Consider the following 65,092-nt stretch of genomic DNA (forward strand, 5'->3'; position numbering starts at 1 on the left):
TGACTGTGGGTGTGGAGTGGGACTGTGTGTGTACAGCAGAGGCTGGCATGTGTTTCTGGCAGATGAGACATGGGGATGGACTTTGCAGCTGGGAAATCAATCCTGGGCTCATATCTCACCTGAGCACACCTGAAACTTCTCCATCCCTTCTCTACCCCTAGCCTGCTTTGGGTCGTGCTTGTGCCCTGCCCTGGAAGGGGTCATAGGTGGCAGTGTCCACACACCTGCAAGTCTCTTGCTGTCTTAAAATCTAAGTTTTTGCTCATGGCATCTCTCACACAGAAAGTGGGGCAGGCGCTAGCGAGGGTTCCGTGGGCTGAGCATCTTGCTTACTCCTATTCTTCAGCCGCACCGCTGAGTCATTTGGGGCAAAGCATTTCAGCAGAGTGACACCAAGGGAAAAAATGAGCCTGCTTGCTTTGGAAGGAGTTGTTGGCAGTTGCCTGCAGAGGCAGGGAAGGGGAGGGATCAAGCTGGGATTAGCAGTCCTTGCAGTCTGCGCAAGCTTGTGCACACCATAAAATTTAGACCCATGGTGGTGCTGTGGAGTCCAACCGCCTGGGGTTGGATTTGGCTCCAGAAGGAGCAACTTCCCCTCTTCTGGCTTAGGGGGTGGAGCTCCCATCTATCTATTCTGCAGGACTAGATGATGCTGGACTGGATGACCTGTCAGGAAGTATCTGATACCTGCTGAGGGATACCTGTGCCCTGAGGCTAGCCTCTGTTCTGGGATGGGCAAGCCCAGCGTGCTCGGGCACTGCCTCTTCATTACACAGCTCCTCTCATCTGGGGTATTTTTAGCAACCTCTGACAGGGCCTCCCAGCCAAATGCATGTTTCTTTTTTGCCACAATGATTCACACTCTGGCAGTCCTGTAGGAAGGTCCTTTGCACTCTCTCCACCCCTTCAGGGTGGGGGTGAATCAGGGGCCCTTCCTCCCCCTCACATCTTCTGTTCCTTCTATAGAAAGTGCATCTCATCGTGGACCAGGCCCTGAAGCGCTACAGCGAGGACCGTGTGGGGATGGTCGACTATGCCCTGGAGTCAGCAGGTAGGTGCTGGAGGGCTCTTGCCCACCTAGGACGAGTTCTCTGTTCTGGGGAGGGCACCACAGGGTGCTGGCATACAGCTCACCCACTGCCATGCCCTCTGCACGCCAGGGGCCAGTGTCATCAACACTCGCTGTTCGGAGACCTACGAGATGCGGACGGCGCTGGTGAGCATGTTTGGCATCCCCCTGTGGTACCAGTCACAGTCCCCCCGTGTCATCCTGCAGGTGAGCACACTCGGGGGAGGACCAGCATGGGCTTGGTGGGTTGTACTGGGTTCTTGTCGCTGATACCGGGGTTGGGGGGGATAAAAAGGTCACTGATGATGCTAGCATTGTTGGTGTCTTGCTCCTGCCCTCGCAGCCAGATGTCAACCCCGGGAACTGCTGGGCGTTCCGTGGGTCCCAGGGCTTTGCCATCATCCGCCTTTCTGACATCATCCGCCCCACAGCCGTGACACTGGAGCACATCCCAAAAGCCCTCTCGCCCCAGGGGGCCATCCCCAGTGCCCCCAAGGACTTTGCTGTCTATGTGAGTACCCTTTCCTGGACCTGAGGGAGGATTGAGGGGACACTGTGAGGGTGCCATGGTAGAGGGTCCAGGAGTCCCATACCTGGCTGTGGAGTGCTTAGGAGAGTTGGCCTTACTCTAAAGAGGAAGAAGCAGTACTGGTAGGGAGAGGGGGAAAAAACAGGCTTCAGAAAAGCTTTGGAGATACTCTGGGAGAGAGGATTTGAGTAGGTGTGATTTTCAGTCTTTTGAACCATACACATGCACCTCCTCAGCCCATCTCCTGCCTTTCTCAGTCATTTCCCACTGGCTCCTGTTCCCATTTGGGTGTTTTGGCCTGGAAGAGCAGGAGCAGGGATCAGATGTGCTTGTGTCTCCATCTCCCTGGGTGCTCACATGGCCTCTGGTCTCTCTCTGCTCAGTCCCTGTTCTCCATTTCTGTCTCCCCGCCCTTCTGTAGGGCTTGAAGGAAGAGAAAGAGGAGGAAGGTCACCTTCTTGGGCAGTTCACCTACAACCACGATGGTGATGCCATCCAAACATTTTACTTGAAGGTAAGTGCTTTGCCCTTGGGGAGCCCAGTCCCAAGAAGAAAATGGGCCCCGTGGGGGTCTCAGAGCACTCAAGGGCTGTGAAGGGCTCAGGTTTTCCCTTTGCTGTCTCCCAAGGGTGACGGCATGGGCACGTACCAGCTGGTGGAGCTGCGGGTGCTGAGCAATTGGGGCCACCCTGAGTACACCTGCATCTACCGCTTCCGTGTGCACGGGGAGCAGGCGCACTGAGCCCCGGCTGCCGCCTGGATGGAACGCTGCCCGGCCAGCCGCAGGGAGGGATTCGTCTCAGCCGCCGCTTCGCCTGTAGGAACCCTAGGATGTGGCAGCCGCTGCCCCAGGGAGCTGCTCTGCTTGGGGGAGGAGAAGTGCTGGTGTTGAAGGGGTGAGGCTTTGCTCTTCCAAGGCCTGGCGTGGGTGAGACGAGCATCCCACGCGGGTCCCAGCGCAGCCTGGGCTGTCTCGGCGCGTAGTGGACATTTTAACTCTCTAAGCTAATTCTTCATCGGGTCCGCGCAGCCCCTTGTCCTTCTTGCCCTGCTCCTTTCTGACGGTGTGCCTAAGTGTTGCTGGGGCTTGGGAAAGGGGGGCTGTGGTTCTGCAACGTGCTTCACGTGGACTCGGGTGTGGTGTGGGACCACGGGAACTGGCTTGGTGCTGCTTGAGTAGGTAGGAGCCACTGGTCGCAGCCACTGAGTCTCTCCCCTCTATGCAGGGTCATTTCTTCTGCCTTGGTGTTGGTTGAGATAAAAACATCTCCAGATCTCCAATGCTGGGCAGGCAGAGGGGAAACAAGACAGTATTAATGAAGTATTAACATGAAACAAATGGTTTAGGGCATCAGGAGGGGAGAAATTTGGCACACGGGGGTGGTGGAGCCCGTCCTGGTGCTGCCGTCCATCCACTCAAGCCCTCCTGCTACCGGTGGCTGTGTTGGGTCTTGGCAATGCTGTTGGCACCCCCAGCTGGCTGGCTCTGTCTTAAGCTTGATGATGGTATTGAAAATTCTTGTTGCCTGCTTTCCTTTTGGATTTATTCTGGGTTTTGGGGGGCTCTTTTTGTGTTGTTGTCTTGGTTTTCTTAATTGGTGGGTGGTTTGGTGGGGGTGGGGGATTTTGTTTATTTGTTTTGTATTTTCCTTCGGGTTTTGGGGTTTTTTATTGTGTTTTAAGTGGGAAGAGGAATTACTTTCCAGTTAGGGTGTTTGGAATATTTTTTTGGGGGGGGAGTGGGATGTGGTTTATTTTGGCAGGTTTTGGTTGTTGGTTTTTCTGGGTTTTTTTGGTAACAAAGGAGAAAGAAAATTTTTTTTTTCCATGCAGTTTGTACTTAACCAGAGAATGTTACAAAGTGCCACTTGGGCTCGTGGCTTAGATGGGAAGAGGGCTAGAGCTTTGTTCAGTAGGAGAATAGCACACACAGTAGGATGAACTAGAAGACAGCAAGCAGAGCTGTTTAAAATATGAGCCTTGAGTTGTCTGTGTCTTGGTAGCTGGACCTTGCAGACAAGGGTCCACGTGGTGGAATGCTGCTTGGCAGAGTGCTGGAGACATTTCTGCCCACTTTGCTCTGGAGATGTCCTCCAAGACTGCGATGCGTGGCCTGGGCCACTCACTTGTGGCTGTATGTGTATATAGGTGACTGCTCTGCATGACTCTCTCTGTGCCTCAGCGGTCTGTTGGGTGGGAGACAGGGTGGAAGGGCCAACTCCTTCCCCAGGGCACGCAGGTGCCATCATGCTTCTTCAGGGCTTACCCCCACTTTCAGTGCTTAGGGCTGCCTCCCTCACCTCCTGGTTCCCAGTTGCAGATGGTTGGTGTGAGCTGGCTTCCTTTCTGTAGGAAGCATTCCATACCACTTCTCTGCTCCCCCAGCCCTGGTTGCAGAGGACCATTTGGAGCAGGATGAGGAGTCCTGCCTGTATTAGACATGTAAGTCCCACCTGTACCATCATACGATGGCAGGGCAGCCATGGTAGGGGACTGCTGGAAGAATGTATAGGGACCTTTCCTGGGCTGAGGAGTGCCAGGGCCATCTGGCCACTCCACCTGGCTGCCCACAGGATGCTTAATTTGGCTTATGTTCTTGGATGGTGTTAACAACCTCTACATTTGTCTTGTGTGCCAAAAGAAAATCGAAAGGGCTTGTGTTCAGTATTCCAGCCCTGTCTGATGCTAGCAGCATCTTTCCCCAGCACTGTGAGCACTGGGGACTGTGAACTGAGCCCTGCTCTAGTTTTCTCCAGTTGAAGCACTGCAGGGCAAAGGACTGGAGAGGCTTCTGCCTTCAGCCTACCCTAATGCACGTCAGGGATAAGTGCTGAGCTCTGCAACTCTCTGTGCAACTCTGAGGGTGGTGGTTGCACATCCATTCTGCCGAGGTCTTCTTACTCCAAGCAGAGGACAAGGGAGCCCAAAGGGCACAGCCCTATCTCCAAGAGGTTAACATTGACCTGTGGGAGGCCCTGCTGCTAGGGGGAAAAAAACTACAGCCAGATCCAGTGACAATAAATTCTCTCCTATATTCAGCGTAGTCTTAGTTCTTGGCACCCACGGTCAGAGTTATTTTAAATCTGTCTGCAGCTGCCCCCTTGCCTTGGAGTCATGTCCATCAGTGCCCTGTGAGCAGGGAGCTGTGCTTTCATGAATGCCTAGACTGCTGGACATAGCACAGCAGCTCCTATGTTTAACTGCTGAGATGAAGCTCTCCCCATTCCCCAGGCATTTTGTGGCTGCTGGAGCAAACGCCATAAGCACAAGGTTTGAGAATTCCTTTTCCTTGTATCCCTTCTGGCTCCCTGGCCTTGATTTGTGGTAAACTGGGCATGCTGGTGGGAGTGGAGGGCCTCATTTCCTGAGAATGGAGTGGGGTCTTTGCTCTTTCCAAGTGCATGTTAAGCACTGGTAACAGGGTAGGGAGCAGTTATCTTTATAGGGCAAGCTGGCCCCATCCTTCTAGATAGAAAGTCCTGGCTGTTTTGATGTAAAACCCCCTGAACACACCAGTGAGAGGTCACCCTGGGCATTTACACTCTTCTCTAGGGACTAGTACTGGTTTTCAGAGGTCTCACCATGCTGTGTGTGGGTCCCCAGGACTGTGTGTGGGTCCCCAGGATGGCGTGCTGGTGTGGCTTTTCAGTCCCCAAATTCTTCATCAGTGCTCAGGCTGCACTCCAAGGTGCTCAGCCACCTGCCTTTTGCCAGGCTGCAGCTTGCAGCATTTCTGCAGAGCTTTCCTGAGCTGCAAAGGAAAAGAGGGCACAAAAGTGCTGCTTCAGCACGTGTATCTCTGCCTAGGGGTATTTAATCCTCGTGCTGATGCAGAAGATGAGCCTGGTGAGGCAGGAGAAATGTGAAGCAGCTGTTGGAGCAGATTTCCTTTATTTACTTCATTTCCCTCTTCTACTCTCCCTCCTCCTAGGTTTGCCCTAAAAGTGTTATGAGTTAGCCCTGCAGAAACAGATGGTTACAGGCAGGAGATGAGTTTGTATTTGATGCTGTAGCCTGTTGCAAATGCTGCACTGTTTTGTTCATTTTATTTTTTAATCAACAGATTGTAATTTATGCCTATGCAAGAAAAAAAAAGACCAAGACAAATAAAACATCAAAACTGCTCTGAGTGTTGTGCAGGTGAAGTTTTTGGTGGGAATTATGCACAGCTGCTCCTGTAGCTCTTACCCTGTGTGTTCTCATGGTCAATTCTCCTTTTCCAGCCTGACATACTAACTGCAGGGTCAGCAGTTTCCACTTTGTGCTTCAGCAGGCTCTGGGATGCAAACAGTGCTTGATGAAAGCAAGACTCTGTCTTAATGCTGGACAAGAACAGAGCCTGTCATGGCCTCAAGGAGCAGCACCTGAAGCTAGGACAGCAGGGAGAGCAAGGATGAAGCCTGACACTGCAATTAAGGGTACCTGTAGGTTGTTCTCTTTTCCTTAACATGAGTTATAAATTACTCAGCTCAAAGTAGAGAGGAAATATTTAATGGGGAGGGTGTCTGCTTTACCAGGCTGGGCTGAAGACAGGCTTGTGCCCTAGAAAAAGGCTCTTTAAACTCTGCTAGTTTCCTTAAAGTGGAAGGAGGAATGTTGGGCACATCAGTGTCAGAAAAACTGACATGGACAAGAAAGAGCCTTCTACTAGTTAAAGGATGTCCTCTGAGTGGGTCCAGAGGAGGCTCCAGAAGCCTGGTGCATGTCCTCTGTGAAGACAGGCAGAGAGTTATTGTTCAGCTTAAGAGAAAAAGGCTCTGAGAAGACCTTGCAGCAGCCTTCTGGTAGTTAAAGGGGGCCTAGAGGAGAAAGGGGGAGGGACTCTACAGGGAGCATTGGCCAACAGGTAACAGCTCTAAACTGAGAGGGTAGATTTAGATTAGGTATAAGGAAAAATGCTTTCTACTGTGAGGGGGTTGAGGTAACTGGAACATGTTGCCCAAGGAAGTTGCAGATGTCTCTTCCATAGAAGTATTCAAGGCCACGCTCAATGGCACTTTGAGCAACCTGCCCACAGTAAGGTTGTTGAAACAATCACCTTGTTCCAGAAGCATCTCCATCCCTGCAGGTAGAGAAGCTGGATGGGGACTATTTTGTTCTAGCTGCCACCAGCTCCCAGCTCAACAGTTACCTCTGTTAGTAAATGTTAGTGCAGGGTAGGAAAAGCCTTTGTGAAGCTCAGGTCAACAACCATGAAGGCAGGAAAAGACCTATTCCAAGCCCTGGAAAAGTCCCAGTCTATTTAGAGAAACAGCTGAGGTCAAATTGCTGCAAGGGCCTGGGAAGCACAAATTGATGCAGGCAGTGGAAGTGCTGTGCTAATACTGCATCATCTGGTGCCATGTTTGACAGAGCTGGCCCCAAATGCTTTGCTGTAGCATCTCTCCACACGTGTACACATCTTGCACAGCTGCCACTCTGCAAGCAGACTCCTTTTAGTCACTGCTGCTGAGAAGCACTAAATCTTAGGCCGAGTAAAAGCTCACAGGGCTGTGCAGAGGCTCAACAGCAGTTCTGCTCCATTGCCTGCCCTCCCCTGCCACCACTATGAATGCAGCCTCCTCTTGCAGTCAGCAAAGCAAGACTGTGGCAGGCAAACCTGCATGGTCTGGATTCTGGCATTAAAGGTGCAAGCACTGTATTTTTCAGTGGGACACAAAAAGCACCAGGACCTGCTTGCAACTTGGAGCAAACTCTTTTAAAATTTATTTTATAGATCACACCAGCCTGAGTGATCTTTGAATGCTGGTCACAAAAGAGAGATCACACCACCTCTTTGCACAAACTGAAGTAAACCCTCTTACAGTCATGGCAGTCTCCTTCAAGTGGAGCACAAGGAATGGAGAAAGAAAACCGCCTGGAGCTCTCTGCTCCCCTTGGAAATAGAGGGCAGTGAAATCAGATGCAGTTTGATGCTGCTACAGGGCCAGAAGACAAAACAAACCAGGTCCTCCAGCCTTGCTTAGCCACACTTCACACCCCTGACAATGTGGGTGTTATTAGTGTTGTAGCCGCCTATGGTTCCTCCCTCGCCAGGAGAGTGCTGGTATTTAGGCACAGAGCTAGGAAAGGACTGTTTCACCTCCCCCTTCCACCCACATGCAGGCCACTTGCAGTCTCTGAGGCAATGTATCCTTGTCTCCAAGCCACATTCCTCACCTCTCCCATGCCACTTAATGTTCTTGGAGTGCTGGTGCCAGTGGTGGGAGATGTGCTCTGCCACCCTGAGCCTGCTGTCCTCAGCTTGAAAGCCTACCTCAGATCACCAGGTGAACTGGACTGAACTCCATGGGTGCCACAGAGTGAGAAACGGAACCACCCTGCTAAGGACTTTACAGTCTCCTCCCAGTTAAAATAGAAGTCCTTCACTGGAGGAGGAAACCCTCAAAACAAATCCTGACAGCACCTGTTGGGGAAAGCAAAGAGTTGTTGCAGATGCTCTCTCCTTGAGAGTGCTAACACCCTCCCAACAGCTCCTGATAAACTAGTAGAGGAGAACTTCCATCTTTGTGAGAACTAGGTGAAGAGGCAGGGTTGTAAGAGACCAAAGTAAGCAGGGAGTTGATCACTTGTGTAACCTAGGGGTAAAAAACACTGTAACAATAAAGTTAATGGACTGCTCTTGCAGGGCCTTCCTGGAGAAGCCAGTATTTGTTATTAAAAGAGAAAAATAAGTCAGAAAAAGTGCCACAGTTTCCAAACCTGAAAGCACCTCTGTGAGCTTGGTACCAATCCATCATTGCCCTCTTTGGCCAAGTGGGGAGAAGGCAAACTCACTGGCAAAGTTTGGCCAGTGAGTTCCAGAAAAGATCTGGAAAAATATCTTGGAGTAAAGTAACTGGAGTGCTGTTTGCTGGTGGCATGTTACCACTCCTGATCTCCGTCCATCGAGGTGAGAAGGCTTTCTCTGGCTCAAGGCATGGACCAAGCGGTCCTGCACTGTATTTTTGATGCTGTCAACTGAGCTGCCACAGCCTTGAGAGGCAGCAAGATTTGCTCCAGTGTGCTCTGAACAAACAAGAGGAGAAGCAACATGATGGGAAGGGGAACAGAATTAACAAATGATTGCCCATGTCGTTCTGTCTCTAAAATCTTAAGTGCTGTCAACATATTTGAGAAGGATATTTAGTACAGGATGCCTGAACATCAAGAACTGCTTTCCAACTTGTTTCTCTCTTAAATCTCCAACTACTGAACTTTCTCACCATCTCCTCCAATCTTCAGTCTTTACAATATTGAATTAAAACCACACAGAAATAGTTTAAGCTGGAGGGCACCCAGAAATTCATCTCGCACGAGCCACAATGGTAAAATGATGCCCCATGGAGCCATCCTAAGCAATGTGTCTGAACCTTTACAAGTCTGACATTTTGGGCATCTGATAACCCCTGGATCTGAGACAGCACACAGGAGGAGAGCAGCAAGTCCTGTGGACAGGCTGGGGTGAGGGAGGAGGGAGGCAGCTAACTGGCTCTTCTCAGTTCTATCCAGACTCTCATCTTCATGCACACAAAATAGAATAAAAACTAATAAGAATAAAAACTACGCCCATAATGTACAAAAATGTTGTTGATAGGGGGAGCAGGAAGGTGTCAGTTACTCAGTTCTCTGCATCATCACCTTCATCAACTCATAAATTATGCTCCTCTCCATCACTTCCTTCAGGGAGGAGGGACGATTCTTCTGCAGCCAATCGATTAGCTGGGATGGGTTTTGGTTTAAGCTGCTCTGGATTTTTTGGATAAGAAATGAAAGGAAGAGGAGGAATTCCTCTGAAGGAGGAGTAAGAAATTCAGCAGCCACTGGCAGGAGTCACGCAGGCTCCCTGAGATTTCACTTTATGACGCTGACCCCCACGTCGCCGGCCTCCTCCTCCAACTTTTGACTGAAAAACAAGAAGAGACACTTCAGAGTGCAGCCACCTCTGAGTCACAGCATCAACACAGCAGCAGCTCAACACATTCAGTCGCCAGGAGGGCAGGTGTGACTGATCAGTGCAGGAAGGAGGTAAGGCAGACAGGCATGCCGTGAAGGAAGGAGAAGAGACAGATACATTGTGAAGTTCAGGCCTTCAAGCTGGAGGAGGACCTGCTTTCCCAGTTCTCTGAATGCCTCACTCCCACAGGAGTCAGCAGGTGCCATGAGGCTCAGCGTCTGTGCAATAGAGGCCTCAGGCTCCCTTGGCTTGCAGAACAGCAGGAGAGGCCCCCACCCCCCTACCAGGGCTCTCCTCCTAACACGACTGTTCCCAGCCTCAGGCCAGCAAGCCCCTCATTCTCTTTTAAAGCAGCCAAATACCTTATTGCCCTCACGGATGTGGGGCTCTTCATCCAGTGCAGGCTGAGGGGAAGCAGCAAAGAGAGAGAGGCAGAGGTAAGCAAGAACAAAACTCAGAGACTCTAAGGGGGAGGGATGACACAAAGAGCAAGCCGGGAGCACTAGGTACAACCACAGTGACACTGTAAGAAGACAAGGAGGAGCTGGGGGGTCAGTAAGGAGCCACAGGCATATGCAAAGTGAGAGATCCCCTGTCACAGAGTACTCCTTCAGCAGCCAGTCAAGCTCAAGAGGGCAAGATTTAACCAAAGACAACTAAGACAGCTAACATTAAGAGAGGACACACTAACCAGGTCTCTTGACAGAGTTAATTCCTGAACTTTCTGCTTATTAGACAAGTACACTAAAAGGAGAAAGTCCAGACAGTTCCAAAAGCCTGCAGTTAGAATAGAACTTCCATTCCTTTTAGATCACAAAGGATAGTTGTCGTTGGACAAGCTAAGCTGAGAAGTCTTAAACAGCAAAACAGCCTGCATAAATTTCTGCCTTGAGATAAGCCTTTCCTCCCCTTTGGATGGCTCCATCCTCATCCCCATCCTCCCTCCATGACAGAACAGATGATCTGCGTCTGAAACTGCTACTCAGGCTGGAATTTCTCTCGTGTAGGGATGCTCTACCTCTCACTCAGACAGCAGAGCCCGTTCTGCAACTGGTTGTCAGATCACAGGATGTCAGGGGTTGGAAGGGACCCAAAGAGATCATCGAGTCCAACCCCCTGCCAGAGCGGGACAATACTATCTAACACAGATCATAGAGGAATACATCCAGACAGGCCTTGAAACTCTCCAGAGAAGGAGATCCCACAACCTCTCTGGGGAGTCTGTTCCAGTGCTCTGTGACCCTTACAGTAAAAAAGCTCCCCCCTTGTGCTGAGGCAGAACCTCTTTTGCAGCAACTTACACCGACTGCTCCTTGTCCTATCACAGGGAGCAAGTGAGAAGAGCCTGACCCCCCCCTCCTGGCCAGCCTTCAGATACTTACAAACACCTATCAAATCCCCTCTAAGTCTTCTCTTTTCCAGACTAAACAGCCCCAGGTCCCTCAGCCTCTCCTCATAAGCCATGCCCTCCAGTCCCCTAATCATCCTTGTGGCCCTCCACTGGACCCTCTCCAGCAGATCCCTGTCCCTCTTAAACTGGGGAGCCCAAAACTGAACACAGTATTCAAGATGGGGTCTCACCAGGGCAGAGTAGAAGGGGAGGAGAACCTCCCTTGATCTGCTGGACACAGTCCTCCTAATACACCCCAGGATCCCACACTCTTCCTAATACACCCCAGGATCCCATTGGCCTTCTTGGCCACAATGGCACATTGCTGTGCCATGGTTAACTTGTTATCCAGATGCTTCACTAGTTCAGCTTCTGTGTGTATGGAGCTACTTCTTCACTGTCAGCTCAGCCAAGCAGTAAACCAAGTTACCAAAGATGCTGTGTACTCTTCCTCCTTGGAGGGTTTTCAAGCCATGACTGGATAAACCCCTGAGAAACCTGGTCTGACCTCAGAGATAATCCTACCTAGAGCAAGTTAGACTAGACACTTCCTGAGGTCCAAACTGAATTGTCCCAGAACCCTAAGCTGCTAGCTGCTGAAAGGTCAGCCATGAGAGGTCATCCAGTCATCTGAGAATCCCAACTTCTGCTGGGAGAGTGTCTCTATTTCTATTTGTGTCTGCTGCACACTGAGTCCCAAGGTGATTTCAAAGGTGTGAGGGGAGTGCCCTTCCTCCAGTAGATGAAACCAGGATGCAAACAGCTATTGTCCTTACTTACCAGTGGTTGCAGGGCAGTAGGTGTCAGCGGCACTGCAGATGTTGAGGGGGCTTCATCCCCAGCTGGTGGGCCTCCAGCTGCTGTCCCAGCTGGGGGAACACCATCCTCTCGTTTTGTAACAGCTCCCTTCTTGGTTGACTGCATCTTGATCTGCTGTGGTTTGGAGTTCATTGGTGAGTTATTGGTGGTCTGGAGTAACTGCAAGTTACAAGGGGAGCAGCCAAAATCAGCATTAGACTGGCTAGGCCAATGTGGCAAGGCCCAGTGCTGCTGCTTAACAGAAAACTTTGAGAGAACTGACACCAGCAGCCACTGGGAGAAGAATGCAGGTGTTCAAACGAATCACAGAACACACCTGGTTGGAAGTGACCTCAAAAATCAGCCAGTCCAACCCTCAACCCAGCACTGAAGGGTCAACACTGAACCATGTCCCTAAGCACCAAGTTAACATGCTGCCTAAACACTTCTAGGGTCAGTGATTCCACCACTGCCCTGGGCAGACCATTCCAATGTTTGAAAACCTCTCTTTGTGAAGAACTATTTTCTAGCATGCAGCCTGAACCTTCCCTGATGCACCTTGAAACCATTTCCTCTAGTCCTGCTACTTGACAGCAAGAACAGGCTGCTCCCCTCCTCACTCCAACCTCCCTCCAGGTAGTTGTAGAGAGCAATGAAGTCTCCCCTCAGCCTCCTCTTTCCCAGAGGAGAATCTAGACTGCTGAGCTGTTGTCTCTCATAGGGCGGAAAGGGCCACTCAGCTGAGGTGACACATAGCCCTCTTCAGTATGACTCAAAGGGACCAGCTATAAGCTGTGAGGAAGAGGCCAACCATAAAAACCAGAGGCATCTGGCTCACCTCCCACCTTGGCATTCATTCTCTCATCATACCAGCTAACGACTTCAGCACACAACACGAGTTGTTCATCCACAAGCCGTGCCAGGGCTGACATTTGTGACTGAAGGATGGGCTCTTCCCTCAATTTTTCCAGAGCCATCCCGTGTTGGTTTGAGGTTAATTGGGATATCCTAATGAGAGAAATTAGATCATTGGTTGTAAAAAGCCAATAATGATAAAGTCTGTATCATCCATCGGTGTGCTAAAGGGGATTAAAAAGCCAAAGTGTAAACAATTTGGTCCTCTTCTCCTCAGAGTGCTTGTTCCCTTCGGATCTCTTCCCTGCTCTAATCTCTCCACTAACCTTGGCTAACAGATAACAAGTAAGCTTTGCTATCTAACAGACAGAGAGAGAGAGAGAGGGAGAGGGTGGCTTTGAGCCCCTTCTGGGCTTCTTCCTTTGTTCTGGAGGGGAATTTGGATTTCTGTGTTATTTCTACATTGTATATGATTGCAAATATTTGTAAACATATTGTGTATATATGCTTGTAGATTTAGCCACCTGAGTTGGTCTGGCAATTTTCAATTGGTGGTGTGATGGGTTTGGAACTATCCCTCCCCACTATTTGAAATTGCCCAGACTAAGTCAGACTGTTTGGAAGATGAAGCTCTATTTACAGCACAACAAAATTTACAAGCACCTGTACACAATATATAGAAGTATTTCTGAGTATTTACACAAGCTAGAAATAATACAGAAAGCTCAATTCCCTCCCACACAAAGCAAACTGCCCAGAAGGGCTCAAAGCTACCCCTCACCAGTGTTGAGGTGCTGGAGTGGGTACAGAGAAGGGCAGTGAGGCTGGTGAGAGGTCTGGAAAACATGACCTACGAGGAGCAGCTGAGGGAGCTGGGGTTGTTTAGCCTGGAGAAGAGGAAGCTAAGAGGGGACCTTATTGCCCTCTACAACTACCTAAAAGGAGGTTGCAGTGAGGCTGGAGCTGGTCTCTTCTCCTGAATTACTAATGACAGGACAAGAGGAAATGGCCTCAAGTTGTGTCAGGAGAGGTTTGGGTTGGATGTTGGGAGAAAGTTCTTTACTGAGCAGGTGGCCAGTCACTGGAACAGGCTGTCCAGGGGTGTGGTGGAGTCACTGTCCCTGGAGGTGCTTAAGGGGAGAGTGGATGTGGTGCTTGTCTAGTGATGAAGGATGCTGGGATGAAGGTTGGACTGGATGATCCTGGTGGTCCTTTCCAACCATAGCAATTCATAGTGACAAGATGCTGTGCTGAGGGATTTGGTTTAGTCAAGGACTTGTCAGTGTGAAACTGATGATTGGACTTGATGGTCTTGAAGGTCTTTTCCAATCTAAGAAATTCTGTGATTCTGTGACTCCTTCCCCCTCCACCTCAGATGCACACACACAAACAAAGGGCAGTTTATGTGTTAATTGTCAAAATTAGAAGTGAGATATTGAAGCAGATGGAGGTTAATGGGAAGCAATTAACTCAAATGACACAGACCAGACAGAGCAAGGAACAGGTCACAGTCCCAGGACAAAGTGAGAGAACATTGTTTATGTTTTCATAGATCACAGGACATCAGAGGTTGGAAGGGACCCAAAGAGATCAGAGTCCAACCACCCTGCCAGAGCAGGGCCATATAATCTAGCTCAGGTCACAGAGGAATGCATCCAGACAGGCCCTTAAAGTCTCCAGAGAAGGAGACTCCACAACCTTTCTGGGAACCCTGTTCCAGTGCTCTGTGACCCTTACAGTAAAGAAGTTCCCCTTGTGTTGAGGTGGAACCTCCTGTGCTGCAGCTTATATCCATTGCTCCTTGTCCTATCAGAGGAAGCAAGTGAGCAGAGCCTGTCCCCCTGCTCCTGACCAGCCCTCAGATATTTATAAACATTTATTAAATCTCCTCCTCAGTCTTCTCTTCTCCAGACAAAAAAGCCCCAGGTCCCTCAGCCTCTCCTCATCAGGCAGTGCTCCAGCGCCCTAATCATCCTTGTGGCCCTCTGCTGGACCTTCTCCAGCAGATCCCTGTCCCTCTTAAACTGGGGAGTCCAAAACTGAACGCAGTACTCGAGATGGGATCTCAGCAGGGCAGAGCAGAGGAGGGAGGAGAACCTCCCTTGATCTGCCGGACACACTCTTAATACACCCCAGGATCACTGGCACATTGCTGTCCCATTGCCACTTTGGCTTTTTATCCCTCTCAGCAAACCAATGCATGACACAGACCTCATCGTTACTTTCTTTTTGCAACCAATGATCTATTTTCTCTCATTAAAATACTCCAATTAGCCACAAACCAGCACAGGTGGTGGTCAGCTCCTCAACCTGCCACACATTGAGATTCTCCTGCTGGCATCTCGGTGTCAAAAGCAGCCAAAGGGCAAAGGCAAGCGGAACTCTTCAGGCTTTACCTTAGTGATGGTGCCCACAGCCTTGGTGCGTCCCTCCCGGAAGACCAGGCGCTGGTCTATGTGCAGGTACTCCGGGGTCTTAATGAAGCGGAAGTGCACCGTGGCTTTGTCCCCCGTGCGCAGGCAGTCCTTGTCCATGCTGAGAATCGTGGCCGTCTGCCGGATGCTGCCGCAGTGCACTGCGAACACAACGGACAGAAGGCCCTCAATGACCTGCATGGGAGCGCAACAAGCTCCAGACAGACACCGCAGCAGCAGCTCCTGCTACCCTGCAGCTAACAGCGCCGAGTTTGGGATGTAATATCTGCTGTGTAGCACAGACAACACAGGTCACACAGCTTGTCCATGCTGAGAATCGTGGCCGTCTGCCGGATGCTGCCGCAGTGCACTGCGAACACAACGGACAGAAGGCCCTCAACGACCTGCAACAAGCTCCAGATAGACACGGCAGCAGCAGCTCCTGCTACCCTGCAGCTACCAGCGCCGAGTTTGGGATGTAATATCTGCTGTGTAGCACAGAGAACACAGGTCACACAGCTTGTCCATGCTGAGAATCGTGGCTGTCTGCTGGATGCTGCCACAGTGCACTGCGAACGCAACGGACAAAAGGCCCTCAATGACCTGCATGGGAGCACAACAAGCTCCAGACAGACACCGCAGCAGCAGCTCCTGCTACCCTGCAGCTAACAGTGCTGAGTTTGGGATGTAATATCTGCTGTGTAGCACAGAGAACACGGGTCACACAGCTTGTCCATGCTGAGAATCGTGGCTGTCTGCTGGATGCTGCCACAGTGCACTGCGAACGCAACGGACAAAAGGCCCTCAATGACCTGCATGGGAGCACAACAAGCTCCAGACAGACACCGCAGCAGCAGCTCCTGCTACCCTGCAGCTAACAGCACCGAGTTTGGGATGTAATATCTGCTGTGTAGCACAGAGAACACAGGTCACACAGCTTGTCCATGCTGAGAATCGTGGCTGTCTGCCGGATGCTGCCGCAGTGCACTGCGAACGCAATGGACAAAAGGCCCTCAGTGACCTGCGCGGGAGCGCAACAAGCTCCAGACAGACACCGCAGCAGCAGCTCCTGCTACCCTGCAGCTACCAGCACCGAGTTTGGGATGTAATATCTGCTGTGTAGCACAGACAATATGAGTCACACAGCTGTCCTTAGGCACTCCTGTTGTGGTTGGAAGCTGGATGCCTTTAAGAACCATTGAGAAGTCTTTCAGAAGGACCAGACAGTCTGGAAGATGCACACTGGAAAATGTAATCTTTTGTTATTCCATCCCATAAAGCCTGCATCTCTCCTCTATACATGGACTGCAGAGTCAATTCTGCCCCTTCTTCTCCCTTCCTGGCTGGATCACTGGTCTTTGCTGTATGTGGGAGCTGGGTCTGGAGCAGCCTGGCAAGCTAAATTTTAAGCTGTATCACTGGGAGGGATGAGACATTTGAGGCCTGCATTTTGGCCTGGTTTGGAGGGATGTTGTATGAAGCTTTGGCCTAAGGTTGTTTTGAGAACTGTAGCCAAGGTGGACTACGGATTTTGTGTATTTTATGTGCTCTGTGCTGTAATATGTAGCTCTGAATATCATTTCCATTTAAAGTTGCCAGTGCTATCCAGATCAGAGTGGAGTGTTTTAATTTAACTTCTTTGAGAAGGCAGAGTCTGTCTCGCTCCTTAAACCAAGACAAGTCCTCAAAAAGAAACCACACACAAGCTACAAAAACCTTTGAACAGAGATTTTCCTGAGGTACTCTCACCAGAATCCTACATGCCAAGCAGCCAGGCTAGAGAGTGGACCTAAAATGAGTCTCTCAGTCAGCACTTGAAGTTGAAGAAGCTTTGCATCTTGAAAATCTGGCTGAGGAAGGCTCCAAGTACACTTCAAGTCACAAATCCCCTTTTTAATGACATTCTTCACCACTCTCCTCTGTCAGCTCTCTCCCCTCCCTCTAATGCACTGCAAGGAAAGGTCAAACCACGAACTGTGGCTTACATTCAGGCTGATGGAGCCACCAGGAGAAAAACGATCTGTCTGATACAAACTGATACAAACAGTTACCACTGGGAAACAAACATGAGACAACACTCAGACACATACCCATGGCCTGATACCGTGGGCTGATGGTGGTGGGGTGATGGAGCACCAGGATTTCAGCTTCAAATTCCCATGATGCTTGTGGATTCAGGCGGGGTGACACCATTACCATGCCTTTCCTGATGGAAGAACGCTTGATCTGAAAAGCAGAGACAAAAAAACCTTTGTGTAATTCTCCAGGGAAGAAAGTCTCTGCTCTGACAGCATCCAAGAGGATCCTAAGGGATTTCACAGATAACAGCTGGTGCTCACCAAAAGCAAAGCCAGAGCTGTTCAGCAGTATGTAACAACTTTATGCAAAGACTGCAAAAATCAAGTTCAGCTGAAGTTTCCAAGGAAGCCTTAGCTGTAGTGCTGGGAATGCTGGCTATTGACAAAGCAGTTTTAACTTACTGATCCTCTGAAAGCAAAAACACATCCTGGGTGCACATTACCCAAGCAGATGATCTCCCCAAAAGCACTATGTCTGGTCACACAAAATTCTAAGACCAAACACACAAAGCTGGGTATAGCTCAAACTATATCCCCTTAAAATCAGTGCAGCTTCTATTGACAAAGTCCTTGCACCAGAGGAATTGCATTAAATTTTGCTAATTTTCAAGCCTCCAGTGATGCACTTGGTCCTACAAGTTGAAATGAATACTGTAAACACCCTGTCTAGGTCAGTAATGCAGCTGCAGCACAAGAAGAGACTTTTTTCTTGCAGTGTGTCTATTTTGTTACACAACTCCAGCACTGTTCCTTGTTACCTTGGATCCCACTGTTCCTACCTGTCTGCCGTCAGGTAAAGCAACCTGGACCTAAGGAGGTTCCATGAGATTTTAATGCACTGTGAAATGAGGCAGCTAAGGTTTGCAGAAGCAGTCTGACTGCAGGTGAACTCCAAGAGCACTCTAGAATTAGGAGGGTGGATCTGGGAATCTAGAGCAGATCATCTCACCTTCTTCAAAGCAAAGGAGGCAGTCTGGCCGCCCCGCACCTCTTTGACAGGCATTCTCTTGCGGTGGATGGACTTGACAGCAATAGGTAGGAAGTTGCCAAGAGGGTCTGGCCCCAGCAGCAGGGTGTCATTTAGCTTGATTAGGCCTCTCAGTGTTGTCCCAGACACAACTGTTCCTACACCCTATGCCAAAACCCAAAAAAAACAGGAATACAGGTTACTCAGCCATGCCATCAGAAGAGCTCTAGACCTTCCCTCTCTAGGGAAGACGTCTTCTTCGACCTGAAAGAGGAAGCAGGCCCCTTACTGGGACAGAGTAGGTATCATCTATCTGGAATTCTGCTGGCTCTTCTTCCCTGTAACTGGTCCGTGGAGACAACAGATTAAGAAACATCTTCAGCAAATCTAGGTTCTCCCCAGACACATTTGAAATCTGGAATATTGGGCACATTCTGCAAAAGAAAATTGGTAGAAATAGAGTTAGTTCACCTCCCTGCCTGGGACTCCAGGGAGGTGTAGGGAGACACCCAAAATCCTGGGGCTGAATTCAATACACAGTACTAGGGAGAGCCTGGCAGTCAGACACACAACACTCCATGTTTTGCAAACCTGCAACATTGCCTCTGCCTTCTAATGACAGTCAGGACTAGGTGTAAAGTTCTAGGACTGAAGGAAGTTGAATACCCTGCCATCTTCTGCAGACTGCCCAGAAGCAGACCCTCACTTCTGTCTCAGAGAGGGGAACACAAGCAGGTGAATCTCAGAACCAACACATTCTCATGGAATCAACACATCACATGGAAGATGCAACCTTCACACACCTAGACAATGGGACTCTCTTTCTGAATCTTCTCACCCAGACTCCAAATAGGATTGAAAGAGAAATGACTCTCCTCTAGTCCCGTTACCTCTCTGAGCTGAAGTTGGAGGCTGTTACAATGACATCATCCTTGCTCTGAACCAGCACGGGAATCTTCCTGCACCCTGGGGACTTCAGCAGTCGCTGTAACAGCTTCAGGGTTTCTTAAAGGGTGAAATGAATATTGTTAGGGCAGCATCTCCTGTCTTTATAGATCACTTTTGTGAGGTCTCTCCCCAAAGGGAGACTGTGCTCTTGCCACTAACAGACAGGAGAGGATGGCTAAAGGTGTGTGAGTGAGACAGTGCTTGCTCCTCCAGACCTTCCATTTCACGTCAGCTACCCTGCTGCCAAGCAACACCATACACAGACACTTATTTGCACCTGCAAGTGCAATGCTGTGAAACAGACATTTATAGCTGTCATTAAGCAGCTCTAAGCAGTTACAAGGCATTTCCTCTTCCTAGAAAGGATCTTTCACGTTGGATTCAATGAAAACCAGCAGCACTCAGGAACTGAAACATTTGAGACTATCTGACTTATTTTGACCCATCAAACCTCAACACACTTACCCTGGCAATCAACCTACACTAAAAGGTTAGAAGTTGGAAAAGACCTCCAAGACTGAGTCCAACCATTGACCTAACAGCACCATGGCTACTATACCATGTCCTGAAGTGCCACCTCTACACATTTTTTCAACATCTCCAGGGTTGGTGACTTCACCTCCCTCATTAACCTATTCCAATGCCTGACAATCCTTTCAGTAAAGAAAATTTCCCTAATATTCAATCTAAACCTCCCCTGGAACAATTTGTGGCCATTTCCTCTCTCTCTATCCCTTGATACTAGGGAGAAGAGACAAACTCCCACCTCATTACAGCCACCTTTCAGGCAGTTGTAGAGAGCAATGAGGTCTCCCCTCACCCTCCTCTACTCCAGATTAGAGAAGTATCAAAGAGGTAAAGATCATCAGCACAGACTAAGAGAGTGTAGGTGGACCAGGTCCAGGAATAAGAATTTTGGGACAAAGGTAATGGCTCCCAACTTTGATCTTTTGCCCCTTTTTAATTTATTTTCTAAGCCTCATACCTACCAGCCAGCAGGGGCATTACCTGATGCACTAACATCAGCCTCCAGAAAGGAACAGGTTAGTATGGGCCTAAAAGAGAAAACCCATTTCTATTCTGCAGCTGTCATCCAATTAGATGTTCTTTGTGAACAAATAATAGCCTACAGGAAAGTAATGTTTTGGATACAGAAACACACAGCATCTAATCATTCCGTCTGCTCTTCATACCTAAGCTTGAGCCAAACCTTGTGTCTATTTAATTTAACAGACCATGTCACCAGAGTGGCCTTCTCCCAAGAGCAGCTCTTCCCACCTCATCCCGAGCCAAACGTTCTCCTTTCCCAGTTATTATCCTAAGGTTTGGCCTCATATTTATTTGTCAAACACCTACTATAAAGACATTTGGATTATCTTCTGATCACATCTGTCTGTTTGCCAGAAACATATTTAGGATTCTTACAATAATGAACTAACCACAGGCAGTACCAGGAGCAGTTCAGCTTCCTGATTCTTAAGACTGATAATCAAAAGCCCACATTGCTCCAGTTAACCATGGCATGTTCCTGAAGGTGTAAGACATCAAGAGGAATTCAAAGATGCATTAGGCACAGCCTAAAAAATGTCAAGCACAGGTTAAAGGACAGTGCTGGGGTTAGAGGTGCCACTTTAGCTGCTGCCGAGCAGAAAAGCCATTAGCCCCCACTGATCACTGCCAACCTCGCAGCCATTCCTCTTTGTGTGTAGTCCAGTTATGCTACCATAGCCCACATACAGAGCTGCTTTGAACCATGATTTATGAAGCGTTGCTTGGTTGTTCAGACAGAGGAAGCAGCTGCTGTAGTTATGCCAGCACATCTGAGAAGTGCCCAGCTGAGCAGGATGTAAAAAGCAGCTGCCTCTTCACCGAATAGCTTCAGGTCACGCTCAAACTGTGGGCAAGGAAGAAAACAGCTTTCAAGAGAACTTCCAGAATTTTCCTCTAAGCTAAAGTAACCAAAGAAAAAGCAAGCTCACAACTCCAGGTAGCAGTATGCTTGTCTCCTTAACAGTTCACTTTCAGTTTGCCCACCTGAGTCTCCCCATTCAGAGGTAAATTTAAAATGAGTGAACTGCCTGCAAAATGGGCAAGGGAAAAGGATAAACTTCTGAAAAGTGTTTAATAAGATGCAGTCAAAACCAGATAAAGCAGCTTTCCTCCAGCAGTAACTCCTCAATGCAGAGGACAACAGCATATAAAGAGGGAAGAAACAGCCCTGCAGTCAGCTTATAGGACTTACCTTGTAGGATGTTAGCAGGGCACATGTCGATCTTGGTCACAACAACAAAGACAGGAACATTAAGTGCAAGTGCCAGGCCTAAGTGCTCCTTGGTCATTCCAACAATCCCAGCGTTACTGCCAACCTACAACAGGGAAACAAGACACAGTGACGTAAATGTTCCTCCTGTAGTGAGTTGAGTTACAGAGATCTTGTGTCAGATCTGCAGCAGGATGTAATTAGGTTAGAGAGACATCACTGGGACTGCAGGAGCAGACCCAGTTCATTTCAAATGCTGCTGGACAGTAAGGACTCTTCAATTCCTCAATCTTAGCAAGACGCTCTGAAGTTTAGAAACCTTTCCATATTCAAGCATCTTGCATTCAAGCATCTCAGGCCTGTCTGAAACTGACAGTCCTGGGGTACTTGCCTCGGAGCCCTGGCTAGATATCCACAGCGGCTGCTGCTCTCCACCCTCTGGGAGATGCTGCCTCTGTCCTCTTTCCACAACCCCACAGAGACATCACAACAGGAAAAAACGGTGGCTGCTAAAGCTGTGAAGAGCCCTGCTCCTGCTAGGGCTGTACACTTCTCTTGCTACCTACCATAAGCATGCAGAAGTCAGGTAAATGGCCGGTCATGCCAAAGACGGTGGTCTTCAGATACTTTTCATGACCAGCCAGGTCGATGAAAGTAATGACCTTGGTGGATTTCTCACAGATCTTTGTCCATTCCAAGCTGCCACCGTGGCTGTCAGGCTTGTTGACCACGTTGCCCTCGCTGTCAAAGCCCAGGATGTCGTTGCCCACGCTGCTGGTGCGGCCTGACTCGATCTCGTGCTTATGGCGGAACAGCTTTTGCCGAGCAAAGCCTCGACCATTGTCCAGTTCACCATGTGTCAAGACACCTAGCAAAGTGCTCTTTCCTGCATCCACATTGCCAACCACTGCTACCCTAGAGGGGAAAGGAGAAAGGAACCTGGTAAACTCTGATACCTGTACAAACAAGCACTCAAAAGCCCCCAGACACCACTGTTCCAGCTTTTTCTCCCTAACTTTCAATGAGAGATTTAAACATGTTAGACTTTTACAATCAGAGCAGAGATTCTTTCACCGTTAGTAGCTAATAGTGGAGATCCCAGACTCCATGTAAGACTGTGGAGATGTCTGGAGTCCAAAAGACAACTTGCTGAAGCTGACATTGCTTGTTGCCATAGGGACTATCTCTCTTCTAACCCATAGTCTCTACAATCCAACACAAACACTATGGCAGTGAAAAACTTGGTCTGCAATACCTCTGCCTTTTTCATATCCCTCATGTGGCAATAGCTGCAGGTGCTAGGGAGAGCACAGAAACCTAAACTGTTGTTCTCAGAAAAGGAAAAGCTCACACAGCAATGTAACATTTTAGCCATCTCCTTCCCTGTGGCTGTTATGGCTTTTGGCAAATCTTGGAAATCCATTCCATCCAGGTCTGGAAAGACACTCGTGTCATGTTATACAAACTATTATGTGTCCATTAAAAGGTGACTGGAATCACCACAGCCTTGGACTAGAATTGAACCCTTAGTCAAAATACTCTGTTCCAGCAACGTGTATATGTGCACACACAGACAGACAGACACACATATGACTGGGATTCCAGCCCATAAAAGCTCCCCAACCCGCCAAGTTGTCACCCAGACAGCAACAGCCCTCAGCTAAACACAGGCAAATCTCCACAAATAGTTTGCTAACAAAAGAGACAGCAGCAGCAACAACAACAAAAAGGTGATTTCATTAGTAAGGAGTGGTCAAACTCAGTTCCCTTTGTTGGGTAGCTACAACACCCAGACTCAAATAAGCATTGCTGGCTCAGCATCACAGACTGCTCACATGGTAAAAATGCAGCTGGGCTGCTGACTAACCCTGTCTCCACCCAGCTCCTCACCTGACCTCCAGGAAGTCGTTGTCACCCACACGTTTCCGAACAAGGTAGTCGCGCACCTTGCCCCCTGCCTCCTGATGCTCCCGCAGGAGGATCACGTCTGCCTCAATCTGCTCTGCCATGCTCTTCAACGTGGCATACGATGCTTCCATGTCTGCCTCGCTCAGACCGTATTCAGTCCCATCTAGGATGACGTCGAGGAGACAAAGGACAGTCAGTGAACACCACCCTGCCACCGCCAGCAGCAGTGTCATTCTGCCTTGGACTTTCACACTGATCTGCCTTTATCCGTGGGGTGGAGATGTCAGACATGTAAACAGAACGAGTGCTCTTTGCTCGAAATAAAGCAGGATGGTCTTCACTCTAAGCCTTCAAAGCACTACCTTTCATCTAGAGGAATTTTAGTCACAATTCCTAGAAGCAAAGACTCAGGGATTGACAAGAAAAACACCATTTTCCATCTAATTCCTTCAGTACATGTGCTGGAGGTATTTTGCCTGCAATTGCCTTCAGTCAGACAAAACACCTCCTCTCTCAGTGCAATAAAGGGAGAAGCATCAACAAAAGGAATGCTCTGAGACGTTACCACAATTAGCCAGTGAATGTGGGACTGATTTAAACAATCTCCTTATTTTTTAAAACCACAACCCAAGTACATATTTTCTGCAAGTTTGGCCTGCACAGCAAGTTCTTCAGTCCCCACGTACTCCAGTTCAAACAATGTTTTTGGCATGTCTCACTACCCTCCAGCCTGGCAGTTGAAGGAAAAGCTGACAGCACATGAGGCCAGGAAAAACCAAGGTAGCAGTGCTGCCTAACAACAGACCATCCAGGCAAAGAGCTGATGGCCAGAGCAGGCCAGCAGCTACCTAGACAAGTTTAAAGGCCTCCACAGCTTTCAGCTTCTCTCTTTAACCACATACTGAGAAGCTACACAGATCTCAGGCTGGAATCTCCTCTGTAGGTAAAAAAACAACCCAACAAACAAAGGTGGATAGCCACACAGCACCTGGATGACCAAAGCTATTGCTGTGTATGCATTCACATGCACGTCTGGCTCATTAGATGGTAAGCAGTAACTGCTGTTTGCATGAACTAATCAGCATTTTAGCTATTGCATTGCTTTACAACAAGTAGAGTAGCTGGGTGACTTCCAACCCAGCTCTTAAGTTGGTTGAGGAGCTGTTGAGACAGTAGTGAAAACAAAAGTACCACATCTGGCATCTTGTGTTATAGAAGAATAAGAAACAGGGGACAGAAGAAGGTAAGAGCCCAGGGAGAAAGGGAAGGGTCACTACTGGTGAAGCAGTGAGCTTTCTGGCAGGTTTCACTTGTTTCTCAGTCACCCAAGTTTAATATCCATGATGATCAAAATCAGACAGAAGGACCAGAAGAGGTAGAGATACCAAAGATTTTTTTTTCAATTGGATACAGCTTCCAATTTACAGAAAATATCCTCATCTTCCTTGACTATGCAGCAAAAAGGAAAAAAAAGCCTGAAGTTTAGCTCATATTTTAAGGAATTAATGCTTGCTTCTAAGTACCTCATTGCAACAGCCACCAGCAAACACTTGGAAAAGACATCCTACAAGAGAAAGCAGTGCCTAGCCTGTGCAACTACATCTCCACTGCAGAAGTGGTCATCCCAAACATCAAAGATTCAGACTATGTACATGTGGGAAGCTCACCTGGAGACAAGACTATTAATCCCTATGATACTGGCTACATAACCACTGGCCATCTAATCCCAGCTTCTCTTCTATGTTGGTTGCTTAGCAAGACACAGAAAATGAAAAAAGCACATGGTTCTCAAGTAATGCAACTCTCTCCTTCCATTACCTCCACCATGTCTGGCACTAGTGATTATGTGATATCCAGCAGATACTTAGCACATTTGAAACATGCATTTAGCCTTATGACAGCCACATATTTTTTTTTTTTTGCATTTAGGAAATATAAGGCCATGGTAAATGTTATTCTACCAGCATCAGCTGCAAACACTCAAACTGAAAAAGAACAAAAAAGGTCATCTATGCTAACTGCTAAAATCTGCAAAGGTTAATGACTGTGGTCACCTCCCCCGAGTTCATCTGACAGTAAGAGCCTAATGCTGAACAAAGGGAAACCTTTCCCTCCACAATACAAATGTGAACTAACCAAGGAAGTCAGCAGCATACATTCTGCCTGTCTGAAGTATCTCAAATACATTCCCCTGTGGGGTAAAAATATTGTTATTTACACTGTAGAAGTGAAGAAAAACAGACAGAACAAGACCTCCACCAGACACTGAGGGAGTGTGCACTAAAACTGTGACCACAATCCTTCTTCTTTTTCTGGATGGCCTAAGCAACTTATGCCTCATTCCCAAAAAAGAATTTGCATGACTTTACACATTGTCTCATGTCCACTACATGAGACAACTGCTGGCAGCAATAAAAGAATCTGTCCCACATGATCTGCTATACTTCAAAAGAGATGTTGAGATATTGGGACGTGTCCAGAGAAGGGCAATGAAGCTGGTGAAAGGCCTGGAACACAAACCCTATGAGGAGAGGCTGAGGGAGCTGGGGTTGTTTAGCCTGGAGAAGAGGAAGCTCAGGGCAGACCTCACTGATGTCTACAACTACCTGAAGGGACATTGTAGCCAGGTGAGGGTTGGTCTCTTCTCCCAGGCAACCAGCAACAGAACAAGGGGACACAGCCTCATGCTGTGCTGGGGGAGGTCTAGGCTGGATGTTAGGAGGAAGTTCTTCCCAGAGAGAGTGATTGGCATTGGAATGGGCTGCCCAGGGAGGTGGTGGAGTCACCATCCCTAGTGGTGTTCAAGAAAAGCCTGGATGAGGCACTTAGTGACATGGCCCAGTTGATTGGATAGGGCTGGGTGATAGGTTGGACTGGGTGATCTTGGAGGTCTCTTCCAACCTGGTCAATTCTATGATTCTATGATACTTCATGGAGGTTTCCAAGTTATTATTCCAAGTAAGTACCTTCAGCAGCAGTCCAGTTACACAAACTAGGTGTTTATAATTTTTAAGTGTTTTTTTGTTGTTTTGCTGAGGAAGCTGTACTCACCTGATCCTTGACCAATGACATAAATGGTCTCCCCACATCCCTCATCAATTCTCTCTGACATCTGCCGGAGCAAACTGTCATACTGCTCTGAAGTTGGGCTCACCATCACCAGCTGGGGGAAAAAAATATATTAAATGTCCATTGGCAGGTGTCAAGCAAACAATTTGAATTTCACCTCAACATGAGGAGAAGCTTCTTTACAGTGAGGGTGACGGAGCACTAGAACAGGTTGCCCACAGAGGTTATGGAGTCTCCTTCTCCGGAGACTTTCAAAACCCACCTGGATGTGTTCCTGTGTGAACTACCCTGGGTGATCCTGCCTTGGCAGGGAGGTTGGACTCAATGATCTCTGAAGGTCCCTTCCAACCTCTAAAGTTCTGTGATTCAAACCTAGCTTCAGCTGTAAGGACAATCAATCTGTGTGTTTTACTGAAAGAGAAGGCTTATTTTTCAAGGACCACTGTCTGGTGGCTCATTTTTATTGTGCTTTTTTGTTTTGGCTTTTTTGTTGTTGTTTTCTTTTCATCCCAGCTTCACTGACAGCTTATGACACTGCACAAAGTTATTTATCTGAGCTCAGTGTTCCTTGATGCTGTAAGACACACTTCAAAGCAAGTAAGAATTCCAAGCATGTCATTTTGAAGCAACCAGTGTTTAAAAGCCACATTTAAGTGAACATCCCACTGCTGCTTCTGTGCAATATGCTTCTGTGCAAAGAAAACAGAAATGGGAGGAGATATTTTCTCCAAAGTAATTCCTTAGCTGGGTACTCCAGTTTCTGCTGCACAGAATGCTGCTGTTCACCCAAAGCATAACAGGACAGCCAAAGGAAGCAGACCTTGCTGCAGAACACATCTAGGCACCAAAACCTAGAACACCTCATAATTTTTTTAGGTACTTAGCTCCCCTTTTGTCTTTCGAGGGGGAAGAGGGGAAGAAGAGAACAAGAATATGCATTATTTTCAAACTCCTAGCAAAACTTTAGGTATTTTATGCTACAGTGCTGAGAAGTAGACATACAAAGCAATTTTATGAGCATATATGGACATTTCACCACTAAAGAGCTGCACTTCTGCAAGTCAGCAGCTGCATTACCAACAAGCTGCATTTTTTGCAACAACCACAGATTTTTTTGCCTTTCCCTGCAGAGGTATCAAGAGAAAGAAAATGGGGACAGAAATAGAGAGGAAAATACCAAGAAGACAGTGCTTAAGGAAGGATTTTTCTTAGGAGAGTGGTATAGCACCACTGCATCTGTCAGGCAGCACAGCTGATGAGGCTTACAAGGAACGCACATACTGCTGGTGTGTAGACCAACAACACCTCCATCACCCATTCATGACCAGCTGGCTACCTACTCTCTAGCTGCCTCCATGGTTACAAATCTGTTGGGGGCCAAGCATCCTGATGCAACAATTCAATCACTACTTATTGTGACTGGGATAAGCATTTCTGTTAAAAAAGCACTTCTGGTACAAGTCATAAATGCTATCACCTACAAACAGCCCTATGAGCAGGCACACCTGTGCCACAATACAACACTCAGTGAAATCCATGCTTCCACCAGGTCTTCCAAAATCACACCCAGAGAGATGTACTGCCCTTCACTATGCAAAAAGACAGTCTGACATCTGTGCTAGGTTTGCTTAAAACACAGTTTACAGCAGTTCTCAATGATTACATCTTCAAGCATGGCAAACATTCTCTATCAACACAGACTCACTAGCACAATGTGCATTCTGGAAGGAACCACCTGTACTACCTGCTACCAGGCAGCTAATGAAGACCTTTATTAGAAATCTAGAGTGTAAGGGAACTCAAAATCTCAAACTATGCTTAAGCAGCTTTCAAACCTATAGAAATGCATGCATTTGGAAAACTGAACCACACACAGCCAGTGTTGGTTAAAAAGTTTAAGGCAGCCAAAGCAATCATTTCCTCAAATAGTTTTAAGGCAGACAAAGTAATGATTTCCTCGAATGTTATGGGTCACAAAGAGCATGTTTGCAATGGCCAGAGAGCTGCAAGAGAGACAATCACCTTCTTGTGCCTCTTACAGGCACATGCTCTACCTAAGCTTTTAAACTACATGGCACAGGTAGCAAAGCACTCTGATCTGAAGGCCACATAGGCTTTCTACTGTGTAATACAAAGGACTAAGTCTTGTCTTCATTTGCCATTCTTTCGGTTTTGTTTTCTTCTTAAAAGGAAACCATTGGATCTGAATGTCCGCAGAGGGAAATCAGCAGCCGTTCTGAGGCTTGATCAGAGAGGAATGGAAGGCTGTGTGCAGATGTGTGAGGCTTGTTTTGCCTGGCAGGCACTTTCTGGAATTCCTGGAAGCACAGCAATCAGGCTCACTGTTCAGGCGAGGGCACCAGTGCAGGTCAGACTCAGGAAGATCTATTAAGCAGGTTCTCATACACACACACACACATCAATAAAGTAACATGGACACCACTGTAGAGGAACACTAACTTCAGCTTCTGCAAGTCTCATTACCAGCTTCATTATCCTATGAGTTCAAATGCTTCAGCAGTGTGAGTGGGCAGGGTGCTGTTCACAGCATTAGAGGACGATTCAGACGCACAGCGCACTGCAGCCACTCTTCACGGCACCAGGTTGGGCTGCGGGAGGCTCAGACAGCATGGCATCCACACACATCAGCTCAAAGTACTGTTTCCCCACCATGTTGCTTTCATTGCCACGGAAAGCTCTGCTGAAGTGTGTTCCAGACTGCCTTTAAAGCCTACCCTGGAGCCAGTGAAGTTTACAGCCGATCTGACACAGTGGAACGTCAAAAGAAGGATGTATGGAACAAAGAGCAGCCTTCATGGATCACACCTTCCAACACCATTCACCATCGCTAATGGCTGCTTCTGCAGTTTCCCCCATCCAGTTCTGCAGTTTCCTATGTCACTTTTCTTGCTGTTCTGAAGATCTCTTCAGCCAGCCTCATGGAGTGAGAGAGTCTGTTCTTTGCCATCTCCTTGGTGGGAGAGAGGCCTCCACCCTGGCCTCGGTGCTTGTTTTTTTTCTCCTTTTCACCTTTGTGCAATCCCCTCCATGCTTGGACTATGTATTTATGCTTTTCAGAGGTTTTCATGAAACAAAAAAGTATTCACTTTACTTCCTTCCACTTTGCCAGGCATCGAGCAGTTAACAGCAGGAGTCACACAGGTCTAGAAACCTCAGAATTCCTATGGAGCAAAAAAAAAAGTAACAACCAGTTATTGGTTTACTTTCATGACAGCAGGAAATAAATCTGACACGTTTTGAGTTGCCATCTCTAAAACTGTTTCCCAATCGCAGGGGAGAAGCAGCTTTTCCCACCTTTCCCCTGATCAGTTTTAGGATTAACACACACCAAAGGTGCGTAATGGTTACAGCTGTCTGAGCTTACTCCAGGGGAATACATTGGACTGCATTGTTCTTCACTGTCCAGCAAGAGGCTGTTACATTAATTAACAACAATTTCGAGACACCAGTGAGCTTGAGCTCAGGTTACATCTGCACTACTACAGGCAGTCCTTAAATAAGAAGCATCCCCTGTTCATGATGTGCACAAACTATAAAGATTAAAGGCAAACCAAATACTGTGTGGTAGGTAGTGCTGTAGTGCTGCTTTCTTGGAATAACACAGCCTCACAATTTGCGTGGTTGGAAAACCACTGGGGGGAAGGCACCTCCTCTAATGTCATATTTTGCTTTCTATTTCCTGTGGACTCACATAGCTCAAATGCTATCAATGTCCTGTTGTCAGTGTAAGTGCAATGCAACCATCAGCTCCACTAATACCATTGTATGATATGATTTTGACCTGAAAGGTGATTACTGCTGCAATGTCTTAGTGCCGAAGAGAAAACAAATACCCATCAAGATTGACACGATAATGAATTTGTGCTGATGAATGGAACTGTTTGCCCAATGAGCAGACAAGGTGCACTTGAGAATTCAATCCCAAGGTGTTCCTTCCTAAAAAGGGCACACTTTACAACAAATGCACTGGTGGAGGCCTGGGAGAAAAGCATGTAACACGGAGAAGGGGTAGGTCAGACCAGGACAGAAGCAGCAACTAGTTAGCAAACAAATTAACTGCAGTGAGAATTGACATTTTAAGCAGGAATTGCAGGGCAGTAATTCAACTGGGAAAATACCAAAAAGGAAGGGATTGGATGGGGCAATTTTGCATTCTGACCATATGAGATCGCTGTTTTGAACAGAGAGTAAGAGACTAACTTGGAGAGATGGGGCAGAGCTCATAGTCTCAGGTTTCATGCAAGATGAGGATGAATGAAAGCTTTAGGAAAAAGATAGCAGGTGTACACTGCTGGATGGAAAGGTAACTTGTAATAAAGGTCAAAAAAAAACCCTTACCTATTGCCTCCATAGTGCCTGCAGATTTCTAGGAATGGAAGACAGGCTGGCATCACAAATGGAGGTTGTGGGAGAAAAGCATTCCTCTTTCTTCATCAGAGTTTTGGCCAGGTTCTTGGCTGTGAAGAATCAGTGACACAGTCCTCAGTGTCCTCCTGGGCCCTCTTCCACATCAGCCACATCCAAGACAAAGCACAGATCGATACTGGCATCCTGTATCAAAATCTGGTCCAGCTCATTAAGGCATGAACAGGTGGCTCAATAAATACTGCAGCTTTGATTTCTGCTTTTTACTATAAGACATCTTTATAACATTCATTTCAATACAGTAACCACACTGGAAAATATTCAGTCATTCCCTCAAAAATAAACGCTCCTGCACCCACACAACACAATTCCTGTCTCTCCATTTCTCCACAAAGGGCAAGAAAATCCATGACTTTGGAATGACTCCATCTGGAAGCATGAAGGAGGATGGCAGGGAAAAAAAAAAGAGGAAACACCAGCTACACTGACTGCTGGATCACATACTGTCAAGTGGACCAAATCACATTGTCAGGAGACTGTAGAGTGGGAGATGTCACCACAACAAATCGAACTCGTGGCAGCAAAAGATCAGTCAGTCAGGGAATAAACAGGAGACAGTGCAGAAAGGCAGCTGATGCAGTCTATGTTGGGCCTTGGTGTATACACTTACTACAACGTACCTTCCTGAAAGATGGAAGTGTGAACGGATTCTGACAGAACTAAGATCATCACACAGCTGTCACTTGGACTCTAGAAAGGAACTACACAAGGTCAACAAACCTTTTGTGTTGACTTTCAACTTCAGCCTGCAAGCGCAAGGCACCCTTGTTGCTGAGCCCTTGTGCTCAAAAGTTACGAGCTCTGACTTGCTTTCAAGATTGTGCAGGAAGCCCCAGAACCAGTACAACTGGCAGCAGAGATAACTACAGAGAACCAACGCTGAGGAAAGACGTGAGACGTGAGATGTTAAAGCAGCTGTCAGCTCCAAATCCTGTGCTTGTTGAGCGGATGCAACACCCGCTGCAGACGCTTCCCGAGAAGCCGAAGAGGGAAAGGTGCAGGACGGACAAGCCTGTCAGCACCTTCCTTTCCCGGCTAGGCCACAGCTCTCTCAGCTCTTCGTAGCTCAACTTTACCGCACTTCTCCCGTCCGCCTCCCGACGACACGGCGGGCTCTGCCACCCGGCCCTCCGCGCCCGGACGAGTGATGCTGGGGCTAGAGGAGACTCCTGAGACCCAGCTCCAGCCCACGGGGGAGTTCCGGGGGACCTCCCCCTACTCTGTCAGAGGCAGGTGGACCCCCAGCCCCTCGATCTTCTGCGGTGAGGGGAGTGGCTGTCGAGCTGGCCTCGGCTGACTGGCGACCCCGTTCCAGAAGGGCCGAAGGGCATCCCCACGGGCAAGGCGGCAGCCAGGGAAAGGGCAACACGGGGCCCGGCGGGATGATGGCGCTCGCCACCGCCCGCCCCCCTGCCGGGCCTACCTTACTGGTGAGGTCGATCTCGGGCTCGCCGTTGAGCGCCTCGCCGTCCTCGCTGTCGAAAGCGGCACGGAGGGGACAGGCGGCCGCTGCTATGCGAGGCCCCCCGCCCGGGGAGCCGGGCTCCGGAGCGAACATACAAGCCGGTACCGGTGAGCCCCCCATCGGGGATCGACTCCGTTCCGCCGCCGCCATTTTCTCTGTCCCGGCCCTCCTCCTCCTCCTGTCCCGGCCCTCCTCCTCCCCGTGCCCGCCGCTCCGCCCCGGGAGGAGCGGCTGCCCTGCCCCCGGCGCGGCAAGGCAGAGCCAGCCAATCACGGGGGAGGAGCTGGGTCATTAGCCTGTCGCCACGACGACGAGGGCCGGGTCGTTGTTATTCATGAGGGAGGGACACGCCCCCGCGGAGCGCGCCAAGCCAATGGGAGAACCGCTGCCAGCTCGGCTTGTTCTCTATAAATATACACACAACAGAGCCCGCTCGCCGCGTCCCTGCCTCCCGCCCAATAGGAGAGCTGGCCCTCCTGACAGACAGCCCTAGAGACCAACCGGAGGAGACGATTTGAGGGAATAAACCGCTGTCAAGATGAGCAGGGTCCTCCCTGGGGGGTAGGCACTGTCTCAAGGTAGCCAATGAGAATGAGGCAAGTTTTCACGGGCAGTTGTATAAGCCAATAGAACGGGGGAAAAGCGCTGTGTGCGTCCAAGACGGCAGCCGGGGGCTCCGCTGAGGTGGCGGGTCCCGGTAGCTCTCACGCTTTGCTCGGGCGGCCGCCAGCTGCCGGGATGGGTCAGGGGTCGGCAAAGTGGGCAGGCAGTCGTTGCACAAACAGGAACAGCCGCGCAACCCCCTTATGCTCTGGGCTCCTGACAGAAATACCCTTGTCGCCCCGGCTGCCCACCGGGCTAGCCCGCAGTGCTAGACCGCGAGGAGCAGGACACAGCACCAAAGCAAGGAGAAAATCCCGTCCGCTGGGTGTTTTACGGGCGGGCAGGTGACCCAGCAGCGGAGGGCAGGCCGGCAGGGAAGCTGCCCGTCCTGCTTCTCCACCGGGCAACCCATCAGCTCTTCAGCTGCCACAAGCTCCAACTTGGCACAGAGCTGAGTCGGAGAATATTTATTTCTATTCAACAGGCGGCAAACCATTTCATTTGTCCTGGCTTCTTTATCGCAGCGTGAGACTCGACGCACTCATTAATTAAGTAGGCGAGAAGAGAAAGAAAATTGAAGTGCAGGGAAATTAACTCGCCTACAGTTATGCAGCCAGCCTGCCGCAGGGGTAGGAATGAACCCTGCTGCACACCGGGGCGCTGCACACCGGGGCACTCCCCACACCGAGGCCTGCCTGTGCTCCGATAGCTGACCCAGATGGCCCCCTGCCCCTCGCTGGGCACGAAGCCCGCAAGCCGCGCCGCCGACCACATCCGCGTCGGCCTCCTAGCTCTCGGAACGTTTCCAGGGCGACCCGGAAAGCTGGTTGCGGTTTCGAGGCGGGCACTGACCCCGCTGCTTTCCCGGGGCGCGGCGGAGCCCAAGCCGCAGCAGCGCCGCCAAGCAGCTCCGCGCCGACCGCTAACGTCAAGGGGCGGAGGCGAACGAGCGCCTTCGACGTCGGCGCGTGCGGGGCGGGCCGTTGGGCACGCGCGGCGCGGGGGGCGGAGGAGGTCACGGGGTAGGGGGAAGAGGAGGGGAGCGAGAGCGGAGCCAGCCGCGCTGGCGCGCAGGCGCGGGCGGGTGTCGGTGTGGGGCGGTCGGGGCCGAGGAGCGGTGAGGTGCTTGCGGGGCCCGGGGGTGCCCAGCAGCTCCCCTCGCGTCTCTCCTCAGCAGGCGCCTCGGCCCAGCAACGAGCCCCGAGGGGTGGGGAGGCAGTCGGGGCATAGGTGGGGGCCTCCTCTCAGCGTGGGGTGGTCAGGGGACTGCTGGGGCGGGGGGTAGGGAGTGTGGGGCTGGGTCTTGGCTGTGAGACACGGCTGCCGCCCGGGTTGTCGTTTCTAGCGGCGGTTGTTTATGCGAGTGTGGGGTGGGGAGGGCCTGAGTGGGAAGGTTCGAGGCAGGCCTTCAGGCCGGTCCCGCCTGCTGCCTGCCCTTCCCTCGCCCCCACGGGCTTTGTGCTGCATGTTTTCATTGCTAGCGGAGACTTCCCTTTGTCGAAGTGCGGGGTGGCTTGTGAGGAATTGACTTCCTGCTAGCCTGAACCTGGGGCTTTCGGTGGCCTAGCAAGAAGCGGTTTGCTTTCTTGAGTGGTTGGCATCTTACTGCCTGGATTCAGTCGTTCCCAAAGGAATGGAGGAATGCAGCTGATAAGTCCTTAACCACCCTATGAGCCCATAGGCAGCAGCAGAAGCTGGCTTCATCTTCTCCACTCTGGCACTTTGGAGGTGGGCCTTTGTAACCATCTCTGGGTACCTTTGTAGTGGCACTATAAACCAAAGGAGATGGAAGAAAAGGAGCGATGTGAGAAATTCCAGCTGGACTAAGGGAATTCTTATATTTTGACTTTTTGTTTTCCCTGTGGGGGCTAGGAGGGAGGGAAATAATAACATTTTCTGAGGTATGGGAGGAGGGAGAAAAAATGTGTTGCAGATCTTTATGTGGTTTTTAAAACCAGCCGTCAGAGGCAATTACTGAATAAACCGAAGCACAAGAGTGGGGTTTCTGAGCTGGAAGCAACGCTAGCCTGCAAAAATAAAGGGGCAGTGGGCTTTTCTTGTGACTTTGGATCAAGAAACTTCAGCCTTCTGCATTTCTCACCACCTACTCTCCATCCACCCTACGTGAAAATGAGTTGTGTGCCATGGAAAGGTGACAAGACCAAATCGGAATCACCAGAGCCACCTCAGCAACCACCATTGCATATTTACCATGAGAAGCAGCGTAGGGAGCTGTGTGCCCTCCATGCCCTCAACAATGTCTTCCAGGACAGCAATGCCTTCACCAGGGAAACCCTGCAGGAGATTTTTCAGAGGTAAGATACCCTGCACTGATGTTAGCTTCCCGACATATTCTGTTGCTAAGAGGAATTTTTAGATTTCATTTGGGGGGAGGGAAATATCAAAAAGGGATCAGAGTATGCCCGTGCTTGTTTTGAACTGAATGTAGCTTACTTAAATGTCTCGTCCTCCCCATTTTTGTTTCCTTTCTCCATGCAGAAATTCTTGCTTATTTTGTAAACTGTTCTGGCTGCCAATTTTGGGTCCAAAGGCTTTGTTGCAGATACTGTCATGTGGTTGGACTGCTGTCTTCTCCCCCACCCACCTTAATGCATCTTCTACCCATTTGTATTTTTGCCCCTGCCTTGTGTATATGTTATCTTGGTGGTAATAACTGATAATGGGATTGCCTTGGGAGAGTGCAGGCAGCTGAAATGAGAAATAGTTCATCATAAAAACTTCTTGATTTGTTACCACAAAACCTACACTTTTTTTTTGTTGAAATTGAGATCTTTGCCAAATGAGTGACTCCTTAATCTAGCAGTTAAATTAAGGTCTTCAAATTTCTTTTTTCCATGTAGCAAGACCTTGTGTACTCTATCAAGCTGAGTTTAATTTCAGTAGCTAAGGTTCCATTTTCTGAGGCATTGTTAAATGTTTCCCAGGCAGCCTCAAATAATAGAAACATTTTTTAGTTTTACAGGAATAAATGCAAATTATTAATGTGGCCTGTAACATAGTTCATATTTTGTTCAACATTTTGTTTATTTTATTCTGTTTTGGTGCTTTGTACCCGTTCTCAGCCTGCCCTTTGAAAACTGTGATGAAGAAAATAATCAAATAGAAACAGGGTCTCCTGATAATCTGTGGATGTGCTCAATGCACAAGTTTTGCTTCAATACCTGTTACCAGCAGTAGACAGCATCTTGTTTGTGACAGGTGAGAAGTCACACTTGATGACAGTAGTTACACAGGTACTGTTGGACAAGGCAGTCATGGTACCCTGTGCTGATGAGAAAGGAGCTACGTGCCTGTTGCTGTTGTCCTGAAAAGGAGCAGGTTTATGGAACTGGTGCTTGACTTATCAAGAATATTCCTGTCTTTGGCAAAAGAAGCATGGCAACGGACAACAGCAAATGTCAGATTGAAATGCTATTTATGATAACCTTGTAAATAAAATTCCTGTTGAAGTGGAGTTAGACCAGTGTAAAGGAGCTGTGGTTTTGTTGCGGAGCAGCAATTGTCAGAATCATAATCACAGATGAATTGCTATTGGCCTGAAGCAAACAAAAGCAGTTCATATGGTAGAAGGAGTGTGATGATCTAATTAGTTGGCTTTCATTGGGCTTGGTGAGAGAACATTGCTGTGCAGCGTAAAACCTTTCAGAAAGAGCTCAGATGTTAGTCTTCTTGGACCCCTTATCCTACAAGAGAGAATTTGTCTTTAGTTCCAGCCTGGTATTGTGCCTTCCTGGTATTCAAAACATGATGCAGATTGATTCAGCCCCCTGGTAGTGTTGAAACATTTGTGGAAATTCCTCTGAGAAATGGATGAGCTGTAAGCTGTGTATAAGGATTGCATTGGTATCTGCCTTGGTATCTGTACTGGTTACTATTCATACCTACCTCTCTGCCTTACCTTTAAGAAGTGCAGATTTAGTTGCTTGTTGTACATCATTTCCCCCCATGTCTTTCCTGTGTCTAGTCATGTTCTGTGATGATGACTTTGATGAAGGACTGATGAATATTTTTAACAAGATATGAAAATGTGGCAGTGTGGATTTTCATTTTTTTTAAACCTGGTGTTGACAAGGTAACAAAGTCACAAACAGAAAGAGAGCCTTTTCTGTAGCTTTCACCACATTGCTTGAAGAATGATTGAACCACATTACTTAATCATTAGTTTCCCTTTCGCTGCGTGCCATTGCATAAGGCCAAGTAGAATCTGATTATCATCTCAAGTGTATGCCAAAATTTGGTCAGAGCTCACATCTGATTTTATAGTCCTTCCTCTCTTCATTCCCCCAGTACAAAAATACATTTTTTGACATTCCTCTGGCTTTTGTTGTAGGGAGTAAGATTGCATGTTCCAGATGTTGCATGGAGATACAAACAAAATCACTTCACTGGAGTTTGTGTATTAAGATCTGATTATGAAAGACAACTGCATGCAGGAATCTTGGGGCCCATTATGTTGAGACAACATGTTGATGAAACTTTCTGACTTGGAAAGCACAGAATGATTATTACTTGGATTTCTGTCTGATTTCATCAGCCTTCCTCAGCTTAGTGTCTAGATATTAAAAAAAAATCAACCAAACAAAAAAAACCCAAACAAAAGAAAACAAACCCAAAAAACTCTCAGGAGGCAACTTAATTCCTCTTCTATTAAAAAAATTTCAGCTAGTGATTGTGGACCCTATTTAGGTGTGTGTGAGTAGAGACCTTGAGGCGATTTCCTGTGAAAGTTTACTCACAGGTACCAGTTCTTTGAGTGTGCTATCTCTTATAATCTCTGCATCTCATTTCTGGGTCTCCTAAAGTTACAGGAAGGGACAAAGATAAATATGCATGTTCTTTCATCTCTCAAAACTTGTCTCTGGATATCTGGTGCCACAAGAGGGTGCTTGTGCAACCCAAAGGGCGCTGTTACTTGAAAGACTTTTCCTGGCTCACTTGCACTTGTGAATGAGAGTTAATAGGCTGAAGCAGTGATCTTGAGGAATTAGTGGTAGCCAAGTGATCATGCTTTATGGAGGTGCTGGAAGAGCTGTGACAAGCTGCAGTCACATGTCTCTGATTAGTAAAACACAGCAGAGCTTTGAAGACTGGAAACCATGATTCTGCCAAAGCATCATTGCCTGGCTCAGCAGTGCCCAGGGGAGGATATTAAATAGCTTTTCCTATTGCCACGCTGCGTCACACTCTTCTGCCTTTGGTGGTTAAGTCACTTTCTGGGCAGTTCTGCTGTGGTCTGCTCCACAGCAAGAAAACTCAGCTGATGCAAAAAGCTGACTGGCTGTAGACACAACCACAGTAGTGGTTGAAACTCTGAAACTCTCTACTCAATCCACTGCTTTCTTCTTATCAAATGCCTGACGCTTTCAGGACAGGAACTCAGAAGGACTGAAGGATTTTCACTGAACCAAATAATGCCTTCAGACCTTGCACTGTGCTAAGGTTGAGCAAAAAATGTGCAGGAATATCAGGAGTTTTGGGACACAGAGTTGCCTTGAGGGAGAGGCAGGTGAAATGTGGATCTCTGTATTATATGGAACATCTGAACCTTGTGCCAGCAGAGCTAATGAAGCTCTTGCCAATCTAAACAAACTCATCATAACAGAACTGACATTGGGCTTGGCTTTCCTTGGCTTGGCATTGCATGACCTTGCTGTTCTCTGCTCGCAGCTTTCTCATGAGCTTGCTCCTCCAGCTGTTTAAGCCCATCTGTCACCTCCATAATAATTCACCCCTTCCTCACAAAATTTCTTAGGGGGAAAAAACATAATAAAATTGACTAACTGGCACTTTTCCCCCCACTATGTGTTTCTGTATCTTATATCTCGGACTCATTATCTGCCTTTCTGGAAAGACTTACGTTTTTGTGTGTAATGTGCACTGCATTTCTGGATGCTGTAGTAATGTTGGTGCTGAGATTCGTTTGCAGCAAAGTTACCTGTTGAGTTGCCCACAGCAACAGAGCATTTTAAGGAATTTATTTTTTTTATTGTATGGCGACAGCAGCGTTTTAGGAAGCTTCCCACACCCAAATATTTTCACAGCTGTGTGTCTGAATTCTTCCTTTGTTTACTGGGGTAGTGTAGAACAACCCTTTCTGCAGCTAAACCACCCTGCCTCTTGTTACCTCATCCAGTCTTCAAGACTGGTGTTGTCTGTTGAACTCTTGAAATCATGATAGTTGTTCTGAATGTCAAAGTGACTTTTACTTTAGCTCTGAAATGGGGAAGAAATAACTGAAGCATCTTCAGAAGTACCAGTTCAGGGAGGGTAGAAAGAGCTTCCTGCTTTGCAGGTTGTTTTTTTTTTTCCATGTCAAAGCTAGGATTTTTAGAGGCTTTGTACATCAAAGTTATTTTTAATGCATTATTTAGCCCTCTCAGCCCCTTGGAGTGATAAAGGGGGATGGAACCATTTGTGTTTGAACACAAGCGCCCTGAAAACAGATTCAAGTTACACAGCAAGTAGCCCCTTCCATCTGTGGAATATAGGTTCCACAAACACCTGCTAGAGCAGTCTCCTGTTCTGTTTGCAGGCTGTCTCCCAACACCATGGTGACACCCCACAAGAAGAGCATGCTGGGAAATGGAAACTATGATGTGAACGTGATCATGGCAGCACTGCAGACCAAAGGCTATGAGGCGGTTTGGTGGGACAAGCGCAGGTATTGAGGAGCTGTGGCATTTCAGAGGTGGCAGCTGTTTGTAAAAGCAAGAAAGAGTTGAAGAAGTACCAGAATATAATCTTACCACTGTCTTGTTTTCTGCACTCTTTCAGGGATGTTAATGTCATTGCCCTGTCTAACGTGATGGGCTTCATCATGAATCTGCCCTCCAGCCTTTGCTGGGGCCCCTTGAAGCTCCCCCTCAAGCGACAGCACTGGATCTGTGTCCGGGAGGTGGGAGGCACCTACTACAACCTTGACTCCAAACTCAAGGTGCCTGAGTGGATTGGAGGTGAAAGTGAGCTCAGGTAGCGTTTTTGTTTTATGCCTTCATCCTGTTACTCCTTGAATCCCTCCCTGTTGGAGGTGGGAGAATATATCCTTAACCAGTTGGTGTCTGAAGCATTTATAGTTGACCTTCAATAGTAAAGGTATGAGAATAATAAGGTTTTTGTGACTCCATTTAATGAAGCTAGGAAAATGGCTTTTGGCAGTGGTAATCCTCTGTGACCTTGGGGGAAACCTGACTTTGTCTCTTTAGGGCTGGTTCTGTTGCTATCAGTGAAGGTAGATGTCATGTGTGTTTCAGTGAGTGACATCTGTAACAAGATATGTGGTGCCTTGATCCCTCCTCAGTGTGAGAGTTTTGGCATTCCTTTACCTCTTCGATAGTAATCTCTCTCTGTGTTCCCAACAAAAGGCTTTCAAGACCAAACTCACAGCCTTGTTCCTGACAGCAGAGAAGGCTGCTTGTTAGGAACCATCCCGGCTTAACTCCCTTCTCTCTTTCATCTTAACACAGGATAGTTGGTGTAATTAGCTTGACTATTAAGTCTCACCTGCTCTTAGTTGTTACTTAGTTTCCATTCCATCCTGTCTTAAAGTCTACTAGCAGCTTTGCTGTCTTGACTGGACTTATGCTGAGGTAGGGATTGCATATGAAAAGTATTTGCAGAGCCTACCTTGCCACTGAAGTCTTGAAGTGCACATCAGCCTCTTGTGAACTTCTGGGATAAAGTAGCGTGGTTCTGGAACTACTGTGCAGAGCTTCTCATTGAATCTTAATCTGGGCGTGCTTTTCTTCAGCAGTAAACAAGGGCTTCCTTATATAAGGAATTTAGAAAACCTGGGAGAGAAAACATTGATTTGACTTTCATAGTTAATGGAGAAAATCCATGTTTGGTATTAGAAAAAGCTGAAAAGCAGGCAGAAGCTGCAGAACCATGTCAAATGACCAGCTGGCATGCTGCTGCTATGACCTGTGGGAGAGACATCTAAATGTTTTTTCCCCACAAGTATTCCAGATTTGTTGGAATTATTTTAACACAGAGTGGGATTTTTTTGACCTCAGAGATCTGAAGAAACTGAATTGAGTTTAGTTCTACTTTTGCTTGTAAGTCTACACAGATGCTGAGTTCTCTCTGCTGAGGTTATGATCACATCTGTCTGATTCTGTGGTAATTTTCTTGTTAGGTGTGTTTAGTGGGACAAGTTTAATACTTGTTTGGGTTTTGGTTTGCTTGGGGGGTTTTGATCAGAAAAAAATAAATGTGTGTGGGTTTCCTCCCATTTTCTGTCATATCTGCATAGTCAATTGCATTTAGTTGTTGTAGAAGGTTAAGTTCTACATTCAGTAGTTATTTCTGTTTCTCTTTATGATAGGAAATTTTTGAAACACCAGCTGAGAGGAAAGAACTGTGAACTCCTCCTGGTGGTGCCAGAGGAGGTGGAAGCACATCAGAGCTGGAGAGCTGACGTGTGACCTGGACCAACGCTGTCCTCCCACTACAGCTCTTCCCCTTCACTGAACTCCTGACATCCTGAAACCTGAATAATGGGTGCCCCAGACTCTTTTCATCTGGAATTTCCTTTGTTAGGCTCTTCTCTTCCTTCCTTGGTGCAATAGGACAGCTGCGTAGGACATTGGTGGGGTGGGGGTAGGGGGGAAGAATTGAGGGCAGAATGGAGGCAACTGGAAGCCAATTACTTTAACTGCAAAGGTGGGTGAGCTGCTTGCCCTTTGGCTAACCAGAAGGCATTGCAGTCTCTAAAAGTTGGCTTTGGGCCTAGGGTGTCTGGAAGCCTCTGGCTTCCCTTTCCCCACATGGCCCAAGGCCATGTATGGTGGGACACTGCTCCTTCCAGGGCTTGCTGGGGCAGAGCAGGGGCTGAGTACACTGCTGCCTCTTGAGAAGTCTCTCCCTCCAAAACAAGTTGTCATGAAGACATTTGCAATTCCTAAAGGTCTCTCAGGACACTTCCAAACACTAGGAATGGTATGGTGCTTAGCACAACCCTCTGCTTCATATGGATGGTTTGTGCCAGGACTTAGAAAACAGTAATAAAGCCAGAGTCATCTTTCAGGAAGTTCCTGGGGTGGCTAGCAGATTCTTCCCCAGTGTCTCCAGGGATTTGCAAGCGGCTGTTGGCAGCGTGTGGCTGGCGAAGGCAATGTGGAAACAGCAAGCGCAGACTAATTGAGGAGTATCTGGTTTCTGGTCTGGAGAGAGGGGCTAGTCTGCTTGGGTGTCTTTGTGCTACCTTGTTGGCTTTTATCTTCTTGAACATCTATGTTGGTTTTCTGCATGATCACTTGGTAGTTTAGGGGCTTCTTGGAGAGGTGAATGTAACTTGAAGGGGTTAAGAGGAATTAGTTCTTTTCCTCTTTGCAGAAGTCTAACCCACAGTCACTAATAACATGCAGAATGTCCCAGAAAGGGGTAAAGTTACAAAGGAAAAATAAGCTGAGGAGAGAAGCCTTTTGAAGTCAGATTTTGCCCTTTGTAGTTACTAGCTGATTATGTGGGAGATGCAGAGGGTGCACCAGAACCTTCAGGCATTGCAGAGATCTTGGCCTGGTAGCTGAAGCAACCTTTCCTTTAGCATCAGCCAGCAAACATTCCACTAGTGGATTAATGGCTTTTTCCTCCTCTCTCTTCTGTGGGGAAGAATGACCAGATGTGGAGACACTAAGAGGAATCTCCATTGGCTGTCTTCTGTTCACCTGGGTGAGTTATAGCTTGGTCATACCTTCCACAGCAGGAGAAGGAAACACTGAATTTAGAACAGACTTTGTTGCATTCAGCGCTTCCTGGCCAAGCTGCTATTTGCTTCCCTGCCTTTAGATGTAAGATGTCTGTTAGACAGCAATCTCTGAGATGTGATGGAGCACTGTTGTGCAGGAAAGTTTCATTGCTGGTGTTTAAGCTTGCAAAAGGAGGGGTTGTTAACTACCTTTTCTCAGTTAATTTTTCTCTTGAGCTCTTTGAACGCATGAGCAGGTGCTTGAAGCTGAGAGACCACCAAAATCACACCTTCCTACCAGAGAACAAAGACCACATGACACCAGGACGATGCTGTTCACAGACCCCCGGACACCTGGCAAGCAGCATTTTGCAATCTTTTGAGCACAGCCTCCCACAGTCAAGGGCAAATGAATGGCTCTTAGGTTTTAAAGACCCAGTGTTTCTATAAAAAGTCCTGTTTCGTAACACATTCCAGTGACCGATACCAGCTGGCAGTTTTTAAACACTTCACAGGCAGATGCGCAGCCCTGCAGCCGCTCTGCTCGTGACTTGAAGCCATTTCTTCAAGGAGTAGGGGGGTGGTAAAATTAATCTCAACAGCAACATTTTCTACGCTGATTGAAGTTGCACTTTGGAAAAACCCTGTTTGCATGGAAAACTGCAAGCCAACAGATCAGTGCACAATATGCAAAGATGTTTTCAAATATTTTGGGGCTACTTTTCCTTCTCCTTTTACATCAGTTCCTTTTAAGTCGGCTCCTTTCCCGTGGCGGGGACACAGTGTGATCCAACTGCTCAGGTAAAGGGAAAGTGTACAATCACACCCCCGTGGGAGGTGAGGCTGCTGTTGCCCAAAAGGGTGGGTGAGTCAGTCCAGCCCCACCACTTGGGAGTGGGGAAGCCTATGGTTTTCTTGCTTGTTTGGTTTTTTTGTTAGAGCCTCGTCTTGGGTTTGTTTACAGAGATGTATTTTGTTTAACCAAATATTAAAAATGGATAAAACATTTCCATATAAATGTCCTATCACTTCTGTATGTTCAACTGAGTTGTTCTGTAACAAAGTATGTAAAGGAAAATAAATTTTTTTTCTTTTGGTTATAAAACTGCAACTGTTCTGTGAGTTGAGAACTTTCAAAGTCAGGTGCAGGTGCTGAGGTGAAGTCACACCTCTCTGAAGGCTCCATTAAGCCAATACAAAGCTTTCTTAGCCACCTGATAGTGAGAAAGAGGTCTGTGCCTTCCCCCACTGCTGCAACATGCACGACAGTGATGGGTTTCTACCCAGAAAGAACTGAGCCTCCCTAAAGGACATCTATTAAAACCACACTGCTCAGGTTGGATTTATTTAATATTCAATACAAAAAAATACGCAGCTGATATCTGAAGGTCTACTTTATGAGGCAGAGGATCGGTGTGGGTGCGATCAGCTCGAACCTGGCCTGCTGCTCCCTCGGCTCCGGCTCGCACACACACACACACACGAAGTTGCAGTGAAAGTATTTTTGCAGATGCTTCTTTCAGAAGAGTGTTTTCCATGAGGCACAGCTACCTGCACCCCTCCTTCCTTTGCTGGGGAAGTCACTCCTCCTCCTGTCACCAGTGTCCTTCAGCTCAAAGGCAGCCAGGAAAGGATAGGTTCTGGTTGCCACCTTTCAAGGCCTGACCTGTGCCCCATGGTGGTTTTGTGGGGGCAAGGAGGCTGGAGAGGAACTCTCCCAGTTCAAGTCTGTAACTGGTTATGGCATACTGATTGAATGAAAGGAAAGACTTGTGACTTGTATGGCAGGAGGATGCAGACAGGAGCCATCATCAGGTCCAGAAGGTGGGGGCATCCCCCCACCTTATGAGCAGGTCAATGTCCCAAAGGAGAACCAAAAATAAAAACTAACAGAAAAAAATGCCCTGACCCAATAAATCAACAGTTCAATGTACAGTAATCTCAAGGTCTTCCCACACGATACGAATCCAACGCGGCTTTCACAAACTAGATTTTTCCAGACAGTGGAGGCAGGGCCCCAGGCATTCCCCCTGAGAGCCCTGTATTGGGTCCGAGGAGGATCTGGAAGAAAAATGATCATCTGAGGGGCTGCAAGGACACACGACAGCAGCCACGCACCACCTTCCTCTGCCACAGCTACTCACTGGGCCACTGAAGGTACATGTTTCCTCCTCTGCTACCACAGCCACATTTGACCACACCACATGCAAACAGGGCAGGTTTGAGTATCACTGCATTAGGCCTGTAAGCTGTCCCTACTGCTTGTTTCGGCCCAGTTAAAGCTGTGTTGTGTTTGCTTCAGTTTGCTGCCAGCTGCAAATTAGCAAGACTGTCCCACTGGAACATGCAGCCAGAGCATCTGCTGGGATGAACACGGCCAAAATATATAACAAACTATACTTTTGTTCCCTAAGCTACTCCAACAGCTGCTAAGTGGAAGGAGGTGCAGGCACTCCGAGCCAGGTCTGAAGGGCTGAGAGAGGACTGGGTGTTCCTGCCTCACCTGTCGCTGCTGCATCTGCTGCTGTTGCTCCATCTGCAGTTTTTCAGTTTCAAAGACTACAGGAAGAACCAGAATCATGAAGGAGGTGGTCCCAATCCACAGAGCTGCCCTGGAGAATCTAGGGAGGAGAAAGCACAGCAGGAACAAGAACCGGATCTTTATCTGCTTTTTAGGAGCGTTAGGGTTGTTCGCGTTTCCTTTCCATGCCTCTAGCAAAAATCCTCCCCTGGTTCCACCCCCAAGTCCCGGGCTTGCCCTTTCCCCCCACCCCCACGCGGCTTCGCCCATGCTGCCGAGAAGCAAACGCTGCGGCCTTGCCGCGCTCCGCACTGCGCTGCCAGCGGCCAAAACCGCAGCGGGAGGCGGCAGGGCCGCCCCGCACCCACCGGGCGGCCCGCTCCCGACGGCCTCCCACCCAGCCCGGCGCGCCGCTCCCTCACCTGTACATCTTCTGCGCTACTGTCAGCGACAGGTCGAAGGTAGCTCCAGCCGCCGAGCGGACGCTCTCGGGAAACATCTCTGTCAGCCCCCACAGCCGCTCCGCCAGCGTCTCGTCCAGCTGCGGGCGGCACACACCGCGTCAGGCCCATCCCGGCCCCACACGCCCGCCGGGGTCACCCTGCCCGGCCCGGCCGCCCGGCCCGGCTCGGCCCACCGCCACCCGCACCGCTACCTCCTCGTCATCATCCTCCTCTTCCAGCTCGTCCTCCAGCTCCTCGGCCTTGCCCGAGCTGCCCTTGGGCAGCAGTTCCTCCGGGGACAGGGACGCAGCGGCAGCCATCACCAGCAGCCAGGGACAGAGGGGGCGGTGAGCCAGCGGAAGCGGAACGGCGGCCAGAGCGCCGCCGGAAGCGGGGTGGTGCTCCTGCCGCCCGGGCTCGGGGAGAGAGCGACCCGCAGCGGACAGGGGGGCAGCCGCCTCGCTCCGTGGCGCTTACCCGGGGTGGCCCTGCTCCAGGTTTCCCTCCCGGTTCCCCATAACCACTCAGCTCGCAGCACGACCCTCTGCATGACAAAAGCCCACAGAAACTGGATTGAAATGTAAGTTTTTATATAAAGTATGTAAACCTCTTGAGAACAAGCAACACACCCATCCTGCTCACCAGGGGCAAGCAGCAAAGCTTACACAAACCCACCCAGGCTGTCTTGAGGGGACAGATTTAGAAAGGAGGGGGCAGGACATCCTGGTTTTTAAAGTCACCGGGTAGGGAAGGGCCCACTCAAGAAGTGGACATTGTCCAGCACCTGTTGCCAGGTTGCCTTAGGAAAGAGGGTACCTATGACTGGGCTGCAGTGAGGAAACGTAATGAGGTAAAGTGCTCTGAGAAAAATGCGTTAACAGTGCCACGGTGTGACTTGTTTGGGTGCCAAAACTGCTGTGACAGAGTACCAACTGCACCACACAGCACCAGAGGTAACTTCTTATTCATGGTCCCATGGAAGGATGTACCTACAGACAATACCAACTGTGGCCATACATACAATATATTATTATTAATAACATATCATTATAATATATTGATATTAATATATTACAATGATATCTTATTATTACTATATTATTAATTTCTTGCTTTATTCCCCCTTATTCGTAACACCAGCACAGCTAGGAGACTTGAGCGAGCCCTGGGATCCCATGAGTGTGGGCAGCCAAGGCTCAGAGCCAGCCTCCTTGCTTTCCTCTCCTCCAACCAACTCATTTTCTTCACTTCCTTCTGCGGCTGTGGTTCTTCAATTCCTCCAGTTCCTTCTCCATCAGGTGGGACTCAGCTGTGGTCTCAGAGAGCTGCAACACAGCAAAGGACCAAGACTGAGCCATTCCTCCAACCTCCACCCTGTCCTATGGCTGTGGAGCAAACAGCAGGATCTGTGACCTTGCTGCCTGATGTGTTCCTTGGACATGTGTGGTGGGACACATGTCCTGGTTTTGTGTGGGATGGAGCAGCAATCTGCCCTTCTTGACCAATTCCCCACACTGAGCAGGATGTCCTACAGTATGGAATATCCCTTTGGTTAGTTTGGGTCAGCTGTCCTGACCATGCTCCCTCACAGCTTCTTGTGTACCTGCTCACTGGCACAGAATGGGAAACTGACAAATCCTTCACTTAGAAGAAGTGCCACTTAGCAACAACATCAGTGTGTTATCAACATTATCCTCACACTAAAACCACAGCACTGTACCAGATACTGGGAAGAAAATTAACTCTATCCCAGTTAAAACCAGGACAACATGAAAGCCCCTTAGATGAAGCTAGTCATGTTGCAGCAGCACATGCAGTGAGACATTTGTGCCTTGGAAGGTTTTCTGATTTCACAGCACAACCTTTCCAGACACCACCAAGATTTAGAGCCGCAGGCCAGCACCGGGGTGAAGGAATTTTTTCCTGTTTGAGTGAGAGGGAAGCTGAGATTCCACATTTCACTGAGGCTGCCTGAAAAACCTGGAAAGCAGCTGGGACTTCTGCTGAGTGCTCCAGCCACTAAAGCTGCTTGCCAGTTTTAAAACGTGGGAAGGACATAAGGTAGGAAAATGATGAAGGGTTGAGCATTTCCTGAAACTGACATGAAGGCTAAATCACTTAACAGACTGAGAATACTGTTTCACTGAAAAAATCTCCAGATTTTAAGCATGAAAGCTGTGATCTTTGGGTAAAGTCAAATTTTAGTTTATTTAGGGACTGGGAATTCCTTCATCCATAGGTTTACATGCATATGTCACAGCACTTGTCAGAGTAGATGAAAGCTTTAACCTTCTGTGACAAGAAAAGGTGGCTGTAACTTGGTTTCACAGTTAGGGCAGGGGCCAAAGGGTCAGAAATAAAAATGCCATACTCCATACAGAAAGGGAAAGAGGAGACGAGGCACTTGTAGTGGCTCCTCTACTCCAGCCACAGATGAATTATGGTTTAGAGGGGAAGGTTTTCCCCACAGAATCTTCTTTCAAAGGCCAGACTTCACTGCCACAGACACTTTGCTGTTACAGTTGCCTTGGGTAGCAGGGCAAAGCAGAAAGAGCAGGGTGAAGCCAGAACAGCCTTTTTGGCAGTCTCAGCACTCTTTGCATGGGCACTTCCCACTGCTGTGGACAGGTGGCAGTTGGGCAGACTCACCATGTCCAGGAGAATATCCACCTTCAGCCTCAGCAGGTTATTTTCTTCCTGTAGCTGTTGGTTTCGTTTGCGTAAGCGCTGCATTTCTCTGTGATCCCCGGTGAAGCTTCCTGATTCTGGAAGGAATGAAATAGGTGAAAACATGGATTGTCAGCCAACCATGGCTTCTACAGGTCAAAGTAAGCTGAGCTGTACTCTACCTGCCACCCACTGGCCGTTTTCAAACTTGAGGCTGTGGCCAGCAAGGTTCACGGAGGGGGTGCCATACTCCAGGCCCAGCTCAATCTCACGGATCGATCTATCCAGCTACAAGATGACAAGACTTTATGAAAGCACAGGAAGACTGGGGGAAGGATTGCTTACAAGGGCACATAGCAGTACGGTGAGGGACACTGGTTTTAAACTAGAGCAGGGTAGATCTAGATTAGACATAAGGAGGAGGTTCTTTACAATGAGCGGTGAAACACTGGCATGGGGTGCCCAGAGATGTGTTTGAGATCTTGTTCCTGGAGACATTCAAGGTTAAGCTTGATAGGCCACTCATCTAGTGGAGATGTCCCTGCTCACACTGCTTGGGGATTGGACAAGATGACCTTCAAGGGTCCCTTCCAACCCAATGCATTCTGTGATTGTGTGAAATCCAAAGCCAGCCTCCTCCTGCTTTCTGTTTCTTAGTGACTGGTACTCCAGCAGAAGTTGCTGGTATGAAGGCCCTGCAGCTTGAAGCCCTACTTTAGTCGTGTACCAGTGCAGTAGAAGACTGGCTCCTTTCACTGCCATGCCTACACTTTCTCCTGCCCCAACATGCACTCATCTCCCTGGGCCTAAAGACCACTGCTGAGAAGTTTTAGGTGGAATTTCTGGACTGTGGGTGGGATAATGATGAGCTTATCCTGAGCTACTTTGTTTCTACCTTCACATACAGTCACCAGCGATTAGAAATGGTGGAGCAGTGCAGGAGGTAAAGGCACGGTTGGGAGCTCTCTTAAGAGTTACTGGCTACGCATGGTAGGATCCATCCACCTCGGTCACACATTGCCTCAGGCAAGGGACTCACCATGTGCAGGTTGGAGAGAGAGGCGCATTTCCTGGGGGGGGTTTTCTTGGGGCTGAAGGTGCTCCCGAAGAGGGGCATCACGCGTTGTTGGCTGGCTGGACGGGACGCTCCCCTCGACCTCCCCCAGTGCTGCTCGCAGAAGAGGAAGGGACGCCGCCGGTATGAGCCCGCAGGCCAGAAGCAGAACCGTGACTAGACAGCCACGTTGTTGGGGACGAAGCCTCCTCCAGCAGCCCCTTTTCCGGCGCTTCCACCGACGTTTCCACCTAAAATAAGGCCCCGCACAAGTTCTCCTCACTCCTACTCTTCAGAATGAGTTAAATGGCGTTTGGGGGTGGGGGCTCGGGCCACACCACTCAACGGGAGCGCTGAGAAGAAGGAGAGGAGGAGCGGAGAGCGCTATTCCCGACACAGGATGGCTCCTCCGTCCGTTCTCCCTCCCGGCAGAGCAGCGGGCAGAGGCCAGCGCGGATGCGGAACGTCCCAAACCCCCGCGCATCCCTCCCGCCCCAGAGTGGTAGAGGCAGCCTCGCGGTGCGGGGGCGGCCGGGCCGGGCCGGGCTGCTCCACCGCAGGTCGCGTTAATTACCGGCGTGAGTACTCCTCCACCGAGCTGTGCCTGCTTCTCGTCCGCCGCTGCGTGCTCCGGGAGCGGTTTGCGGCCGCTGCGTTGCTCTGGCGACGGCGAGGCTCAACAGCTCCTCCTCAGCGCCGCCGCCACTCCGGTGGGCGGCCCCTGGGCCTGGGCGCTGGGGGCCGGTGGGTGCCGTGAGGAGGAGAGGGCATGGTCGCAGGCGAGGCAGAGGCCGCGGCAGAGGAGCTGGCTGGCTGACCTGTGAGCAGTCTCGGCGGCCTCTTGCCTCCCCGGCTCGGCGTCCTGCTTCGAGCCCCTGGGCTCCCGTCGGACCCGCTGGCTGCCGTGCGGATGGGGCTCTTCTCGTGGTCGGGCTGCATCTCGCTCGAGGTGCTCCGCCTGCCGCCTCTATGCCTTTCCTGAAATGCTGGCATTAGTTGAAAAATGTTTAAAATACTTTTGCAGAGAAGCCCCCAAGGGCCATTTGGCAGAGAATCCTTCCCTGCTTGGGAACACGAGAGAAGTGGAGGAGGCCTGGGGTCTTGGGCTGCAAGAGCTCAGGGAACGATGGGTTAGAAGCTGGAGAAGGGTAGAACTGTCTGCCTGCTTTCTTAATGAGCCTGTGCTCGGAAGCAGTCTCGGTGTTATTTCCCATGCATGTTGCAGGTCCTCCCTTCTCAGCACATGATGAAATAAATGTAGTTACTTGCTGGTTTGCACTGCCTGGGAGGTAGCTTTGGTAGTTTGTTGAACGGCAGGGGTACGTAGCAGCTATTACCAAAGTTGATTTATGTTGCAGAGGCAAAATACTACTCCTTTTCCTAAATTTTAAATGTATTCTCCTCGTACTGATTGAATTCAGTGATCTGAAATTACTTGCTTGTTAGAAAAGCTTCTGTCAAGGAATTTGTGAGGCTTTCCTGAAAATAAATGAGATACTAGAGTGCTGTATTGAGTTAAAATGGAACATTTAAAACATGAGAAAAAAGGGGGGGAGAATTTGAAAGGTAACACAGTGCCAGCCCAGTGGCTATAGACAAGAAAAATCCTTGGTGCTGCAGTAACTTCTGGTAGTCCATTTAAGCAGCATCTTGATTCATGCAGGTTGCAGCCTATAAAACCATTTGTCTTTTGACCCCATGTACTGCAGTCTGTGTACTGGAAATCAGTGATTGCTTTGAAAATAAGGGATTACAGCAGAGAGGGACACACACCAATGCCCTTAGAAGTAAAACAGAGTTCTGAACAAAGATTATATGACACAGTTGTGGCTTCTGGCAGCATTTAGTGGCCAAATGTGTGTGTGCATATAGTGGATGAAAAATATGCAAAAAGGGGCCAAAAGTGAAACGAGTTCAAGACCCTTGGCAGAAAAGCTCTGAGAATGTAGAATTACAAATTTGAACTGGAAAAAAAAGGGTAGCTGAAGTAAGTGCTTAGAGGAGTCAAAGACAATACAGGATTGTGAGGAACCAAACTCTCAACACACACCTTTATTGTTGTTAAATGCACTGGAACATTCTTAATTTCCAGGAAAGACACAGACCTGAAGAGCTCCAGCACAGAGCAACATCTCTCTGAGATGCTTGAAGACAAAGGTACGTTAAGTTCCCTTTTTCAATACTTCAGGGGGTTCACAGAATTGTGAACTCACAGAATGCCAGGTTAGAAGTGATCCCAAGGATCATTTAGCCCAACCTTTTTAGGTGATAGTGTAGTTTAAATGAGTGGCCCAGCACCCTGTCAAGCTGAATCCTAAATCTGTCTGATGTAGGGGAATCCACTACTTTCCATGGGAGTCTATCTCAATGCCTCACTGCTTTCATGGTGAAAAAGTTTCTTCTGCAGCCTAATCAGAATCTCCCCTGGAATAACTTGTACCCATTACCTCTTGTATTTTCCATGTGACTCATCATGAAAAGAAGCCTCCATCCTCCTGGTAGTCATCCTTTGTGTACTGGTACATGGTAGTAAGGTCTCCCTTAAGCCTTCTCTCCTTAAAGATTTGTTATTGAGAAGTGGAAAAAACAGATGTTAAGAAGGTCTGGTCAGGATGTGGCTTGCCAGGGCTAGTAATGCTCACCTTCTTAGAGGAAACCTGGACGTTTCAGCACCGCTGGACGCTTGTGTTCTCTTTATACTAAGCAATATGAGTATCCTGGTAATACCTCAGAACTATCATAAAACTAAACTGTCTCATTTATTCAGGGTTCCACAGCGTTTCTTTGACTGGGAGAATCTGCCAGCTTCTTTCCCTGAGGCACAGGCTCTGAAAAAAGCCAGACGGCCCATCCAGGAAGCCTGCCTTGGAGTGTGAGGTGAATGCATGCTTCTTTGCGCCTGATTGCTGTGTGCATGGATGCCAATACGTGGGTGAATAGTTTCACAGTTGGCAGGGCTTGTGAATGAGAGTTCAGAAAGCTGCTTCTAAAGTCTGAAAGCAAGAGAAGGAGGTTCACTGTCTGATTTTTGGGGTGATTTGCTTCAGGAATCTTTCTTCTGTGGCCTGGTTTTACTAAATTGAATTTCTTGCCAGAGTCCATTTCGTCAATAAATACTATGGAATTTCCTTGCTGCAGCAGTGTCCCAGGCTATTCTGGCAGTAGCTTTTCAGAATTATCTCTGCACTTATGTCAGGTGGATACCGAGACGAGCTGCCTGTCAGTGTTTCCTGTATTGCCTCTCAATCTATTGTGTTGCTCTCCTGCCAGTGGGTAGTGTTGGCATATGATTTTAAGTGATGCTAAAAGCATTATGGCATAGCACTGCACACCTTCTGTGCCTGTCACTTTGTGGGAGAGTGAACACCTACCACAGGTTTTCTCTCCCAGTACAATACCTACAGGACCTGCAAAAGTTCATTAAACAGAGAGGAACCTACATATTACAGTCATCATGTAAGGAAGCTGCATAGCTCTTGATGGAGATGTTTTTGGGCACACTGGTGGAAGGCTGAGAGAATGATAAAATTAAGCTGTAGCACATGACAGAATGTACATTTTGGAAAGGATCCAAGCTGCTCTTGGTAGCCTAATTTGGAGCATCTTTGGCTTTTTTGTTTCAGGAGTGACACAGAATCTACAGCTTAGTCTTGGAACCACTTTTAACGCCACAGCGTTTCTCTTTCCTTTTTGTTTCATACACACTGCAGAGTTATTATTGTTCTTTGCTATATCCATAATTATAGGGAAGTTCCATTGACTGTTAAATTCAGGAGATGTAATCTAGGCTTGCTCTGATGTTAAAGAGAATATTTATTGTAATTATTGCTGCTTGAAACTTGCTACATTACCTGGTGAGCTAAATAAGACAGTGTTTAAAACTGATGACTTTTTTCTTGCATACTGAAATTAATTCCATGCCAAATCTCTTCAGCAGTGTGACAATTCCTGTTGCCTCAGTGCTCTGCAGTTAGTGATACTCCTTCTTTTAGTATCCTAGTTATTAAATGTCTCGTCTATATTTTATTGTCAATGCAGACTTCTCTTTTTCTCTCTTTGTTTTTAATTTGTAGCCAACTGAAGAGACAGAGGAACAGTTTTTTTACCTCTTTACAAAGCCTTATGCTCTCCTTCACCACCAGGAGGCCCTCGCTGAAATGCTTCCAGCCAGGCAATGAAAGCACAAGACAGCAAAACGAGATGGATTTTCCTCCCTGCAGGAGCAATAACAGAGATTTTGGGAGTGCTGTGCAGACACCTATTAATTAATTATTGCAGAGATCCTAATATCCAACTATCACTTGTATTGTCACTTTTGAGGATACTGGGGTGGCATGGGTGATATCCCTGCATGAAATCACCAAGTGATAGTAAGGGAAGTTCATGCCTTTTTCTTCTGGATAGTAAAGCTCTTAATAACAGAAGTAATAAAATGGGGTAAAGCAAAGTTTTGATTTCTGCTCACTTATGTCTGCCCTCTATCTTTCAGCCTCTGCCTTTGTCTAATTCACCTTTGCCTTCTTTTAATTATTTGCTTGTTCCTGGATTCTTAATTTTCTTTCACTTTACACAGCAGGCTTTTGTTGTCTCAAAAAAAAAAAAAAGAATCTAAATATCTGTGCTAACAGCCTGCCTTCTTGCTCCTTTTTGCTAACATAACCTGCTTTAGAGAAAGGAGGAATGAGAAATGTTTTCATCCCTGTTTGTTCGGTTGGGTTTTTTTTTCCAAATCAGGCACTTCTTTACTTAATCACTGACTCTTCAAAACTACAGTCACTGCTTTGGTTGAAATGTAACCTTTTTTTTTTTTTTTTCCCAAAAGAACAGTGTGTCCATGACCTCTTAACTAAAAAGCACATGGATTTGTCATTTTTCCTGTCCTTATACCCTATTGTTTTTCCTCTTTACTGCTGAATCAAGCCTCGTATATCTGCTTCTGTTCTGGTTTCACAAGATCATGTTTCAGTCCCAATGGGTCCAAGGCAGAGCTTTGCAGTGCAATTTCAGAATGGTTTATAGGTGAAGGTAGTTTTGCTTCTGTCAGGAAATGCAGCTTGTGCAGAAGGTATGCTGCTAACTGAGTTATACCGTGTTTTTTAAACTCAGTTCCTGCCCTCCTTCCCTGAATTCACACACACACACATTCTTTGTCTTTACGTTTCTTTAGCTGGGCCTTTCTCGTGTGTACAAATCTGTGAAACATGGATCCTCTAAGAAGCAGAAAAAGTGTGTGTCTTAGAATGCACTGGATTGGAAGTGACCTCTAGAGGACACTTAGTTCAACCCCCTTGCAGTCATCAAGACTATCCCCAAGTAGACCAGGTTGCTCAGAGCCCCACCAAGCCTGATGTTCTGTGTCTCCACAGGCAGGGCCTCTGCCTACTCCTAGGACAACCTGTTTCAACATTCCACCACCCTCATAGTACAGAATTTCCTAATGCCCAGTCTAAATCTGCTCTTCTCTATTGCTGCATCTCCTTGTAAACAGTCTCTCATCACCTTTCTCGTAGGCCCCCTTCAGGTACTGAAGGACCTCTATAATGTCTCCCAGATGCTTCAGCCTGTCCTTATAGGAGCAGTGGTCCAACCTTCTAATCACCTTTGAGACACTCTTCTGGATGCTATCCATCAGGTCCATGTCCTTCTTGTGTGCGGTGCCCCAGAACTGGACATGGTACTCCAGATAGGTCTCACCAGGGCTAAGAAGAGTTGCAGAATCACTTCTCTTGATGTGCTGGCCATGCTACATATGGTATATGAAGCCAAGATATTGTATAAGAAGCTCACAGGCCTATGAAGAGGTTTTCTAGTTATTATTCACCACTTTGGCCACACTGTTGACCTTGAAGTGTTAAGCAAATAATGCAGGCAGTTCAGCTGTTGAGATGCTCTGGATACAATCCATTATTCCCTGACAGATTTTGCCACAAGGCTAGCTTTGGTGAGTTGCAGACATAAGATTCAGAGGACAGACGGAGTTCACACAGCAGTCAAAACTTGTGTTAAGTTCTGTTTCATCCTGCTGGCTTCTCCTTGCTTGCTTCATGTCTGTCTTTCCATTCTTTCTTCTCTTACTTTCACAGTCATCTGTTTCTCCAGGTCACTTAAGATATCCTTTCCATGAAATAAGGAATTATGTCTCAGTTTCTTATGCTCTGTTGTAACCCTCCACAGCTGGAAACAAGACAGAAGTTAGGCCCTTGATCTGAGCTGCCATGTTGTTTACAAGGGACAGTAAACAGGACCTGCATTCTAAATCTCTTTCTGAGCTTATTTTATCTCATGTCTTGCATGACTATCAAATGTGCTTTGTCCATGCAAACAAGAAAACTGCACCATGAGATACTGTGAAACTTAGCATGTATTGCCCACTGTGAAAATGGGAGAAAAGAGCTGTATAGGAATTTTTGCCCATTGCAGGTCATCATTCCACATTGCAAAGCTCTCTGACTGTACTCTGCTCCCCAGGTGAGATACAGCAGACATTTCTTTTAAGAAAGAAGCAGGCAAAGAATGTGGCACAGGGAAAATCATACTTTGACTTATGCACCAAGTGGTTGATTATTTTGAAGAATCTCATCTTCTCACTGTTACTGGGAGGGAAAGCATGTCATATTTAGAAACTAAATCCCAGTTCACACATTTATGTAGTTTAATTCATTTTGGAAATAAAACCAGATTAAAATCTGAGTCTCTGAAGACATAAGTCTTGTCAGTCCAAAAGAAAGCTAAATCGTTTTCATGGGCCAGTTCTCACCATTCATTCATTCACTGCTGAAGTAATGTGCTGCTTCAGTTGCAAGATTAAACGACTGGCAGTGATAACTTGTCAGGGATTGTGGCAGTATGTCAAGCCTTGCCTAGAACAAGGGAAAGCTTGTAACTGAAACTGAGTCAGGTGAACCAACATATAGCAGGCTGCAAATAAGGATAATCAAGTCAGTAAAAAACAAGGATTGCAGTATCTAGAAGAATGTCTTATTTGATATTTAGTTGCCTAGACAAGTAGTGACACTTTCCAAAATGCTCCATGATAGCCATTTATTCTGTGGTCAGTGGGAACTGCAGGTGCCTTGCACTGTTTTATTATGAGCTTCTGATTTAATTTCTGTTATGAAATCTTGTGGTCTGAACGACCTGGATGATGGACTAATGCAAGAGCGTTACCACTGTACTTGGGTACAAAATAGCAAGTTACTTTGAAATCTCTAATAAGAAAATAATCAGTTATTTCTTAGTTATTTAGGAGAAAGGGAAAATGGTTATTTGTCACACAAAGAAGGGAAAAGTTCTAAGCAGAGAGAGCAAAGACAGTAAGGCAGAAGGAAAAAGGCAAAGTAGGATAGGAGAATGTTTGAATGGTGGAAGGAATGGTTGTGGTCAATGTACAGAGAGGCTGTGGTGGATGGGAGGCTGGGAACACTGAACCTGATACAGAAGCCAGTGAGAATGTTACACACTGTGGTTTTTTTTCCTGTATTCTATGTTGAAGAGCAGGAAAAGAAACAAGTGATCAGTCGTAAGGTCTGCCCATTATGTTAAAGCCTTGAGCCCTGGAAAACAAGGTGGCAGGAAAAAAATTACTCTTCTTAAAATCTGAAATCAAGTACATGAAGCATTTTCTTTTGTATGTACTTATATTACAGAGGACTTTTCTTGGCACACAATTTACTCTGATTGCATCTTGCTCATTTCTGCATTTTTTCCTAATGAAACTTTGTGCTATCACATGTCTGCAACAAGTGGAAGCAACATCTGTTTCTCTTGACCAAGCTAAATTGAGTTTGGTGTGGTTTTCATCTTAAAGTACATTATTTGAGCAATCCTGGAGGCTCCAGGTCACTTTTGTTCTTTGGAATCCCTGTCTTTGATTGTATTTAAGTGACACTGCCATAATGCCAGTGTATTGATTTTCCTCACCACAACCATGGACTTGCCAGTACTGAGTGTTAGAAAAAGCTCTCTTCTCAGTGTTGCTTGACACTGTAGAGTGTCAAGGGGGAAACCTATTTCACTGAGTAATTATGCAAGGAGTAGATATTTGAGAGAGATTAATTTGCTGATAAAATTGGCTTAGAGCAATAGAATAACCATATGACATTAGTGCTGGTTTTCGCCCAGATCTGCACAGTGAAGCACGTGAGTGTGTTGTGCTTTATTAATTGTGTTAAAGCAATTAATGGAGTCAATAAATCTGCTGGAGACAGCCAGCTTGGCTGGGTGTTTTATGGAATAGTTCCACTGCTTACTTTTTACTAGATAAGGACAATATTAGCCTGGTGTCAGAGCTGTTTTGTAAGCCTGTAACTGCCTTATATGACCCTGCAATCTCTCCTGCCGTTTCAGTAGGGGAGGGTGTTTTTATTCCCTTTCCCATGACTGCAATGTGGTGCTGTTAGCGTTAGTGGCTTCTGTACTTTGCCCTAGAAACAGCTATGAATCACTTGTGGATGAGCTAGAGAACACATGAGAATTAAGGCATTACTCCTACCAACATGGTAAACTACCCACAGATTTACTGCTTTTCTTTTTTCTTGAAAGAACTGAGACATTGCTGAGCCTCTAGCAAATAACCAAGTTCAACAAAGTCTTCTAATTGCAAACAGATAAAATATAAACTAGTGACTTCTCCAGGTGTAGAGTTAGGAAGAAAAGGAAAAACATTGTTTGTTTCACTAAGACTTTGCAGGCTTGTTGTTCTGAAGGCCTTTGTTGTGCTGTAATATGTGTTCCCTATATGAGAAGCAGAGAGTGTGTGTACATGTGTGTGTGCATGTTTGCCAAACCTAGACAGCTGTAACCTATCAAAGCTGTTTGTGTATATCATCTTGCACATGCTTAACCAGTGCAAATACTTCCCTAGGTATTGGATTTACTGGCATGTGCCAGGCAACTAATAATATTTACTATTTCAGACCTCCAGACCAAAGATGCAAAGTTTGAAATAGCTGAGAAGGAAAGTGTTTGGAGCTGTTTCAACATATGCTCAAAACTAGCCTAAAAATAGCACCTCACCTAGAGGGGTGATGCAGTGTTTGGAGAAGGATGGGAGATGACGTGATAGAGTGAATTTTTCTCCCTCCTGCTGACACAGCTGAGCTTGTTGACATCTACATATGCCCTGCAATACAGAAAGGATTCTTGAGGGCTATTGCTCATGTAAAGGGAGTGTGGAAGCAGGGTTGCTTTGTGTGTCTAAATGTTGCTTCTTTGCCAGTTTTTCTGCAAGAGTTCTGTCCCTAAGACAGTAAGGTCCCTTCTCTGTCCCCTGTTAAAACCTTTAGGCTTCCCAGTATGATGGTTTGGGAGTTACCCACCTCTCCCCACTTATGAAATCACCCAGACTAGACTCAGCTGGCTGGAGGTTAAGGAATGAAGCTATATTTACAGCTTAATACAACATACAAGCACATATTTACAATCTATTACAAATATATGCAGCTATATACAAGTTAAAATAATACAGAAACACAATACCCCTCCTCCCAGAAATCAGACTGCCAGGAGGCTCTTCCCACCCCCCTTTCCCTCCCTTCAGAAACAACCAGATCAATCCCCATATATATCACATGATAAATCTGGAGAGATATGAGGTGAGATGTCAAAAAAACACAACAAGAAGGTTAGGGGAAACAAAAGGCTAGGTCAGATTAGAGTTAAGGCAGAGGCAACCACACACAGACTGCCAGAGAGAAGGAACAGAATTGAGAGCTGAGAAGTGAGTGTCTTATCTATATTTTGACTAGTTGCATTTCTGAGCAGAAGAATGAGTGATATAGCTTACTGTTGTGTTTTTTCTTTAGTCTCATAGCTAAGGATTTAATTTCTCTCAGTAAAATATTCCAACTAGCCTCAAACCAGCCCACCAGGGGAGAATGGCTGGAAGCAGCCATTCTGGAAGCAGCTCCTTCAAGAGAGCAGAAGCAACTTCTGTTGTGTCAAACTACTGGCAAGTACAGCTTCTAAACCTTACAGCTTTGCAAATATTTTTAGCCTCATAATGATGATGGTTTTGAAGTCTCTAGCATTGTGTGCTTCTCAAAGAAGCTTCCTTTGTTGCTCTTTAGGAACTTTAATACAACATTGGTGACAAACTATCTACTGCATACTTACTCTAGCTGAAGAAACACACAGGATATTCAGGCTGTCCCTGACACCCAGGACAGACAGTTCAGGCTGAGCTGATTCTCTTTAGAGAGAGTTCTTTCAATACCATTCAGTCATTCCTTACAAATACCAGGGATGAAAGATGGCTGCTACTCTCATCAGCTTCTTATCTACAATTTGTGCTGGCTGAGGACATGATGAACAGTGGTTAGTCAGTGAGGAACATCTCATGGCTGCAGTTCAATACTAAAATACTATTCTGAAGTCAAATATTTGTGTGTCATGTGATTTCTTACTTGTCTCATAGTCATTGCCCTAAAAACAGAGGTCATGAGTGAGAGAAACTCTGACCTATTCCTCTATCTTGGATTGCCTGGTCATTAAAATGGGAAGCAATGCCTTAATAATCCAGTGGGGGAAAAAAGCAGTGGTAACAGACAAAACAGGAAAAAAAAGACTGCAGTAGGAAGTACTGGGGTATAGTTAACCAAGTAGGAGTTGTGTGCCTGCACTGAGTTTCAAAGACACCTACACGTTATTTAAAATCACCAATTCAGCAAATACATGAGGAGAGATGAAAAGCTTTCTTCAGGTATGGACAGAGAAAATGTTGAAGAAATAGACACACTTCCAGTAAGGCTGGTAAAGAAACCATGACAATCTAAGGAAAGGGGAACAAGGGATAAACCGAGAAGAATCAGGCTCATGTATCTCTGAAGTTTAAAGGTGCAAGAGTGAAGAAAATTATTAGCTGGACCATCACTGAAAATTAAGGTTCTATGTGCAGTAAAATCTATGTGCAGTGTTTTAAAGTTAATTACAAATCCCAAGGGCTCTAAATATTACTCTAAGCTAAAAATAACTGTGTGATGATGCAGTCAATGCCTATCCAAGTTTCAGGATTTAAAATATCAGCTGCTTATGATCTCTTCTGGCCACTAGTCAGGCAAACAAATGGAATACAAATGGAGCAAGATTGGATTGTCTTTTCTGTGGTTTACATACTAATTCACTAGCAGAAGCAGCAGGCAAAGCCAAGAGCAGAGAACTGGCCAAAAGAAGAGTGTGCTCAGTTCTGGAGGATGGCTGATTAGAATAAAAGCTGCCATCAACCAAGAGGCTGAGGTAGAAAGCCTTAACTTTTCCATAAGGTCTGTGGAAACACTGTCATAATGGTAAGTTTTTCAAGTAGAAGCTCTTCAAAGTTTATTGTGGTGGGTTTTTTTTAATGAAGAAATGTTTCAAATACCAGCACTGAACCTCTTCCAAGTGTGAATTTAACTACGTTTTTTTTCCCTAAAATGCCACTCTTTGATGTGACAAATGAATTCTGCTCTGACCTGGGAATTAAAAATTTTCTGTTAGCTGCACATTAAACATGTTTTTCTTTCTGAAGCACACCACTGACAATGCTGCCCTGAGTACAAAATGAAGGAGTGTACTCAAAGTCATTATTCAGCCTACTTGACAAAAGAAACACTCAGCTTCTGTGAGCTGGGGGGGATGGGAGGGGGAGAAAACATTCCATGAATTAAAGGGGTTTTAGCTGTTACGCTGAAAAATCTGCTGTCCTCTGTTCTGTGGATAAAGCTGGTTTGCTTTGTGTCTTTTCCAGGTTAATTTTCAATGCTAGTGTGTGAATAAGTTACTCTTAACTTCTGGCCATAACAGCTGGAACGATATTTACAGTACTTCCAGCTTGCTTTTATTGGGAGTCAAAATTTCTTTGATGTGAGGAATGCACACACAGTCCTGTGTTCTGTAGCATGGCAGATGCATCTGTGAACAATTTTCTTACTTTAACTCCCTTTCTGATGAGTTATTTAATTTAAATCAAGTTTCCTGCCTCAGCTTCCTCCTAAAGCCCCTGTTGCTCCTCTTTTTCTGTCTCATACACCAATGTGTAAAGCTGACACTAGGCAAATTCTACCTCCCGAATTAGCATTCATCCCAGAGAAGTCTACAGGTATGATGAGAGTCCACCAAATGGTAAAACTGGTCCCTTCCACTGATCCTGTGGATTCTAAGGTGGATGGTTTCATTCTGGTGTGTGTGCTGGAGGCGTGATAGGGAAAGTTGTCAGCACCTGGAGTCTTGCTGGGAGCATATGATCTTCACGTGGAAGGTTTCTCTTTCCTTGCTCTAGGATGCACTTGGCACAATTTAAAATATTTCCTAGCATGCATTTACACCTTTCTTCACTGGTATGCAGAGCCAGGCTATATTGATTTCAGGGTATGTGGTGCCTGTTACATATGTTAGTTACTATTTTTTCTGCTCTTTGTTACCCCTAAAACCAGTTTCATCCAGCTCCAGGTCAGCATTTCTTTGGCTGATCATTGGTGAGTTTTTTATAGACACCAAGTCTCCAGTGCCAAGCTTGTGCTTTGCTTGTTATCTCTGTGTGCCTGTACTCCTCTGCACATCTTGTGTGCCCACTTCTCAAGGCCTCTGCTATTGCAGCAGACCTGTATTTCTCTGCACTGCACCCGTATTCTAGTTGTAAGTCTCTCATTCTACCTAGAATAACTGCTACTGCTATTTATATAAAACACTGTCTGCACCACACGGATAAACAGAAGTAAAACAAATGAGCTGTAGACCTGGTTAATTATGGAAACTGCTGTTACAGCTAACCAAGTAAAAAGTACAGAAGGGTTGAATGAAGTTCAAACAAACCAAGCCTGACAAGCCTCAGCCCTGAAGCCTCGTGAATTTGATACAAATTTCTGAGGATGGAAATGCTGCATTACAGGGCTACGTGCATACAGTGTTTTAGCCCCCAAATCCACGAGCAGGTAAGAGCAAATGCTACACAACACAAGACAGCCCAGCAGGTTTCAGCAGTTTTTTAGAGCTGGATCTGCTGGCATTTTTTCTCATTTGGGGTAGAAAACACAAGAATGCAAACATTGATAAGAGTCATAGTTATCTGACCTTTAAAACTAGATGAAGGTATGCTGTGTATTTTGATAGACAAAACTGAATTATGTAGTGAATGGTGGGAAATAAAGGCAGTGGCAAGGACAGCCAAGCGCTGGAATTGCCTGATTCCTTCTCAGAGACCTCTGATAAAAGAAATTCTCCAGCCTCCCCAGCAAATAATCATCTGCCAAGTTTTAGCTGATTCTGCTTTGAGCTAGATGACCTCCTGATGTCCCTTCCAGTCCTATTGTTCTCTATTAGTAGTTTGCTTTTTTGTCTTGCATTAAAAACAAATCCTTGTGCATTCTCAAAAGAAAACCTCTTTTGTTATCTCCTTTATCTTTCTGATAGACTATGCCTCTAACTGGGTTTAGGTTTTGCAAAGCTTAGACGTAGCTTAGTTTGTTCCAGTCTGAACTTGTTTTACCATGTCAGATTTCATTATATATGAAGAATGACTTGCTTCACAATCACCTATTAAAATGATCACACAGAAAATTAAACTCTTGGTGCTTGGAGTTCTATGACTTACTGCATTTTGACATACGGATTATTTCTTTTTCATTTAGAAAAATAGCCATGCTTGAATTCTCTACTTGGTATTTTGATACTAATAAGCTCTCTTTGGCACCTTCTCCAGTCACTTCCAACCTGTTTTGGTCCTAACTTGACCTGGCATCTCTCATTAATGGGCACAGCCCTCTAATAAATTTCCTCCAGAGCTGCAACGCTGAACCATAGTATGGACAAGATATCTTGCTGCACAGAAGGAAGATCTAATCCTGTAACATGTCCTTATAGTCAATTAAAGGTGAATTAGAAGTAGCAAAATCTATCATTTAAATGCAAGATTGCTCCCAAAAGTGTAGCATTTGAGTATTTCCTCAAGACTTTGCCTAAGGTTCTCAAGGCTAGCACAGAGAAGTCTTTCAGTACCCTTTCTATTCATAGACTCTTAGAATCATAGAATGCTTTGGGTTGGAAGGGACCTTTAAAGGTCATCTATTTCACCCCCTTGCAGCAAGCAGGGACATCTTTAACTACACTGGGTTGCTCAGAGCCTCATCCAACCTGACCTTGAATGTTTCCAGGGAAGGGGCATCTACCACCTCTCTGAGCAACCTGTACCAGTGTTTCACCACCCTCATTGTAAAAAATGTCTTCCTCAAATCTAGTTTGAATTTACCCTTTTTCAGTCAGGCCCTCCTAAAAAGGTTGTCTGCATGTTTGTTATAGCCCCCTTCATGTATTGAAAGGCCATCAGGTTTCCCCAGTCATTCCTCTCAGTAATTCCATTTTAGCAATGGAGCCCCCTTGTTACCCCAGCCTGACTGATGAAGCTGGTCTGGTATTTTGCCAGTTCTATCCTGAGACCTACTGTATACATACAGGTTTTGTAGTTCCTCTTAGTTCTGTATATTCCTTTTCTGTAGGAGAGACACAGAAGTTTTTACCTTCAATTGCCTCCAATATTGCTTCACTCTCTCTCTTCTTCTCTCCATCCCCAGCATGCATTTGCAGCTTTATGGTGGAAAAAAAATCCACCCAGCAATTGCTGCTAAAGAAAAGAGAGCTAAAGAAGGTGAATAAATTGCTGCATCTTTACCAAGAAGCATTCCACAATTCTGGGAGGATTTCAGATGCGTCAGTTTTAGTCTGGGCCCAACTGTGAGTGAAAAGCATTCCTATGGAAACCAGAAGGCACAGTTTTTTTCCAAAAACAGACATAGGATCATAGGATGTTAGGGGTTCGACGGGACCCAAAGAGATCATCGAGTCCAACCCCCTGCCAGAGCAGGGCAATACTATCTAACACAGATCACAGAGGAACACATCCAGACAGGCCTTGAAAGGCTCCAGAGAAGGAGACTCCTCTCTGGGGAGACTGTTCCAGTGCTCTGTGACCCTTACAGTAAAGAAGTTCCCCCTTGTGTTGAGGCAGAACCTCCTGTGCTGCAACTTACACCCATTGCTCCTTGTCCTATCACAGGGAGCAAGTGATAGCCTGTGTGTGTTCCCCGCCCCCAGCCTTCAGATACTTACAAACATTTATCAAATCCCCTCTAAGTCTTCTCTTCTCCAGACTAAAAAGCCCCAGGTCCCTCAGCCTCTTCCTCATAAGCCATGCCCTCCTGTCTCCTAATCATCCTCATAGCCCTCCACTTGATCCTCTCCAGCAGATCCCTGTCCCTCTTAAACTGGGGAGCCCAAAACTGAACACAGTATTCAAGACGAAGTCTCACCAGGGCAGAGTAGAGGGGGAGGAGAACCTCCCTTGATCTGCTCAACACACTCTTCCTAATACTCCCCAGGATCCTCTTGGACTTCCTGGCCACGAGGGCACATTGCTGTGCCATGGTTAACTTGTTATCCACATAAACATACACTTGTATACCAGACTGACTCTTCATGGGTTACATTCTGGAAGGCCAAATGTCAGATTACTCTGTGCTGGTCAAGAACAGGCAAACTGCCAATTTGAAAGTTCAGAGGAGGCATTAGCTTGGATATTTGACTCTAAACCATTCGATCCACATAAATCTGAATCAAAACCAGCCAACCAAAACAACCCCACCCAAACCCAAAATCCACATGATTTCCCTACTGCCACCATGGAATAAAGTGGTTTGTAGGGATGACAAAAATCAGCTGGATGCTTAGTATTTTGATGTTAATGGACTGACTTGGGTCTTGTCGAAATCAGTAGATGATCTTAAGTGAGAACAAAAGCAGATTGCAACAGTATATGTCATTGCCAGTGCCTCACCTGTGGCTGGAGGTGCAAGAGTCAGTAGGAGAATCTGTAAGAGGGAAGGAGCAAGCTCTGGGATGCCTTGACTAGCTCGTTTGGTGTGTAATGTTATGGGCTATGGTGTACAGCACCAGCTGGCAGCTGAATGAGCAGTTAATGATCACACATTTTCAAGATGTACA

The 65,092-nt window shown here is 47.2% G+C and overlaps 5 protein-coding genes and 1 long non-coding RNA gene across 10 annotated transcripts in view; 2 read left to right on the forward strand and 4 right to left on the reverse strand.

The window, feature by feature from the left end:
• The window catches only part of SUN2 (Sad1 and UNC84 domain containing 2), an 8,198-nt gene extending 4,623 nt beyond the window's left edge, over positions 1-3,575 (forward strand). The window contains exons 14-18 of one of the 2 annotated variants that reach the window (XM_064155248.1): positions 967-1,051; positions 1,161-1,276; positions 1,413-1,580; positions 2,020-2,112; positions 2,227-3,575. In XM_064155248.1, coding sequence (XP_064011318.1) covers positions 967-1,051; positions 1,161-1,276; positions 1,413-1,580; positions 2,020-2,112; positions 2,227-2,340 — 576 coding nt within the window. In that variant the 3' untranslated portion in view covers positions 2,341-3,575. Of the gene's footprint in view, positions 1-966; positions 1,277-1,412; positions 1,581-2,019; positions 2,113-2,226 lie in introns of those variants that run through there. The other variant, XM_064155247.1, reaches the window with a different exon arrangement.
• A 3,706-nt stretch (positions 3,576-7,281) lies between these two features.
• Positions 7,282-32,338, reverse strand: GTPBP1 (GTP binding protein 1). 3 transcript variants are annotated; one of them, XM_064155246.1, is made up of 15 exons: positions 32,091-32,171; positions 30,581-30,699; positions 28,244-29,403; positions 26,204-26,315; positions 23,135-23,315; positions 21,811-22,159; positions 21,227-21,350; positions 18,927-19,041; positions 18,326-18,470; positions 18,019-18,201; positions 17,082-17,217; positions 14,974-15,152; positions 11,705-11,902; positions 9,897-9,938; positions 7,282-9,483 (listed from the first exon to the last, which is right to left on the reverse strand). In XM_064155246.1, the coding sequence occupies exons 4-15, from the start codon at positions 26,307-26,309 to the stop codon at positions 9,391-9,393; spliced, it is 1,851 nt and encodes a 616-aa protein (XP_064011316.1). In that variant the 5' UTR covers positions 26,310-26,315; positions 28,244-29,403; positions 30,581-30,699; positions 32,091-32,171; the 3' UTR covers positions 7,282-9,390. The 3 variants fall into 3 exon arrangements, with proteins under 3 accessions (XP_064011316.1, XP_064011314.1, XP_064011315.1); XM_064155244.1 differs by lacking the exons at positions 28,244-29,403; positions 30,581-30,699 and having other exon boundaries at positions 32,091-32,338; XM_064155245.1 differs by lacking the exons at positions 9,897-9,938; positions 28,244-29,403; positions 30,581-30,699 and having other exon boundaries at positions 32,091-32,337.
• Positions 32,339-34,010: 1,672 nt separating this feature from the next.
• Positions 34,011-43,546, forward strand: JOSD1 (Josephin domain containing 1). Its single transcript, XM_064155249.1, has 4 exons — positions 34,011-35,050; positions 39,289-39,417; positions 39,531-39,725; positions 41,080-43,546. Exons 1-4 carry the CDS (start codon positions 34,866-34,868, stop codon positions 41,177-41,179), a joined length of 609 nt encoding a protein of 202 aa, XP_064011319.1. The 5' UTR covers positions 34,011-34,865; the 3' UTR covers positions 41,180-43,546.
• LOC135181832 (uncharacterized) lies at positions 35,762-40,540 on the reverse strand. Its single transcript, XR_010304999.1, has 2 exons — positions 40,380-40,540; positions 35,762-36,814 (listed from the first exon to the last, which is right to left on the reverse strand). It is a non-coding gene; the product is annotated as an uncharacterized LOC135181832 (long non-coding RNA).
• A 212-nt stretch (positions 43,547-43,758) lies between the features above and the next one.
• On the reverse strand, positions 43,759-45,893 carry TOMM22 (translocase of outer mitochondrial membrane 22). 2 transcript variants are annotated; one of them, XM_064155252.1, is made up of 4 exons: positions 45,618-45,893; positions 45,385-45,503; positions 44,945-45,062; positions 43,759-44,502 (listed from the first exon to the last, which is right to left on the reverse strand). In XM_064155252.1, exons 1-4 carry the CDS (start codon positions 45,723-45,725, stop codon positions 44,428-44,430), a joined length of 420 nt encoding a protein of 139 aa, XP_064011322.1. In that variant the 5' UTR covers positions 45,726-45,893; the 3' UTR covers positions 43,759-44,427. The 2 variants fall into 2 exon arrangements, with proteins under 2 accessions (XP_064011322.1, XP_064011321.1); XM_064155251.1 differs by having other exon boundaries at positions 45,615-45,893.
• Positions 45,894-45,978: 85 nt separating this feature from the next.
• CBY1 (chibby 1, beta catenin antagonist) lies at positions 45,979-49,200 on the reverse strand. The gene is made up of 4 exons (XM_064155253.1): positions 49,112-49,200; positions 48,255-48,360; positions 48,055-48,170; positions 45,979-46,730 (listed from the first exon to the last, which is right to left on the reverse strand). Exons 1-4 carry the CDS (start codon positions 49,187-49,189, stop codon positions 46,650-46,652), a joined length of 381 nt encoding a protein of 126 aa, XP_064011323.1. The 5' UTR covers positions 49,190-49,200; the 3' UTR covers positions 45,979-46,649.
• Positions 49,201-65,092: the final 15,892 nt, after the last annotated feature.

The sequence above is a fragment of the Pogoniulus pusillus genome, chromosome 15 (genome assembly GCF_015220805.1).
Source record: "Pogoniulus pusillus isolate bPogPus1 chromosome 15, bPogPus1.pri, whole genome shotgun sequence".
Taxonomy (NCBI): Eukaryota; Metazoa; Chordata; class Aves; order Piciformes; family Lybiidae; genus Pogoniulus; species Pogoniulus pusillus.

Bases quoted from the DNA above. Each gene is read 5' to 3' on its own strand.
- GTPBP1 (XM_064155244.1), bottom strand. From the start codon at position 32,282: ATGGCGGCGGCGGAACGGAGTCGATCCCCGATGGGGGGCTCACCGGTA. The intron at 15,153-17,081 runs GTATGTGTCTGA...TTGTGTTCGCAG, and splicing joins CCCACGGTATCAGGCCATGG to TGCACTGCGGCAGCATCCGG. The intron at 9,484-9,896 runs GTATTTGGCTGC...CTTGTTTTTCAG, and splicing joins ACATCCGTGAGGGCAATAAG to TCAAAAGTTGGAGGAGGAGG.
- JOSD1 (XM_064155249.1), top strand. From the start codon at position 34,866: ATGAGTTGTGTGCCATGGAAAGGTGACAAGACCAAATCGGAATCACCA. The intron at 39,418-39,530 runs GTATTGAGGAGC...GCACTCTTTCAG, and splicing joins GTTTGGTGGGACAAGCGCAG to GGATGTTAATGTCATTGCCC. The intron at 39,726-41,079 runs GTAGCGTTTTTG...TCTTTATGATAG, and splicing joins GGAGGTGAAAGTGAGCTCAG to GAAATTTTTGAAACACCAGC.
- TOMM22 (XM_064155251.1), bottom strand. From the start codon at position 45,725: ATGGCTGCCGCTGCGTCCCTGTCCCCGGAGGAACTGCTGCCCAAGGGC. The intron at 45,504-45,614 runs GCGGTGCGGGTG...TGCCGCCCGCAG, and splicing joins AGGATGATGACGAGGAGGTA to CTGGACGAGACGCTGGCGGA. The intron at 44,503-44,944 runs GTGAGGCAGGAA...TTTTTCTTCCAG, and splicing joins AGCAGATGCAGCAGCGACAG to ATCCTCCTCGGACCCAATAC.
- CBY1 (XM_064155253.1), bottom strand. From the start codon at position 49,189: ATGCCCCTCTTCGGGAGCACCTTCAGCCCCAAGAAAACCCCCCCCAGG. The intron at 48,361-49,111 runs GTGAGTCCCTTG...GTCATCTTGTAG, and splicing joins CTCTCTCCAACCTGCACATG to CTGGATAGATCGATCCGTGA. The intron at 48,171-48,254 runs GTAGAGTACAGC...CATTCCTTCCAG, and splicing joins AAACGGCCAGTGGGTGGCAG to AATCAGGAAGCTTCACCGGG.